At 34.6% G+C, this 72,089-nt stretch overlaps 5 protein-coding genes across 5 annotated transcripts; 4 read left to right on the forward strand and 1 right to left on the reverse strand.

Moving 5' to 3' along the window:
• Nucleotides 1-7,276: 7,276 nt before the first annotated feature.
• On the reverse strand, nt 7,277-8,209 carry LOC100919646 (olfactory receptor 1D2-like). The gene has a single exon (XM_012540278.1). It carries the CDS (start codon nt 8,207-8,209, stop codon nt 7,277-7,279), a length of 933 nt encoding a protein of 310 aa, XP_012395732.1.
• Nucleotides 8,210-26,635: 18,426 nt separating this feature from the next.
• On the forward strand, nt 26,636-27,586 carry LOC100919379 (olfactory receptor 1E5-like). Its single transcript, XM_003758373.3, has one exon. It carries the CDS (start codon nt 26,735-26,737, stop codon nt 27,584-27,586), a length of 852 nt encoding a protein of 283 aa, XP_003758421.3. The 5' UTR covers nt 26,636-26,734.
• A 13,107-nt stretch (nt 27,587-40,693) lies between these two features.
• LOC100918853 (olfactory receptor-like protein DTMT) lies at nt 40,694-41,659 on the forward strand. The gene has a single exon (XM_003758371.2). It carries the CDS (start codon nt 40,694-40,696, stop codon nt 41,657-41,659), a length of 966 nt encoding a protein of 321 aa, XP_003758419.2.
• Nucleotides 41,660-45,348: 3,689 nt separating this feature from the next.
• On the forward strand, nt 45,349-48,220 carry LOC100919117 (olfactory receptor-like protein DTMT). Its single transcript, XM_031949244.1, has 2 exons — nt 45,349-45,368; nt 47,281-48,220. Exons 1-2 carry the CDS (start codon nt 45,349-45,351, stop codon nt 48,218-48,220), a joined length of 960 nt encoding a protein of 319 aa, XP_031805104.1.
• A 16,490-nt stretch (nt 48,221-64,710) lies between these two features.
• On the forward strand, nt 64,711-65,661 carry LOC100918599 (olfactory receptor 1E5-like). Its single transcript, XM_031949245.1, has one exon. It carries the CDS (start codon nt 64,759-64,761, stop codon nt 65,659-65,661), a length of 903 nt encoding a protein of 300 aa, XP_031805105.1. The 5' UTR covers nt 64,711-64,758.
• The last annotated feature ends 6,428 nt before the right edge of the window (nt 65,662-72,089 follow it).

Below are 72,089 nucleotides of genomic sequence, written 5' to 3' on the forward strand. Positions count from 1 at the left end.
CTTTGAAATAAATCTTCCTTTGTAAAAAAAAAAAAAAAAAGATATTAAGTGGTTAAATTGAACTGGCATGCTAGTTACTGTCCCCTTAAAAATGTAGAAAACACTTCTAGTGGGAATTCCAAGAGACAGGATTAGAGAAAAAAAGCCATTCTCAGCCCTTCAAAGTAGGAACTTTGAGGAACTTGAGGAGAGATATAACCTGGTTATTCCTACAAGAGTTGTTTTAGAACACACTATATGCATTTAGTGCATCCCTTATTAATATTACTTTATTGTCTCTGGTGCCTTTAAGCATATTGTAATTCAATTTGTTTATCTCTTTTAAATGTCTCTTTCTCTTCTTATGAGTTACTTAGTTCACCTAAAGCAAACTAAATTATATTTTAATACCACCTTCATCTTTTGACTGTAGAAATCTTTCTGGGTTTGCATTATAAACCAGTCTGCTTTCTTCTTTCTCTCTAAATACAAGCAATTCCTTGATCTTATTACTAGGCATTTTTTTCCTCTTATTTTAATATACAAGATTTCTCCCTTAACTAGATTGTGAACTCACTGAGGAAAATAACTGCATCTTCTCATTTTATTGTCTCCCATAAATAAAGAATATTTGACAATGAAGAATATAGAATAAAAACTTATTTCTAACTTTTGAGGTCAATATTAATATCTCGGCTTTCCTTCATTTTCCACTATGTCCTTCCCTGTTACTACTTGGAAAACTGTCCCTTATAATGAAGAATAAAAGATAGGGAGTTGGGGGAGGTAGTTCAGCAAAACTAAACAACATTCAGTTGAACATGATAGTGCATTCAGTGTTCCACATCTCCAGTCCCCCACCTCTATAAAGAATGGAGAGAAATATATTGTCATAATTTTTCATTAGCCTAACTTGGTCATCATAATTACAATGAATTCAATTCTAGATATTTTTGTTGTTGCTTTTGTTTACATTGCTGTTTTCTTAGTTCTGCTTGCTTTACTTTGTATCAGTTCATAAGTCTCCCATGCTACTCTGTACTATTCATATTCAACATTTCTTAAGGGCCCAGTAAAACATTTCATTCTGTTGATGTGCCACATTTTATTTAATCATTTGGCAATTGGTGGGCAGAGAACTGACTGTCTCACAATGCAAATAATTCTTCTTTTGAATTTCTGACTTTGAAGATGCTTTTCCATACTATTGTCCATACTAGGCTTCCGTTTAGGGTATATGCACAAATAGTTATTTTTAAAAGGGAAAGAGAGGTGAATTCAGAGAAGAGTGAAACAAAGGGAAAATAAGAATATAGAAAATATATTAAAACAGTTTTGGGCAGGGTGAGATCATTTCACCTTGGAAGTTCAGAGAAAGTTTCATGGAAGAAAAAGTAACATCTTATCTGTATTTTTCCAACTCAAGTCCCATCTCCTCCCTGAAGCCCTCCCTGAGCACTTCAGTTTATTAATCTCTCCCTATCTATTCCACACAATTGAACACAACGTTTGACTTCTATGGACCTTTCCAATTTTACAATTCTATATATGTTTGATCTCAATATTGCTTTAAAATTAGGAAAGGCAAAAATCATTCTGTAGCTCAGTCTGGTGGGAAGCAATTTTGTAAAAACTGACTATGAAATAAGATAGTCACAGAAATAATATCCCTAAAAACTTCAAGAACTATTTTATGCTGAATTATTATATAATGGAAAACCAAACACTGGAAAGGTTTTTTTTATTTCAAGCAAGCTTTAAGATCCAAATGAGTTAGGAAAGATCATTTGAAAAAAAATAAAGATGAGGCCATTATAAATAATTATTGAGGTATCTGAGGGTCCGTTGTCAATCTTGATAGTATGTGGGATATCCAGAGAAGCAAAACAGTGAAATAAGTGATATATTACACGTGAAGCACTTCCCCTCATTGAGAGGATGAAGTTTCAATATTGTCAGTGTTAATCATAGTTATAGACAGAGGCACTTCCTCATATATTTGTATGACTGGGATAGCTAATGAATACTGGAGTAGGGGAGGATTTATAACAAGGATTTTTAATTGTTTTCCTCTTTGATACTGTTGAATGGGTACTTCATAAACAGCATGAGGGAGAAGGCAGTAATAAAAATTGCTCCTGAGTTTTATTTATTGTTGTGTCCCTGGGCTTTTAAAGCTGCATATCTGTTCCTCCATTCCTGATTTATATCTGTCTCTACTTGAGCTGTCATTCCTCAGGTTGGCTTCTGGGGCCCCTGGGGGATCCTGACAATGTTTCCTTGATTCCTGGCATTCTGAATCCCAGTGTGCCATTGTTTTGCATTTTGGACATGGTATTTTAGGTTGACCCCCATTACCTGCTTTCTTACTTGGGGAATGATAGTCTTTCTTAAAGTGTCCTGCTTTACCTCAATTGCCTTTTGGCCCTTTTTTTTTTTTTTAGCAGCAATTACATATTCTGAAATCAATTTAGCTTGATATACTTGTGAACCTACTCTGTCACCATTCTGAATCATTTCTTCTATGGTACAATTTCTTCTTAGTTCAATCACTGCTCTGCAACAATCTGCATTACAGTTCTCCCATAACAAAGCCTTTTATAGCCTACCTACACTTCCTATATTTCTTTGGAGTCCTTCTCCCAAGAGACTGGTAAAGTCCTCCTCCAGAAATTAGGGCTTAAGCTGAATATTAAAAGTCAAGGAAGCCAGGAACCATATGTGAAGAAAGAGAGCATTCTAGAAATTGGGAAGGGTATATATACATTAACTACTACCCTTTCTCATGACTGGAGAAAAAAAATTGAAAACAAAACTTCCTTATTGTAAGCAGTAAAAAGATTTGTAACAAACAGTATCATAGAGTTGTATATCCAAGGTTATTTTGAACAGCACATACCTAATCAGGAATCTTGGAAGCTCTTTCAGTTTTTCAGGAATGACTTCAAGTGATGTTGAAATTCATTACTTCTTAATTTAGCCCTTTCCAATTTTAGGTATCTCTAATTATTATAAAAAAATTTTTTCTTATGTTGAGAGAGTATTATTCTCTTTGCATCTTCCCCATATTTTTGCTAGTTGTATCCTCAGGGCAAATCAAATTTCTCAAATCAGAGGTTCAATGCTTAAAGACTTATCATCTTCCCCAAACTTTCTCTTTTCTCAGACTAAACCTCCCCATCTCCATGTGTCATTTTCTCAAGGCCACATATGTTCTCCTCTGGGCATATGCTATTAACTAAGGCTCTTCCTAAAGTCTAATAGACAGCACAAAATATAATGCTTTAAAGGTGGTCTGACTAAAATAAAGCAGAGTGTCTTGCTAATCTTCTTTATTCTGGACAGCATAATCTCCTAAATAAAAACTAAAATTACATTGCTTTTTTTTTACTGCCACATCATATTATCAATCCAGGTTATATTTTCAGTCTACTAAAATCCCAAAATTATTTCAGAGGAATTATTTCCTAGCAATTCCTCATCCTCATTTCACTTATGAAATTGACTTATTTTCAAATCAAGTATAGATTTTTTTATTTTTTTCTACTATAATTTATTTTATGTTACTTGGCCCTGTGTTGTGGCTTTTTAGGAAATTTTTAGACTCCGGCTTCCTTAATCTTCATGATGGTTTTAATAATTTGAACATAGGAATAGATCATGAATGCAAGGGGAGCCTTCAGCAATTTGGGAACTAAGAATTACCAGAAGAGCAGGCTGATTTTCAAAGAGGTAAAGGAAACAGAGACCAAATTACCAACATTCACTAGATCATGGAGCAAGCAAAGAGGTTCCAGAAGAATATCTATTTCTGCTTCCCTGACTACACTGAAAATTTTTAATGTTTGGATCACAATAAAATGTGACAAATCCTCAAAGAAACAGAAATTTTGGATCATTTTACTTGGCTCCTGAGATACCAGTATGTGAGTCAAGAAGCAACAATTAGGGGGAAAAAATAAAACAAATGACTGGAGAAAGATTGAGAAAGGAACACGATAAGACTATATATTGTCACTTTATTTAACTTGTATACAGAATACATCATGTGAAATTCCAGCCTGCATGAATCAGAAGCTGGAAAAAAGGTTTCTAAGAGGAATATTAGCATTATCAGATGTACAGACAATACCACAGAAAGTAAAGAAAGAATTTAGAAACCTCTTGGTGAATAGCTCAAATCAATATAACAAAATAATAATTAAATTAACTTGCTAATTGCCATACCAACCAATCTACCCAAAAAAATTACAAGCTAGATAAAATGACAAAAAAAAAAAATCACTTGGCGAAACAAAAAGTTTAAGACTATCAAGGGAATTATTTTTAATAGGAAAGAAGGGGACCTTGTACTACTAGATCTTAAGCTGTACTGCAAAGTTAGAATCATCAAAACAATTTATTGTTGGATAAAAAAAAGTTAGATTGATCAGTAGAACAGATTTGGTACACTATCTAAAGAAGCAAATGGATACAATAATCTAAAGTTTGATAAACCCAAAGAACTTAGCTGTGTTTGTTTGTTTAAAAAAAAAGTTGGGAAAACTAGAAGGTAGTCTTGTTAAAATTGCATTAACCAACATCTCATATATTATGATAAGTTCTAAATGGGTACATGGATACATAAAGTATAATATCATAAGTAAATTAATAGAACATGGGAGAAATAACTTAACAGATCTGTGAAGAAGGCAAGAGTTCATTACCAATATGCTGTTTTAGCCCATTTGCTAAGATTTTATTTAAATTTTTGTATCCGTTCTCTTTACATATATTGGTATATGGTTTTCTTTCTTTTACTATATTTTAATAATATAAACAGATTAGAGATGTCTTATAAATCATTTATATAACAGTGAAATTTTTATTTTAATTTTTTTATAAAATTCAGTTTTAAATTATCTGATTCTGGATTTTTTACTAATTAGATCCTAACAAAACTGTTAAATTCAATAAATAGATTAATCTTTCAAAAATATTAAATACCTAGATTAATAAGAGAATAAAAAATTAAATAACTCAGTATCAGAAAAAAAAAAAACGAACAAAACATAAACAAAGACCCAGAGGGGAAAAAAAAAGGATAGGATGAATTTATAAGTGAACTTTATCAAATATCCAAAGGAAAAAATCAATCTAATATTATTATATAACCTCTTAGCAAAAACAGAAAAAGACATTTCCAAACTTCTTATGACATATATTAAATGTTAGGGAAGAATATGCAATAATGTATTATAAAAATTATATACTAATACTGTATTAATTTCAAGCTAAGAAATTAGGGCTGGTTCAATTTAGGGAAAAGATAAACATAATATACCATATTAATAGCAAAACAAATAATAAAAACTGTGCACATGATTACATCAATAGGCCCTGAAAATTCATTTTACAAAATATATTTTTTTTCAAAAAACTAGGATGAAAAGAAATAGGCTACTCTTTAAAATGGTCAATAACATCTGTATAATACTAAAATGTAATGCAAAAAGATTAAAAGCCTTTCCAAAAAGAAAAGGGTTATAAGGATGCATGTTATCCTTAATACTATTTAATATAAACCTAGAAATGTTATCTATAATGATGACAAGGAAAAGAAATGGAAGGAAGAAATAAAGATAACAAGAAAATAAAATAGATTTTATGACATTCTAATGAAATAATGCTAAAGGCAACTAAAAAAGATTTGCAACAATTCATCATTTCAGCAGCTTTGTAGAGTAAAAAATAAATATAATATGAATCATTGACAACTCTGTATAATATGAACACAACCTTAAAGAAAAAAATAGAAAAATGCAATTCAAAATAACTATAGAATCATAAAATATATGGGAATCTATTTGTCAAGACATATCTAAGAATTCTATGAGGTACCTATAAAACATTCATTATGGAAGTAAAAATATATGTAAGTAAATGTAAATAAAATATTAATTGACAATTAAATGACAATTTAAATGATAACATTATTTAAATTCATTTATTGAGTGCTTATCAACTACCAAAGGATTATTTTATACAGTTGGAAAAAATAACTGAACAATGGGATTAAATTAACAGCTATTATTTCTTTAGGATAAAGCATGCTACTCACAATCTAACAGAGAAGTGGAAGACAGAAAATGAAAACAAGACAAACATTTTCAAACATAATCAATATGGGAATGTATTTTTCTTGACTATACATAATTACCAGGGCCCTGTTCTGCTTTTTTTTTTCCTAAAGAAGGAAAGGAGTAGGGGAAATAAAGATAGCAATCCAGAGAAGAAAGAAATAGCTTAATGAGATATCTTTAAAAAAAAATTTTCAAAGGAGGAATTTTAAAAACACACATACAAAGAAAGGAACAGAAGGAAGACCAGTGATACCTGGAATTGCTTGAAAACTACAGATTAAATATTATATTGAGTCATATTGAACTTGCAACAGCTAAAAACTTCAAGTTTTGTCAAGAATACTTTCTAACTGCATTTTCAAGATTTTTTATTTGTGAAATTGACTTTTTAAAGAACCCAATCTCTTCTCCTATTGTAATTACTCTTATGACATTTGACCCAATGGTCTGGATGTTGGAATCTGGAATTCTGATTCTTAACTAACATATTTTATGGTTTTCACCTTTGTATCACTGGAAAATATGCTCTGGAAAGTATGCCATCTATGCCTTCATCCAACTACAACAAAAATAATAGACAATTCATGATCATTGACAGATTCCTAAATTAATTTCAATGGATTCCTACATTATTTGGTATGAGCAGTGAAACACATTAACAATATTTCATTGTAAGATTTCATAAGAGGTTCTTTAACTTAACACACCTTTAACTTCTCACTTTCATGTGGCCAACTCTTTCCATCTACACAGTTTTAAGAACGTTCCTTTTACATTAGAAATTTAATACATATTGTAACAAAGAATGGATGACATATAACATCATCTGTATTTTTCTCTGCTTCTTTCTGTCTGTCTCTTGTCTCTGCCTCTCTCTCTCTCTCTCTCTCTCTCTCTCACACACACACACACACACACACACACATACACACACACACACACACACACACACACACACACCAATCCTGCAATAGGCTCAAGTTTTGTGTTTCCAGATATTTTTGTTAGAATCTGAAATATTCATTCATAAACTCTCCAAGGGTAAAAACAGCATATTACAGTCTAACATTTTAGGGGTGTGCACACAGAATACGTTCAATAGATACTGGCTGATTTTTATAAGACTGCATCAAACTCTGGAGGTCATGGGTTTCAGGGATCAAAGAAAAGAAAAATCAAGGGACAGTTTTCCCTCTGAGAAGTTTCCTCAGGGCCCCTTTCATGTCCTTGTTCCTTAGACTGTAGATAAAGGGGTTGAACATGGGAGTCACTACAGCATACATAACTGTAGCCACCGAGTCTTTCACAGAATAGGTTTTCAGAGGTTGCAAATACACCCCAAATAGAGTACCATAGAACAGGGAAACCACAGCCAGATGTGAAGCACAGGTAGAGAATGCTTTGTACTTCCCAGTCGCTGAGGGAATCCTCAGGATAGCCTTGACAATTTGAACATAGGAAATTAGCATAAACAGAAAGGGAACAATGAAGAGGAGAGAGCCCGTTATGAGTAGCACTGCCTGATTGACTCTGGTATCAGAGCAAGCCAACTGTAGTAGGGCATACATCTCACAGAAGATGTGACTGACTTCCCTTGGCCCACAGAATGTCAAGGTAGACATGAGAATTGTGTGGGTCAATCCATAGAGAATGGAGAGGACCCAGCATAGAACTAGCAACAGAATGCACAGTCTGGGGCTCATGATAATGGTATAGTGAAGGGGACGGCAGATGGCCACAAAGCGATCATAGGCCATCACAGCCAAAAAGAGGTTGTCCAGAGCCACCAATGAAACTAAAAAATACAACTGAATCAAGCATCCAGTGTAGGAGATGGCCTTTTTCTGGGTATATAGATTCACCAGCATCTTGGGAACTGTATTAGACACAAAGCAGACATCTGTGAAGGAGAGGTTAGCCAAGAAGAAGTACATGGGGGTGTGGAGGTGAACATCAGAGACAATGGCCAAGATAATCAGCAGGTTCCCAGCCATAGTAACTAGGTACATAATCAGAAATAGTCCAAAGAGAAATCTCTGGTGTTCTGGATCCTGAGTGAGGCCTAGGAGGAGGAACTCAGACACAGTTGTCTGGTTTTGAAAGTCCATGTCTCTGTGTGAATGTAACAATGACAAATATTTATATAGCAGCTACTGGTACTAGGTTCCTAACACATTTTTAAAAATCAGTTTATGAATAAGTGATCACTAATTATTTGTTAAATGAATGTACTTAATTCAGGGAGAATTAACTTTACATTCTCTCTCTCTCTCTCTCTCTCTCTCTCTCTCTCTCTTTCTCTCTCTTTTTTTGCTGAGACAATTGGGATTAAATGACTTGCCCAGTGTCACACAGCTAGAAAGTGTTATGGTACAGTGTCATGAATATAGCAAATAATTGTATGTGTTTTTCTTTTCATTTGAATTGTTTAATAACACTTAAGCATCATCATTATATTAATAATTTCTTTTGTGTCCTTGCAAGTATTAAAAACTAATATTTTGCATAACATCATGTCTATAACATGTATAATATATATAGTGTCTGAGGCCAAATTTGAACTCAGGTCTTCCTGACTTCAGAGCTAGTGCTCTATCTACTGCACACCTAGCTGCCCCCTTAACTTTACATTCTAAGCTCTTGAATTATGAAGGGAAAAACCAGAAATCATTCCCCTAAATGAGTTTAATGAATTCTGAATAAATTTTTAGAGTGTGCATATAAATAAAAGCATAAGGAATAGCAAATAGGGTGCTAGATTTAGAACAAGGAAATACCGGAATCAAATCACACGATTGAAATCTACTTACTGTGTAGCAAAACCTTTACTAGCTATGGGCAAAATTTTTAAATCGTTGAGATTCAGTAACTCTCTAAGATGGTTGCAAATTGTAGTTGGTGAAGATTATTGGCATTTTTTAATTCACTCAGGCTACTTATTTTGAGATAAAAACTGGGCAAAGTGTTGCATGTAATTTTAGATATGGCCATTTTCATAGCCCTGTTTTTACTTAAATGGATTTCTTTATGAGTTAATAGTAAGTCTCAAAGTGAGGTAATTTTAAGGTATATCCAGAAATGACTGTAAAATTTAAACAAGATATCCACACAACTTATGTCACAAAATTTTGAAAGGAAGAAGCAGTGGTAAAATTTGGTGGCAAACTAGATAGTGGGGAAAAGCCAAGAAGAGAAATAATCAAAGATAATTTAGTGATGCTGACCCTAGGAATCTGGAAAATCATTTTACTGATGAAGGCAAGCCATAATACAGACAGAGATCAGTGGAAGTCAGATTCTGGAAAATTTGAGTTTTAGATACAGATGATAGGATATGCAAGTAGAAGTATTTTGTAGGTTGTAGAAGATACAGAAGTGGGCTGAGGAAGAGTTGGTGTGACATAGTAGAAAAGATCCATGAACTTGGACCTAGAAGATAAGTTGAAATCCAAGCTCTAGCAGGTACTAACAGTGTAACTACTCACAAATTACTTGATTAAGACAAAATTTCTTCATCCGTAAAATAATAATATGTGTACTAACATCTCTCAGGGATAGTATAAAGAAAAAGCACCTTGTAAATTTTTCAATACAATGTAATATGTCTGTTACTGTTGAAAAAGACATAGAATTGAAGTAAAGAAAGTGTGAGATCAAAAACTTTGTAGTTTGTGGATGAGAGCTAAGAGAAAGCCTGCCAAAATGAAATAAAATAAATTAATTAGGTTCCATATGTTGTCAAGGGGGTTTTCCTTTTGATTAGATGCCTCACATCCTCTTTGTATCCCAGTTCCTTAAATTGTAAGCAATAGTAGTCAGATAGATTTTATGGGTTGAGGATTATTTTAGGAATGAATAAACTATATTGATCTTGACATCTTTTTCCTTCCAAACTCTGGTGGAGAGGATTCAATGACATGTAAAAAAGAAGACATTCAAATAGATGGCTATATTTAATTATCTGGGTTTTGGTGTGGATATTCAGTAATTTACGAAAATGGATGAAGGGTGGGCCTGGATTCAGGAGAACCTGAGTTCAAAACCATTCTCAAATATTTAGTGATTGTATGTATCATAACAACAATAAGAAAAACAATAGGATCTGGATGTTGAGTCAGTTTTGACCCACTTCTAGGAGAATTATGCCCATTCTGCTGGACATTTGGGAGGAGATAAGTCATGGCTAATGGCACTACTGAGACTGAGACAATGTCATACCTCTTAACCTCAAGGGGAAATAGAAATATTGAAGTGCATATATCTAATTGATTACTTGTATGCCTATGTTGTTTCTTTATTCACCTTACCTCTCAGGTATGTTAGAATATATTGAAAGAGGGAGGGATAAAAGCGGGCTGGATGTTTGAATCCATCCAACCCTCACTGTCAGAGAAAAAAAGGCCACATGGAAGTCAGGATGAGGAACAGTCAATCAGAGTTAAAACATAATTCTGCATATGAACTACATCAGAGAATATAGCAATGCTTTGAAAAGAGACTCTAACCCAGACCGGAAGAGTGATCTGCATGCCCAAGGAAGCTACTGATACTGGTAGTCTCACTCTGATGCTCTCACATATGTCCATTCAATTACCTTCATCATAGATTCTACAGGTTTGAATGTCTGAACATCCATGGGCTAGAACTCAAGACTCAGCTCTTCTCAGAGCAATGTCATGAATATAGCAAATAATTGTATGTGTTTTTCTTTTCAAGTGAATTGGTTAATAACAATTAAGCATCATCATTACACTAGTAACTTCTTTTGTGTTCTTTCAAGTACAAAAAACTAATATTTTGCATAACATCATATTCTAAGAGTTGTTTTACATTATTTCTCTTATTTGTTGTTCATAGTAGCCCTCTAAAATAGTGTGATTATTAATGTTATTTTATAGATAGCTCATAACAGAATTTCAGAGTATTTAAATGACCTGACCATTATCTTACAATACATCAGAGAACAGAACTTTGGACCTAGTTTATTTGTGCTAAGTTTCAGTTCTTTCTTCTTTCTATATCATAACACCCTTCATATGATTCTCTAAGTTACATCAAATATCAAATCTGCTTGACTTTGCCTGAATATAATTGGCTCTAAATGGATGACTCCATTCTTCTCAGAAAGGCTTTCAATCTCCAGGGGAAGTGAGGAATAGAGGAAGAATCTATAAAGAAATATCTCTTGTCTAGATAATACACTCTGAACTGTTTCCTTAGAAAAGGTTTAGCCTGGGCTGAGAGGTAAGGTGAATAAAGAAAACTATATGTGTACGTACATGGATCTTTGTGTGTCTGAGTATGTCTATAAATATGTGAGCATTTGTGAATGTCTGTACAAATTATTGTCTTTTGTACGTCTTGGTGTTGGTGTATTAGTCTGAAGGGAACTCTTCAATTTCAATTAGCCTAACACTTACCTAGATAAATTATGCTGATCTCAGGAGCTGTCATACAGGGCCATGTTTCTATCTCTTCTCTTCAGATGAGGAGTGGCATACTATTAAGAAACTAAAGGAACATTCTCCTGCAGAAGTAGGAGAACTGGTGTTGGAAACTGGGGAACTCCAGAGCTGGTCTTGGGAAACAATTACCAGGTATCATGTCTTTAAAGCCAGAGGGACCTGAACCAGGATAGCATGAAGCATATATAGAAAGGAGATTTGGGGGTCCTCTGGGAGACAATTCCTAAAGCTCCTCATTGGAGATCGACACAGATAGTTATTTCACCACAGTTTCACAGTCTGAGTATTCCACGGGGAAGACTTTTAGGAAACAAGCCTCGTAGGATGGAACCATGCCCATGCAGACTCCATTCCATCCTGAGATCTGGCGCCAGCTACACTAGGGAATGTTTTAGCCCCATTTTTCTCTTTCCTATCCTCTGGGAACCAAATCCCTATGATATTTCTTTTTAAGGCTCCTTATAATTTCCCTAGTTAGAAATAAATTAATGGTATATATGTTTATGTCACTTTTCTTCAGAGTTTTCATGTATAGCATATTGAAAGTCATAGAGACATAAGATTGTAAATACTATAAGGAACCTAAGACATCATGTGGTTCAATCCTAAATTTTACATTTGCACATCAAAAGATAGGACTTTAGTAGAAAAATATACATGTTCACATAAATATAGTAAAAAACTATAAATACAAAAAAAAAAACCAGACATATTTCTACCTTAGGACTTTAGGAAAGGTCCTCCTTACCTCCATTTCTGACCAAGACAGTTTTGCTGGAGAGGTTGCATTTGAACTGGACCTTGAAAGGTCTGTAGCATTTCAACTGATGAATAGTAAAAGGGATAATGGGAAATGGCATTCCAAGTTTATGTAAGAGCATTATTAGCATACATACAGTAGTGGGAAAGTATGAAAAATGTTTAGAAAACAAAATTTCAAGTTTGACTAGAAGGGAATAAATGTGAACAGCAATAGTGAGAGATAAATGAAATATAAGTTTCAATGAGACAAGACTGATATAATCATTCATATGTAGATAAATCCCCAATGTAGATCCTTATAGTTTTATTTAAAATCTTGCATATACATGTTTAACCTATACTGGATTGCTTGATATCTTGGGGAAACAGAGGAGAGAAAGAAAGAGAGAAAATTTGGAATACAAGGTTTTGAAAAGGCAAATGTTGAAAACTATCTTTGAATGCATTTGGAAAGATAAAATACTATTTAAAATTTATAATAAAAGTGTACCACATCCCTTATCCCATCTAACATTTAAATCTGTGTGAATATATTCAATCCCATACATGTGTTTACATGCATGTATGTATGGAGACGCACATAGATGTGATTTTTGACTCATTAACAGACAATATTCTCCCTTTCCAAATGAATGAGTTATTTTCTAGATTTGTCATCATACTGAATATCATTGGGAACAACTCTGTCACTTTTGGAAGAAATCTGTGATCCAAGAAATATTAGAATTATCACTGTAATCCCATCTCCATTATTAATATATAATTACTCAATTCACTTCAAGTAATCTAATTATGACTATTAATCTATGAATATATCCGAGCCAATAGGAGAAATGGAAAATGTACAAACTCCAATCATATTAAGATTTGTTTCCTACTAAGAAACCTTCAAGTTCGCACCATATGAGAGCTAGGTAAAGAAGATGTAAATGGGTAATAGAAGACAAGATAACAGAAGATCATATACCTGCTGGCTTCAATGAGTTCCTTTAAGACAGCTCAAATCTCACCTTTCCCAGAATGACTTTCCTGTTTTTTCCCCCTACCCTTTGTCTTTTGAAGTTAGTACCTTCTTTCTGAGATTACCTTCCATCTACTATGTATATAACTGTTTATCTATTGTCCCCTCAACTAGAATGTGAAATATTTGTGGACCAATATCTTGTATTTGCCTTTCTATGTATATCCATGGCATATAGATAGAGTCCTTAATAAATACTTAATGGTTGATTAATTAATATAGAATTATAAATCTAGACCTGGAAGGGATCTTGTTCAATTCCCCTCATTCTAGAAATGAAGAAATTGAGACCCATAGAGGTTTTATGAATTGCCTGTAGTCACATAAGGAGAACTTGAAGCCAAATTCTCTAATTCTAGAGGCAGTGTTTTATCTATTATAATATTTCTCCTATGAGAGTTATCTTTAAATATTGGAATGAGGCCAATAGATGGCCCTGTGAAAATATCTCACTATGTGTTATTTCACTGGAGATAAAGGAAATTAATCTGGTGAGCTCCAGCCTCATGAGTTTTGAAAGTTTAGAAGAGTGACCCACTAGAAATCCAGGAGTTTGGGAGTTCAGTGGTTTAAATCCATGAAGGATTTTGTAACCATCTAAATTTCTATGCCTCAAGGATTGAAAAAATTATGGATACATCCCTCAATAGTCACTGAAATGAGAACTCTTTAGGCAATGATGGTGCATGTGGACATGGATTTATTGAGAGCAAAGCTATATAGAAATTTTGCTGGGGGTGTGTCCTTCAGGTGTTAGGGGCAAATGTTGGTACTTTTGTTTTTCTTATATCTTCAAAATAAATATACTTTTTGTAAAACTAATTGATGTTAAATGGTTATGTTGAATTGTAATGTTGGTATTAGGAAAAATAAATTTCAGGGAAATAAGCTGATAGCATTGAAGGGGAGATTCACCAATGGCTCAAAGATATTCCCAAGAATCCTGAAGGGAAATGTAATAACTTGGCTGTGGAAGAGTGAACCCATATTAGTGGCACCACAAATTAGAATGAGTCTCCTTCAGAGGTATTTGGGTTCTCCTTATAGGAGGTCATTGAGTAAAGGCTACTTTGTCTGGGGTTTTGTAAAGGAGATTCTCTTTGTGGAATAGGTTAGACTAGAATAAAATTGAACTCCCACTCTGAAATATATCATTCAGTGTTTGTGTGATTCTGACTTAACTTCTAGTTAATTGTCATCAGGCCATTGAAATTTCCAAAACATTATAACATCTTTTTTTTATTCCTGAGGCAATTGGGGTTAAGTGGCTTGCCCAGGATCATACAGCCAGGAAGTATTAAGTGTCTGAGGTCAGATTTGAACTCAGGTCCTCCTGACTTCAAGGTTGGTGTTCTATCCACCACACCACTTAGCTGCCCACATTGTAACATCTTTATGCAAAACATAAATACTTAAGAAGGAGCATAAAAAGGTATCAAAGAGGTATATAACCAGGAAATGATGTGGACTGGACAAAGCAATAATTAATGGACAAAGGCATTGCTGCACTGATACTCTTGTAATGTTGAAACCTAAAACAATGTCCCAAATATGTTGGTGAAACTTCTGTGGTAAAATTATAGGAGGACTTGTATAAAAGCTGACTAGGATAAAATGATTCCGATAAGTTGCAGAATCCAGTGTTGGAGGAAATATCCCTATCAATAAGGTTATTGATTCACAAAATAGTTAAGGTACAATCCCTCAAAACAAGTCAGCCTCCAAGATCTCAAAGTCCAATATTTTCTCCAATCAGTTTTTTCTCTTTCCACCTTTCTTCTACTTTGCTATTTACCCAAAACCTATGTCTACTAGAACTCCACAAAAATTCTGTGATACAAATTGATCTGGTTTTATATTAGAAAAATATTAGATTAGATCATCTGGTTTCTTAAAAACTTAGCAGACCTGTATTAGGTAAATAAAATTTGTTCATTAGCTCCTCATAAAGTTCTAGTGGTAAGATGAACACCTCAAAGATGTGCCTCATGTGTATGAAGGCACCTTCTTCCAACTGTATTCTTAGAAGTTCTATCCTATTTCATTTGTAGTTGATACAAAAATATAGGCAAAGTAAAAGTGAAATCTGTAGGATGGAGAGCCACAATAAGTGGGAGGATCTCAAATAATTTCTTGGACGAAGTGGCACATGGATCATTCTCTTAAGAAAGTTGGAATTCTGTGGAAAGAGGAGGAAAAGCATTCTAGACATGAGGGACAGCTAGACCCATGGGAGTGAAATCTGAATGTTTTGAGGAAAAATTAATTAATTAGCCACTGAAGATTCTATCCAATATTCTTAAACTGTTTTAACTCTGGTTAATTGACATTCAAATCATTGGATAGCTATAGGTATGTTATTAAATGACCAGAATCTATTGAAATATTTTGGCAAAGTTGTCCCTTTAAATTTTATTTTTTATTACCCAGCCACACATCACCACCATGGAATGCTTCTCTTAGAAATTGTATCTGATTTTTGTTAAGTAGCTTTGAGCATACCATAATATTCAGCATTCTAAGGATCCCAATGACATGACTGCTTCCTTTCCCAATAAATCATGATCCTTCTACTTTTAAGCACAGCCATCCAGAATCCAGGATGTCCCCCATCTCATAAGGAAATAATACAGTATGACTTTTAATAAAGTTATCATAGCCAACACTGCATTTTGTGATTCATGGAATTATAGGAACTTGTTCCTCTTCCTGAGTTACTCTAATGAGCTGTATATATCCCATTATTCCCTCTCTATTAACATAATAGGCTTGTTTAAAGTCATAAATAAGAGTATTAATAATAATAATATCTCACATTTTTATAGCACCTCTACATAACAGTTTTTAAACAAAGCTTATAAAGCACTTTTTCCCCAAAATGAACTGATGAAGAGGATAAAATGCATAAACATAATTATTAGAGTATATGTATCTTCATTTTGTATATAACTAGTCAAGATTGTAGGAAAAAATATATAACTGATTAGAGAACAGAGTGATAACAACCAAGGAAAAGAGAACTCTGGAAGTATTGCTTTATGTATTCTTATGCCAATAATAATTGTCAGGGGAAGACTGGGGACTTCTAGAGATTCAATCTAACAGTCCTAAAAATCTGGAGGACCAAATGACCCTACTATAGAGATGATAACCATAAGGGATGACAAAAATAAGAGAAAGAAATCTTTTTAAATTGATTCATTGTCTATACTTTCCACCTTCTTTAATCAGTAGAAAGATATTACTCAAAATAGGAATTGGGATAGATGGATGGATGGATGAATGGATGAGAGACATAAAGTATGGAAGAAAGAAGGGAGAAAAAGTGAGTTGCTACCCTACCTGTTTTCTCCACCCCAAAACCGATTTTAATCCACATCTCCCTAGTAATTAAAGAGGGTAGAGAAGAATAGGAAGGACTATATGGAGAGCCATTCTTTATAGCTCCCTATTCTTTAATATAAACATTTAGTCATCATCAAAAAATTATTTAAATAATTTAAATAACTATCTTTTATTAAATAAATGTATTGGTTATTAAATATAATTATTTTAACTTATTAAGTATTTGTTGGTACATATGCTTCCACATCATATATATTTACATAATTACTATTTATGAGACTAATGATTTCTTATTGAAGAGAATGTCATTTTCACAAAAGGAAAAGTCCCTCAATATGGTGATAAATAGGAGAGATGTATTACCTGTTATACTTGTTCTTTTTTTCTATATCTACCTCTTTGATAAGGTCCATAAAACAAGAGAGTTAAAAAAAAAGTATAGCATAATTCATCAGGTTCTAAAAATGTTTAACACCACTTTTACAGGCACAATACTAGTTATTCTAGTCCTCATCTTTGAGCTTAACATTTTTCTATTTAGAATCCCATAATTTAAGAATAAAAAGCAAAGATCTGAAAAAGAATGTTTTAGGAAAAAATTTTAAACAAAGTTTACAATGTACTTATTTTACATAAAAAACTTTGTTAAAAAAAAACTTTTATCTTCTCTGTTGAGACTATTTATACACTTAGACATTACAACCTGAAGCTTGATACATATTGAGAAATATCAAGCTTGATAATACCATTCTCGTGACTAGCTATATTTTGCAGAAATCACAGCATCTGAGTGAAATGAGCAGGACCAGGAGATCATTATATACTTCAACAACAATACTATATGATGACCAGTTCTGATGGACCAGGCCATCCTCAGCAATGAGATCAATCAAATCATTTCCAATGGAGCAATAAAGAACTGAACCAGCTATGCCCAGAAAAAGAACTCTGGGAGATGACTAAAAACCATTACATTGAATTCCCAATCCCTATATTTATGCACACCTGCATTTTTGATTTCCTTCACAAGCTAATTGTACAATATTTCAGAGTCTGATTCTTTTTGTACAGCAAAATAACGTTTTGGTCATGTATACTTATTGTGTATCTAATTTATATTTTAATATATTTAACATCTACTGGTCATCCTGCCATCTAGGGGAGGGGGTGGGGGGGTAAAACGTGAAAAATTGGAACAAGAGGTTTGGCAATTGTTAATGCTGTAAAGTTACCCATGCATATATCCTGTAAATAAAAGACTATTAAATAAAAAAAAAGAAAAAAAAAGAAATCACAGCATCTTCTGTGTTGTCTCAGCTGCATTGTCAGTAAGGATTTATTAAGTACCTTTTATGTGGCAGGAATAAAGCTAGCACTTATTTATTATTTATTTATTATTTTATATATTATTTGTGTGTGTGTGTGTGTGTGTGTGTGTGTATTATATACAAAGCCAAAAAAACACTGCCCCTGTCTTTAAGGAGTTCACATTATACTGGAAGAGACAGCATGCTAATAATTGGTCAAATACACAAATTATTTTGTGTAAATAAAACAAAATCTCAGAGAGAAGGAACTTGAGAATTCTTCTCTCAAAAGACTGATAAATTCTTCCCCCAGAAATTAAAACTTAAGCTGAGCATTATAAATCAAGTCAGCCCTTTCCAATTTTAGACCTCTAATTATTATAAAACATTCTTTTTGTCTTATGTTGAGAGAAAATTATTCTCTTTGCATCTTCCCCATATTTTTCCTAGTTGTATCCTCAGAGACAAATCAAATCTCTCATATTAGAGATTCAACACTTGAAGACTTGTCATAATCCCCAAACTTTCCCTTTTCCCAGGCTAAACATTCCCATTTCCTTTATCTGATCTCCATGTGTCATTTTCTTAAGACCACACACGTTCTCCTCTGGGCATAAGCTATTTATACTAATGCTCCTCCTAAAGTCTAATAACCAGAATAAAATATAGTGCTTTAGATGTGGTCTAAGATAGTGTGTAAAGATGATCTTCCTTATTCTGGACACCACAATCCCCTACAAAAAAAACTTAAATTACATTCCTTTTTTGTTTTACTTCCAAATCATATTGATAAGCCATGTTATACTTTTTCGATATACTAAAATCCCTAAATTATTCCAGTACTATTTCCTAGCTATTCCTCACCCTTATTTCACTTATAAAATTGACTCATTTTCAAAGCAAGCATAAATTTTTTTTCCTACTATGATGTATTTTATGATATTTGGCCCTGTGTTCTAGCTTTTTAGGAAATGTTTGTACTCCAACTCCCTTAATCTTCATGATGATCTTGACAATTCAAACATAGGAATCACAAGTAACAAGGGAAGCCTTCAGCAATATGGGAGCTGAGAATTAACAAATGAGCAGGCTGATTTTGAAAGAGGCAGAGGAACTAGAGACCAAATTATCAACATTCACTAGATCATGGAGCAAGGAAGGAGGTTCCAGAAGAATATCTTTTTCTACTTCACTGACTATATTAAAAAAAATTTAATGTTTGATCACAATAAAATGGGGTAAACCCTCAAAGAAATAGAAATTTTGGATCATCTAACTTGGCTCCTGAGGTATCCATATATGAGTCAAGAAGCAATAGTTAGAAGAAAAACAAATGACTGGATAAAGAGAAAGGAACGTGACAAGACTATATATTGTCACTTATTTATTTAACTTGTATGTAGAGTGAAATTCCTGCATGAATCAGAAGCTGGAAAAAAAAAAGTTTCTAGAAGAAATATCAACAGTATCAGGTATATATGGACAATACAGAAAGTAAAGAAAGAATTAAGAAGCTTCTTGAGGAACACTGAGAAATGAGTGAACTACTTGCATTTTTGTTTTTCTTCCCAGGTTATTTTTACCTTCTGAATCCAATTTTTCTTGTGCAACAAGAGAACTGTACAGATCTATAAACATATATTGTATCTAAGATATACTTTAACATGTTTAACATGTATGAGACTGCCTGCCATCTAGGGGAGGGAAAGGAGAGAAGGAAGGGAAAAGTTGGAACAGAAGTGAGTTCAAGGGACAATGTCATAAAAATTACCCATGCACATGCTCTATCAATAAAAAGCTATAATAAAAAAAAAAGAAAGCTTCTTGATGAGTAACTCAAACCAATATAACAAAAATGACAATACTACCTAAATTAATTTACCTATTGTCATACAATCAATCTAACAAAAGTTACTTTAGAGAGCTAGATAAAATGAGTAAAAAAAAAATAATTCATCAGGAGAAACAAAAAGTTCAAGAATATCAAGGGAATATTTTTTTTTAATGTGAAAGAAGGGGATCTTCCAATATCAGACCTTAAGCTCTACTACAAAACTAGAATCATCAAAAAATTTATTACTGGATTAGAAATAGATAGATTGATCAGTAGAACAGATTTGATATACAATCTAAAGAAGTAAATGGACACAATAATCTAATGATAAACCCAAACATCTTAGCTGTTGGGATAAGAACTACTATTTGAAAAAAAAAAAAAACTTATTGGGAAAACTAGAAAGTAGTCTTGGAGAATACTGCATTAACCAACATCTCATTAAGATAAGTTCTAAATGGGCACAAGGGAACAAAAAGTATAATATCATAAGTAAATAGAACATGGGAGAAATAACTTGACATATCTGTTAAGGGGGCAAAAGTTCATGACCCTACAAGATATAGAGATAGAGAAATTCAAAGCAGTTAAAATGAGAGTTTTTAATTACATAAAATTACAATACAGATAAAATTAGAAGAAAAATAGTTTGGGAAAATCATTAAAGCAAATTTCTCTGATAAATTTATAAGGAACCAGTCAAATTTAGAAGAATAATTGGCCAAATGATAAATGTACAATAGATACTAATACGCACTTTTCAGAGGAAGAAATCAAAGCTATCAACAGCTAAAGAAAAATTGCTCTAAATCATTAATAACCAGAGAAATACACATTAAAATAACTCTGAACCAGGAGATCATTATATTCCTCAACAATGATGCTGTATGAGCATGTATTCTGATGGAAGTGGATTTCTTTGACAAAGAGAAAATCTAGCTCAGTTTCAATTGATCAAGGATGGATAGAAGCAGCTACACCCAAAGAAAGAACACTAGGAAATGAATGTAAACTGCTTGCATTTTTGTTCTTCTTCCCAGGTTATTTATACGTTCTAAATCCAATTCTCCCTGAGCAACAAGAGAACTCTTCGGTTCTGCACACATATATTGTATCCAAGATCTACTGTAACCTATTTAACATGTATAGGACTGCTTGCCATCTGGGGGAGGGGGTGAAGGGAGGGAGGGGGAAAATCGGAACAGAAGTGAGTGCAAGGGATAATGTTGTGAAAAATTACTCTGGCATGGGTTCTGTCAATAAAAAGTTATTAAAAAAATAAAATAAAATAACTCTGAGATACCACCTTGGGCAGCTAGGTGACATCATGGAAAGAACTCTATACCTAGAATCAGTAAATCCTGATTTTAAATCTGACTTCAGTTTTATATATTTCTAGGTTTTATTTCTAAAATATGGGTAATATGGAAATTATTTATATTTCTTGTTTTTTATTGCCTTATCAATGAGTGGAGAAAGGTAGCTCAAAGACTGAACAATGAGAGATTATTCACTAAGACTAAACAATCAGATACTCACCCCCATGAGGGTGGCACAGGGAAATATAATATGTGGCTCTAATAAAAAATACTATCTCACTACAGATAAGAGGATGATCAGAATAAAAAATACTTTCTAAATCCCAAAAGAAGATTAAGAACATAAACACTTCTACAAGCACTTAAGTCTGGCCCAGAGAGATCATTTCACATAAAAGCAGAGGAAAGGAACTTGAATACAAGAAAATACACACATTTGTCATTAATGAATTTCCCAGGGATATAAGGTCTCCAGAGACTAGAACACTGAAGAAAGGGAGACTCGGGGTAAAGACAAAGAATCATGTAGATAGCAGAGGAGAGGACAGAAACAAGAAACAGTATGCTAGAACCCCATTCAGGCTATCAAGGTAAGTTAAGAATAAGCTGGGAATTTTGCTATCTGGATTTCTGACTCTTTAAGATGTAGTTATTCCTAATCTATCTGAAGTCATTTCTTTCCAAAAGCACTCATTTACACACATACATACATGTACATTATATGGTACTATATAGTCTCTCCGGTAAAATTAGAAATTCTTTACTCTAGTGTTTATTAAGGTTTTCCACCGTCTGGTTCCAAACTATTTTTCCAGATTAACTTTACATAACTTGCATTCACATATTCAATATTCCGGGTAAACTGACCTACAAACATTCCTCAAAATCAACCTTTCTCCCACCTCCATGCATTCTCAGAATGCACTTCCACAATGCTTCAAATGCACTCTCTGCACATCTTCAAATCTTTATTAATCTTAAAAGTTCTACTCAGGCACCAATTTCACTAAGAATAGTTGCCTAATGCTACCAGATATTAGCATATCCTCATACCTAGAATTCCTTTTCATTACTGAATGCACATAGATGATTCTTGATAAATATTTACTGAATTTAAAAAATTGAAGTTTTCCTCTGAATGGCATCATTGACCCAAAACTAGACTGGATAATTTACTTTTCCCTTTCCTTTTCATTCTCTAAAGTTGTGAGGATTTTGTTTGTTTTTTACCACCTCCATAATCACCCAAATATCTCACAATTCAACTTCTGAAAAAGAAGAGCCAGCTTTCATTGAACATATACAGATCAGGGTGTAGGGAGAGGTAAAGAAAAGGGAAAATGAATATCATGTTCAAGATTCCTAGCAGCAATCCCTCAATGGTGGAAGCCATTTCAGACAAGGATCTACTAAGACAAATGTCATGTTTTATCACAGGTCATGCACTAGTGGTATCATCTACTTCCAGACACTATAATGGTTTCTTTGGGGTCAATTCACTCAGGAAATTGAAAATCATAATATAATAAGAATGATAAATAACTAATGTTTACATAGTTCCAACTATGTGCTAGGCACCATGCTAAGCACTTTACAATTATTATCTCACTGGATCCTGGCAATACCCAAAGAAAGTAGGTGCTATAATTCTGCCCCTTCACAGATGAGGAACCTGAGTCAAACAGAGGTTAAGTGATTTCATTTGGTCAACAAAGGTCACACAGCTAGTGTTTGGAACAACAATTGAACTTAGGTCTTCCTGACTGTAGCCCAGCACTCTTTCCACTGCACCACATAGCTATCTGAATCACAACCATCTGAGAACAGCTAACTATCCTAGATGAGTTCAAGTCACCAGGAGTAAATGAACAATTTTATAGGAGAGCTAAAAATGAGATTTCTTAACTACTTCAAAAATTCACAGTTGAACAGGAGACTTGTTGCAGAGATAGAGAATGCCCCAATCTTCACTACAGAAAAAAATTGGATTTTTCAAACCAGAGGCCAATAGGTTTCAATTTCGTTCCAAGATTAGGAGGAGAGCCTTAATAGAAAGATGATTCCTCAACACATAGTAAGAAAATCCATATCTACTATACGACTACATGGGTTCATCAAAAGCAAATCAAAACACCAGCTTAATCCTACTTTATTTGTGATACATTTCCTAAAAGATTAGAAGAAGGAAAAATTGCAAGCATAGTATGCTCAGATTTCAGTAGGTCATCCAACACAGCCTCTCAAAATATGGATTATACCTGAGATGTCAAATTCATTCCGGGGACATGTAACTCTAAGAGTACTCATTGATGAATCAATATCAACTTACAGGACAGTTTCTAAGATGATCCCCCTGGCTCTTTTCTTTGGTCCTGTTCTATTCAACATTTTTATTAGTAACATGAATGAAAACATAGGCAACAGGCATGTAGGGGTCCTCAAACTACAGCCTGCAGGCCAGATGCGGTAGCTGAGGACGATTATCCCCCACACCCAGAGTTATGAAGTTTCTTTATTTAAAGGCCCACAAAACAAAGTTTTTGTTTTTACTATAGTCCGGCCCTCTAACAGTGTGAGGGACAGTGAACTGGCCTCCTATTTAAAAACTTTGAGGACCCCTGGATTAGGGTTTTTTTATCTAAAATGTCATAACAGGGTATATGATTGGCTTAAAGCAATAAATAGAAGTTTTATAGGGATAAATGTCTTGTGTATTCATTCAAAACATGAATTGCACAGATTACACATATACATTGTGGGAAAAAAAAGAGATAAAAAGCACATCATACACTAACTTAAGATACTATGTTTCTGCAAACATGTATTCATATGAATACATTGTAAAATCACATATACACATAAATAAATTTATTTATTTAAGTAAGGAACTTATTCATATATTATTATTTATTATTAAGTAAGGAACATACACTACATTATAGTCTTACAATTCTCTACCTAGTAAGAAAATGTTCAATATTCTAGTTATATCTTGATATTGTATTAAAGGAAAAGACAATAACAAGCTACAAATGTCCATAGGAAGCAAAGATGATGATCGAAATTTTAAAGGTGCAATATCACAAAATCACAAAATTTCATACTTGTAAGGCACTTTAGAGAACATCTAGTGAAATTCATAATTGTTCATAAATTTCCTTTACAATATCCCCAAAAGTTGTCATTAACTTAAAAAAAATTTTAAAGGATTTGAAACTGGAACCATTAACTCCACATTCATTGATCTTACACTATGTCATATAGTCTGGCTCATTTGAAGGCACCAGATATGCTTAATCAAAAAAAAAAATAGATGTATCATTTAGGTAGGCGATCTCTTAGCAAATGTTTTAAAAACTGGGTTGTGCTGTGATATTTCACTTGAAAATTGACCCACAGTATATAAAACCACATCCAAGGAGTGAAAATTACAAAGAGATTTATTTTGCCTCAAAAGAATAATAATTTGTTAACCTATGAGAACTGCCCATAAATGGTGTGAATTGTATTAGAGGATCGCACATGTTTACCAGAAAACTGGGAATGTTTGCAGATAAGTTAATAAGAAATAGATTTTAATGTGTATGAGTAGGAATTCCACTGAATCACTAAAATGATGATAAGTTTCTCTAGGATATGTTAAGCATTTATCTCACTCCTGAGTATAGACCAAACCACATTAAAAAGCAATTGGGAGATATTTAACAAAATACATAAAAATACAAAAAAAACAGCAAATTTAAAAGTAAGTCAAAATGTAGCCTGCAGGGAACCCTGTGTATGAATTATTGACCCCCTTCAAGCTTAATTTGACCTTCTCTCTTTAGGACAGATTATGTACCTGTCCTAGTAGAGACAAAAATTAGCATCTACCTATTTTGTCGGATGGGAAGACTAAGAAGAAGAAATTTAAATTTAAATGGCAGGTTTTGTTCCCTTTGTGTGCTGGACTTGAAATGGAAGATGGAAGGAAAAACCAATCCCCTTTTTAAAAACCTATATATGCTGCTATGTAGCTAAATAGTAGACCCTGTCTAGGTCTCTCTGAAGAATCTTGGTTTTGATTGTGCAGCATACATAGGTTTATCTATATCTGCTATTTCATCACTTGCTTGTTGCCAGAGCACTTTGAGGTAAATAAAAAGGGTAAACTGATTTGGGTGATTTCTTTTGATTTAAACATCAATTGGATTTTAGTAAGGCAGAGGTGAACAAAGTTATTGATCTTACCCTCTCTTCCAGAGTCACATGTTTCAGTGGCAGGGAAGAGCCAATACAACTGATGATGGCTCGAGATGAATTATAGGCTCTAGAGTATCAAGGAAGACTAGTATCTCTGATGTAAGAGCTGCCAATCATTTTTCAGAACTGTTTTTCACCACTGCTGTCTCCCTCATCCACCTAATTCTTAACTGTGTTTCCAAGAAGCATTTAGTCTGCACAGCAGCTGAACTATAGTAAATAATTGGGCAAGTATAATAAACAAGGTTGAAAGCAACTGAGAGATCTAAAACCACTCACTGAGTTGGGAGGGTGTCTTAAATGTCTCTGGATACTTCCCACAGTGGGCAGAAAAGAACAAATGATTACAACGGTCATGAAAGCAGCTGAAGCTAGTTCTACGGAGCTCTTTGAGCTTGGTTAGACATCAAAGAAGCCAAGGTTATCTGCTCTGCCCTTACAAAACAATAAGAGGCTCGTTTGGTAATACCTTTGATTGAAAACTTTCCTCCTTGGCTAATTAAGTACTTGAATGAAGGTAAAGAGTAAAAAGAGACTGCTATATTCTTGAAAGCTATTGGACAAAGCTGTTCCTCTAATGTCTAAATGTGGTATATCTCCAAATCATGAAAGAACTTGACTTGTAGGAAAGCAAATTAGGCTGATATCCTCTGGGGGACATAGACATATTGAATATTTTGGCAAAGAATAACTTAGAAATTAGATCCATGTAGTTAAAGAAGAATTGTGAAGATAACTGTGAAGATAAGTAGCTACAATATATAGAACCATACTATCTTCCTAGATTTTAAAGTAAACTTAGAAGACATCTTGTTGCCCAGTTATAAGATTTCTTGCTAGACGATTTCTGACAGGTATCCAACTCTTGATTTCAACACTTTCTGTGACAATTGCCCACTAATTAGCAAGTCAGGCTAGCTCATTTTTATGAGCTACTAATTAATGACAAGAACTTTACAAAAGAACAGGTGACTAGAAAGAGACTTGAATTCGGATGGCCAATAAGCAGGATACCTAAGTGCTAAGCCCACCTTAAACACCAGGAAATAGATCCTATCACTTCTCCAGATATAAATTTTCTCACTTGTAAAAATTAGAAGTCAGATTTGGTGACATCTCAGGTTTCTTCCAACTCTGAAACTGTACAAACTCTGTCTCATGAACAAGCTATTTTTACTAAAATTCCTTTTCAAAGAAATTATTGGTATTTTTGTTTTCTCTCAGATGAAGCCAGTTCATGATGAAAATGTGAACCAAACCATTATCTCTGAATTCATTCTCCTGGGCCTGCCTATCCAACCAGAACTAAAGACCCTTTTCTATGCCTTCTTCCTGGCCATGTATTTAACTACAATCCTCGGGAACATGCTCATCATCCTCTTGATCTCTCTGGATTCCCGCCTACACACACCCATGTATCTGTTCCTCAGCAACCTGTCCTTCTCTGACATGTGCTTCTCTTCTGTGACCATCCCCAAACTGTTGATAAATATGCAGAGCATGAAACCAGTCATCCCCTATCCTGGATGCCTGACCCAAATGTACTTCTTCCTTTTCTTTGGAGATCTAGAGAGCTTTCTGTTGGTGGCCATGGCTTATGATCGTTATGTGGCCATTTGCTACCCACTGCACTACACAGTCATGATGAACCCCAAGTTATGCAATTCTCTTGTGGTGCTCTCCTGGGTCCTAACTACCTTTCATGCATTGCTGCATACCCTGCTCATGTCTCAATTATCTTTCTGTGATAACAACATTATCCCCCACTTCTTCTGTGACATGTCTGCCCTTCTGAAACTGACTTGTTCAGATATCCACATTAATGAACTAGTAATATTCATCACAGCAGGACTGATTATTGTTGTACCATTCTTGCTAATTGTCACATCTTATGCTCAGATCCTCTCTTCTATCCTCAGGGTGCCCTCTGTGAGGGGCATCCGCAAGGCTTTTTCTACCTGTGGTTCCCATCTTTCAGTAGTATCTCTCTTCTATGGAACAATCATTGGACTCTATTTGTGCCCTTCAGCCAACAATTCCACATTAAAGGAGACAGTCATGTCAATCATGTACACTGTGGTAACACCAATGCTGAACCCCTTCATCTATAGTCTGAGGAATCAAGACATGAAAGGGGCCTTCAAGAAACTCCTAGAAGGAAGAAAAATTCCCAACTCCCTGAGACTGTGATACTGAACCTTCTAACATAATACTTTATAATTACAAGGAAAATGTATAGTATAATAATAATGTAGAGACTAGAAAAATATCCTATATAGTCTCCTCGCTTCCATTTTCCTCCCATTCGTTCCCATTTTCTATACTACTAGGGTATTCTTCCTTAAATCCTCTTTCTATTATATCTCCGTCCTACTCAAACATTTTACAGTCTTCCAAAATTAGCTTTTCCTGTCTTCTCTCTCCTTGTTCCTATACTTACAACCAAACTAGTCTCATCATAGTTCCTATTACACCCTTTCCCAAATAGAGTACTCTCTCCTTTCCTCAACATTCTTTGCCTTTTAAAGTCCAACTTATAATCCCCTTCATTCATATGTTAGATATATATATATATATATATATATATATATATATATTAATTTTTTTCTGAGGCAATTGGAGTGTTAAAGGTTGGAGGCCAGTTTTGAACTCAGTCCTCTGTCTTCAGTGCTAATGCTCTATCCACTACACCACCTAGCTACCCCTACTGACATATTTTAAATAATTTAGCATTAGCAGGAATTTAGCAATTCCTAATGTACACACTAAGAGTACTCTTTTTTGATGATGCAAGCATAATTCTACCTGGATATGAGAATATCATCGTGGTTTGAGGAAAAGTAAAAAGAATTCTTAACTAAAGCAGTTTAATTTAGAATATTTATCCCAATTATATTGACAATTTTTAGAATTGATTTTAAAGATTTTGAATTCTAAATTTTTCTCCCACCTTCTCTCCCCTCCCTCTTCTATTCCAAAAATGAAAGGCAATTTGATACAAATTATATATGTGCTATCATAGGAATGGTTTTGAAAGAAGAAATTGTTCAAAAGAAAAAAAACAAAAAAAGAACAGAATAAGTGGGTGGAAATATGCTTCATTCTGCATTTAGAATCCATCATTTTACTTTGCATCATTTTGTACATCTTTTCAGTTTTTTCTATATTGCATCTGTTCATTATTTCTTATTGCACAATAGGATTCCATTACATTCATATAATGCAATTTGTTCAACAAATCCCCAATTGATTTTTTTAGCTTTACTTTTGATTTATTTATTTAATATTTTTACCCAGTTAAATTCAAAGCAATTTTTTTCACATTTGTTTTTAAAATTTTTGAGTTCTAGATCCTCTCTCTTATCCCCATCCATAATTAAGAAACCACATGTGAAGTTATGCAAAACATTGTGAAAGAATAGATAGATCTCCCATCCTAACAGAAAAAAACTGTCAAGAAAAATTAAGTTGAGACAGACAGACAGACAGACAAAGAAAAAGAGAGAGAGAAAGAGAATGAATGCTTCATTATATATTCAGACACAGTCAGTTCATTTTCTGAGTATAGATAGGATTTTTCATCATAAGTCCTTCATAGAAGTCATAGATGATTGTTCTACTGAGAATAGCAAAGTCATTTACAGCTGCTCATCCCAGAACATTGCTATTACTTTGTATAGAGTACATTTCATTTTACTTGGGTTTGTAGAAGACTTTCCAGTTTGTTTTTTTTTTGTTTTGTTTTGTTTTCTGAGAGCATCCTGATTATCATTTCCCATAGAGCAATAATATTCCATCACAAACACATATCACAGTTTGCTGAGTCATTCCCCAATTGATGGGGCTCCTCAATTGCCAAATTTTTGCCCTGAGAAGAGAGCTAGTTTGAATATATTTTCTATAGGTAGGTCATTTTCCTTCTTTTTTTTTTAATCTCTTTTGGTATTCATGCCTAGTAATGGTGTTAAGTTAAAGAATATGCATGAATTTATACCTCTTTGGGCACAGATCATATCTTTTGATCATTTATCAATTGGGATATGGCTTTTATTTTTTATAAATTTGACTCAGTTTCCTCCATCTTTGAGAAATGAAGCCTTATCAAAGGAACTTGCTTCAAAATTCTTTTTACAATTACTATTCTAAACTTTATCCTCCTCCATTTATTCTCTCTCTCCTTTCACACTTCCCTCTTCAAAAGCATTTTGATACTGACCCTTCCCTTTTATGAGCCAGAACTCTGAACTTGAAACAAAGGATTCTTACAAGGTACTAATTCAGTAGAATTGATAGAGACCATAGTTATCTAATTTAACATGGTTCAGTGCGATTGATTTAATCCTACAAGGAGATGTTATGGGCCAGAACTTGAAACAAGGTACTAAGGGGAAGTGAGAAGACAATGGTTAAATCTAGTTTAGCATTGATTTAATCCTACAACAAATAATAGTTTCCTAGTGATATAATGATTGGTGTATACACAGTGAGGGGCATATAAGCAAGAAGCTCTCAGGTCCAGAAGGGCAAGTGTACTAGAAGCTCTTGGAGCCTCAGCCAGGATTCAGTTGGGGAGATTCAGAAGCCAGAGAAGGCAGGCGAGAGCTCAAGCTCTTGGAACCAAGGCCAGACTGAAAGGCTCTCCAGAAAGCAGCCCAGTCCCAGGAAGAAGATAATAAAGGATCTGAACTATAAGAAAGCTAACCAGGCCCCAAGAAAGGAGACAAGACTTAGAAAGAGACAATAAAGGATTTAACCCCTGGCTATACTCTGTGGTGATTACTGAACTGAAACTAAGGCTGCCTCCAGAGACCCCAAGAAAACCCCAACAAAAGATTACATTTTAGAGAAGAATATTACACCTCCCTCCCCCAATATGCCCTTTTGATCAACTTCCTCTCTTCCCAAATCCCATTCTCCAATTTTTCTGGAGGGTAAGCTTGATTTCTATACCTATATTGATTATGTATGTTATTTCCTCTTTGAGACAATTTTGATGAAAGCAAAGTTCCCTCACACAACCTCTTTTCCCCCTTTTCCCCTCCACTGTAAAAGTTTTTTCTTGCCTCTTTGTTTTATGGCAGATAATTTTCACCATTCCACTTCTCCCTTCACTTTCTCCCAGTATATTTCTCTCTCACCCCTTAATTTCATTATTTTTTAAAACATGTTATCCCTTCATATTGAACTTACACTTGTGTCCTCTATCTGTACATACTCCTAACTGCCACAACAATAAGAAAAGTCTAATGAGTCACAAATATCATCCTCCCATGTAAGATCGTAAACAGATAAACCTTATTAAGTTCCTTATATTATTTTCCTTATAACCTCCTTATGCTTCTTTTATTTGAAAATTAAATTTACCATTCAGCTCTGGTTTTTATCAAACCCTCTATTTCAATAGATGACAGCCTTTTTGTCTGAAGAATTATACTCAGTTTTGCTGGGTAGGTGATTCTTGTAATCCTAGTTTCATTGCTCTTGGGAATATCATATTCCAAGCCATCCGGTCCTATAATGTACAAGCTACTAAATCTTGTGTTATGCTGACTATGACTCCAGCATATTTGAATTGTGTCTTTCTGGATGCCTGCAATATTTTCTTCTTGACGTGGGAATTCCAAAATTTTGCTATAATATTTCTCAGAGTTTTCATTTGGAATCTCTTTGAGAAGGTTTTCAGTGGATTTTCTCAATTTCTACTTTATCCTCTGGTTCAAGAATATCTGGAAAGTTGTCCTTGATAATTTCTTGAAAGATGATGCCCAGGCTCCTTTTTTGATCATGCATTTAAGGTAGACCAATAATTTTTAAATTATCTCTTCTGGATCTGTTTTCCAGATTATTTGTTTTTCCAATGAGATTTTTCACTTTTTTCTATTTTTCTTTTTCTTTTTTTGGTTTTACTTTATTGTATCTTAATTTCTCATAAAATCATTCACTTCCATTTGCTTAATTTTTAAATAATTATTTTCCTCAATGAGATTTTTGTACTCCTTTCCCAACTGGCCAATTTTGCTTTTAAAGGCATTCTTCTCTTCAGTAACTTTTTCTATTTCCGTTTGCACCATTCAGTATTCTTTTCCTAAATTTTCCTCAATCTCTTTCACTTGATTTTCAAAATCCCTTTTGAGCTCTTCCATGACCTGAGCCCAAATAATTTCACAGAGGTTGGGATAAAAATTGAAAAAAAACTTTTTTGGGGAAAGTGGAAAACAGTCTGGCTAAAAATTGGCATTGACCAATATCTCATACTGTATAATAAAATAATGCCAAAATGAGTACATGGATACATAAAGGGTGATATCATAAGTACATTAATAGAGAATAAGAGAAATTATTTATCAGATCTGTAAATAGGGAAAGAGTTTATGACCCTATAAGAATCAGAGTTCAAAGCAGGTAAAATGGATACTTTTGTTATATCAAATTAAAGATTTTGGCACAGGGGCAGGGAGAGAGAGAGAGACAGACAGAGAGAAAGACAGAGAGACAGACAGATAGAGAAGACTGAAAAGTCATTAAAAATAAATTCTCAATAAAAGTTTCATTTCTAAAATATGTATGGAACCAAGATAAATTTACAAGAATAAAAATCATCCCCCAATTGATAAAGGTTTCAAGAATATTGCCATCTCAAGGAATGGAGTAGAGTTCATAAACTAAGCAAAAAGAGATGATTCACAAAAATTAAACAATTAGATAGCTGTCTTTGTTAGGGTATGAACTAGGAATATAGTGAGGGGTTCTGATAAAAAAAAAAGTACTACCACACTACTAATAAGAGGATTATTAAAAAAAAAAAGGATACTTTCTAAGTTCCAAAGGAAGTTTAAAAGTATAAAAGCTTCTACAACCATTTATGAAGTCTGGTCCAAAGAGATCAGTTTGCATGGGGACAGAGGAAGGGAACTTGAACACAAAAAAATCCTCACATTAGCCACTAATGAATTTCTCAGGGACCTAAGGTCTCCAGAGGCAAGGACACTGAAGAAAGGGAAAGACACAGGCAAAGAATCATGGAGATAACAGAGGAGAGGGCAGAAACAAGGATCAATAACCTAGAATCTCATTCAGGCTATCCAGGTAAGTTGAGAAGAAGCTAAGAATTTCACTGTCTGGATTCCTGATCTAACATTATTATTTCTGATCTGAAATCTGTTCTTTTCTTTCCAAAGGCACTAATTTATATATACACAGGCATGCACTTCATATGGTTTCATACAACCGCTGGGATAAAACAGAAATTCTTTATTCTGATGTTTAAGGCTTTCCACCATTTGTTCCAAAGAATTTTTCCAGATTAACTTCACATGACTTGCATTCTCATATTTAGTATCCATGTAAAAATACTCCTCAAATTCAAAATCCTCTCTCCCACCTCCATGCATTCTCACAAGTCATTCCCTATGCCACAAATGCATTCTCTCTACATCTTCACATGGCAGAATCTTTATTAATTTTAAATTCTACTTAGTTCTACTAAGACACCAGTTTCACTAATAGTTTCCAAATGCTACCAGATATTCCCACATCCTCCTATCTAAAATTCCTTTCTGTTATACTTACTTATATAAAGGTAGAATGCCATCTCCCTGAGACAAGAAACTTTGGTCTTTAGGCTTAATGCATTGAATGCATGTAGAAGATGCTTCACAAATATTTATTGAATTAAGATGAACTGAAATTTTCCTCTGAGAGGGAGGCACCATTGATCCAAAAATAGACCTAGTGACTTCCTTTTCCCTCTTGTTTTCATTCTCTAAAGTTGTTTTCTTTCTTTGTTTTTTACCACCACCATGACCACCCCAATATCTCACAATTCAACTTCTGCCTGATTTCACTGACATATATAGGTCAAAGTTTAGGGAGAGGTAAAGAAGAGGGAAAACAAATGTCATACTCTAGATTCCTAGCAACAACCCCTCAGTGCTAGAAGTCATCTCAGGCAAGGATCTATAGGTCCACAGCAGAAAACTAAGCCAAATGCCATGTTTCATTACAGGCCACTCACCAATGGTGATAATTATTTCCAGATACTATAATGATTTCTCAAGAGTCAATTCACTAAGGAAATTGAAAGTTACAATATAATGACAAATAATTAATGTCTATTATGTATCAGACACCATACTTAGCACTTTACAATTATTATCTCGTTGTATTTCTGCAATACCCATAAAAGATAGATGCTATAAAGATGCCCCTTTCATAGATGAGGAACCTAAGACAAACAGAGGTTAAGTAATTTGGTCTACAAAGGGCACACAACTAGTAAGTGTCTGGAGCTCCAACTGAACTCAGGTCTTCCTGACTGCAGCCCAGCACTCTTTCCACTACACCATATAGCTATCTGAGTCACAACTATCTGAGAACAGCTAACTACCCTAGATGAGTTTAAGTCACCAGGAATATATGAACAACTTCATAGGAGAGCTAACAATGAAGTTCACAGTGAATGGGAGACTTGTTGCAGAACTAGAAATGACCAAGTGTCCCAATCTTCATTACAGAAAAAAAATGCATTTTTCAAACCAGAGGTCAATGAATTTCAACTTAGTTCCAAGGTGAAGAGGGGAGCCTTAATACAGAGATGATTCACCAAAGCACAGTAAGATTACATAAATTCATTAAGAGCAAATCATAATACCAAATTAATCCTACTTTATTTGTGATCGATTTCCTAAAAGATTAGAAGAAGGGAAAAAATGCAAGCATAGTATGCTCAGATTTCATCAGGTCATCTGGCACAGCCTCTCAAAATATGGATTAGATCAGAGATGTCAAATTCGTTTCAGGGGCATGTAACTCAAACAACATTAAAATGTAATTGAGAAATGTTTAACAAAGTAATTAGAAATATAATAAAACAGACAATTGTAGTTTGCTAAGTCAATATGTAGCCCATGAGGTTTCAATTCCATTTGAGTTTGATTTATTGCAGTAAATAATATAGTTACATAGGTTCTAATATCATCATTAGAATTAAAGAGTGCCCATTGATGAACTAATATCAGCATAAAGGACAATTTCTAGGTTAGTGCTCTGGGTCATTTCTATTCAATATTTTTAACATAATGTGAATGAAAACATAAACAACATTTTTTTAATCTGAAATGTTTCAATAAACTATAAGAGAGACTTCAAACAATAAGTTAAAGTTTAATAGGGATAAATGCCTTATATATTCATTCAAAAGACCAATTCTACAGATTAAAAATATACATTAGTGAAAAGAGAAATAGCACATCATGTGCTAAAGAACTTAAGACACCATATTTCTGCAAATATGTATTCATATGAATACGTTGTAAAGTAGCATACACAAAAATAAACATAATCTTGACCTACGACTAATGTAAGTATAGTGTCCAGAGTAATGAACATACTAGACCTACAATTCTCTACCTGGTCAGACAACATTTACAATATTTTGGTTATATCTCAACATTGTGTTATAGGAAAGGATAAGGGCAATATGCATAATGTCCATAGAAGGCAGACAAAGATAGTGAGCAAAATTTTAAACGTGCAATATCACAAAATCATAAAATTTCAGACTTGTAAGGTACATCATCATAGCACTTCTAGTGGAATTCCTAATTGTTCATAAATTCCCTTCATAATATCCCCAAAAGTTGTTCTTCAGTTAAAATTTTTTTAAAAGAACCATAGACTTCACATTCATGGCTCTTCCACTATAACATATAGTCTAGATGGTTTATTTGAAGGCACTAGATATACTTATTCAAGAAAACAGATACATCATTTAGGTAGGAGGAGATCACTTCTCTTATCAAATGTTTTAAAGACTGTTTATTGTGTTGTGATATGTAACTTGCAAATTGACCCATCATATAAAATCAGAGCGAAGGAGTGAAAATTGTGGGTGTTTGCAGATAACAAGTTAATAAAAAATAGATACTAGTGTGTATAAATAGGAATTCAGCAGTATCACTAACATGATAACAAGGTTCACTAGGAGAGAGGTGTTAAGCATTTATATCACTCCGAAGTATAGACCAAATCAGGTTAAAATGTAATTGGGAGATATTTAACAAAATAAATAAAAATACCATAAAACAGAGTGAACTTTACATTTAAAGGTAAATCAAAATATAGACTATGGGAAACCTATGTAAATTAGCCCCCCCCTTTCCAGTTGAATTTGACCCTCTTATTCTAGGATAAGTTATGTACCTGCCCTAACAGAGCATATAAATTAGTATCTACTGGTTTTGTCAGATGGAAAGGCTAAAAAGAAGAAATTTAAATTAAGATGACAATTTTTGTTCCCTTTTTTCTGCTGAAACTGTAATGGAAGAAATGGAAGATGGAAGGAAAAACCAACTTCTTTTTTAAAAACCTACATATTTTAAGAACTATATTTATTTAATGATTTCATAAAACCATAAATGTCAGAGAAGCATTGTGTCTATTGAATGGGTGGCTAACTTTAAAACCATGAAAACATGAGTATAAATCTCACCCCTAATACATTTGTGTAATCCTAGATGAGTCACCATCTCTCAGAATTCTAAAATTGTTTTGGAAAAGGGGCCACCTTGTGTTAGTAGAGGGTGTTTACTAACCTCAGAGCCTTCAAGACCAAGGAAATCATGTCAGATTCCTAGTTCTATAAAATATCAAATCTGGAAAAAATATGAGGAGATCTAGTCCTACTTTACAAGGGAGGAAATAAATAGTCAGGCAAGAAATTTACCCAAGATTAAGTGTAGGGTACTAAATATTTACCAAATCAATCACTGAGGAAAAAATATCCACATATCACAGTTTTAAGTGTAATCTGCCTTATTAATATCATTTCAATCACTTTATGTATAAACAATTGACAAAACAACAAATCAAATCTTGATTTGTTGCCACTACCAATTTCTGTGGTGTAAATCCTCACACTGAAAATTCAATAAGCAGCTCTCATCAGCCAGTTTGAGATACCTTCAGCATATATCACTATCCCAAGATCATAAAATGAACAAATATTGAATTAAAAAGACAAATCTCCTCTCTGAAAACATAATCAGAGCCACAGAAGTCATGCAACTACTATTAACTCTGAAAATACCAGAGCTCCCACAAATTATCACAACCACAGTTAAGTCCAAAAATATATAAAGGAGATCACTGAAATCACAATTAACTCTAAAAAATACAATAAAAATGTAACAAAAAAAGCAAAGAGCTAGCCATATGAAGAGGAAAGCTTTCTTTATATCTCTAGAGGAGGGGAATTGGACACACATGTCTGGGAAGAGACTTCACGTTGCTGAGGACAAACCTTGACACCTATAGCAGAGGCTATGCAATAACCTGGAATGGTGACAATGAGGGGTAACAGTAATAATGAGACAAGTTTAGCTCATGACACAGCTTTATGCCCAGAACATGCTTACTGCAGGTGTTTGGTCCAAGCTCAAGGAATACCTGAGGCTGCCATATAACAATTCTGAGATTCTCTTACATAAAAGTTCATCAAGAAGGGGAACATAAAGATTGCTGTTATGCAAAGCTCAGAGCACAATTTGCTTGTTAGAACCTAGGTTGGGAAAATAGCAAAAAGAGAGGGATGGTCTCAGCCTGGAAATCCTGACATTTCCCAAGTCCTATTCACATTCCACTTTATTGATTCTTTTTGTGAGTAATTAAAAAAATATTGTTATTAAATGCATTTTATTGTTGTTTGGTTATTTCACTTACTCTTCCTGAGCCCATTTGGGGTTTTCTTGACAAAATTCTGGAGTACTTTACTATTTCCTCCTCCAACTCATTTTTTAGAGGAGGAAACTAACAAATGGTGTTAAGTGACTTGCCCTGATACACACAACTAATAATTGTCTGAGGGCAGTTTTGATGGGTCTTCCTCACCCCAGACCTGGTACTATCTACTAAGTGACCATTCTGGCCTATTAGTCAACTACTTAAGACCTTAAATCTTCCCAATCATCCCAGCCTAATATGATTCATTCATCTTCTGAATTTCTAAAACACTTAATTTTCTTGAACTTTCATTAAGCAATTCTTTGAACAATTTCATAAAGTAATCTTCTTAAGTCCCAGTAAGGATTAAGAATTTGTCATAAATCAGTGGATAAGCATTATCAAGCATTTACTAAGCTCCAAGCAATACATAAAAAACTAGATGTATAAACAAAAAAAAATACCTGCTCTCAAAGAGTTTACTTTCTAATGGAGGAGACATGTGACCATATAGGCATCTACAATTTATATACTAAGTAAACAAAAATAACTTTAGATGGGAAAGCACCACTAACTGTGGTACCCTTATTGAACAAACGATGAAACACCCTTCCTTGAATTATAGCAATCTATGGAATTTTTTAACCATGGTTGGACAACTTTTTGTCAAATATGTTAGAAAAGACTGGCCTACACAGATATATGGGTTGAACTAGATGAACACTTAGGTAGATTCCCCTTTTGAAATTCTGATTCACTGATCATATTTTGACCACAGATGGACAAAGCATCTTGGAAGAATTAAACAAATCTTTTACTTTTATGCTTTCTTACTTAAAAATGTGAACTTCTCTTGGTTAGCTGGTTGGTTGTTGTCCTTCATTCTTAAAGGGGATCAAAATTACATGATTATTTTTCAGGAAATTGCATTATCTCTAATCATATTGATCAGGCCAATGCAAACTCAAAAGTCTCTACCACAGCTTGGGTACAAATACTCCATGAGAACATTAGGGGCTGGATTTTCTAAATTTGGACAGCTGGAATTTCTTTTAATTTAGGCCAATTCTGCTTTTCTCATAGACCACATCAACTTTTACGTGAAGGCACCTCATCATGGACAGTTCTGTGCCAGCATCTCCCATTCTGCATACTCAAATCCAAAGTTCTTCAGAGAGGCCTAGACAGGGATTTTGTATTGCTTCTTCTGACCACTCCAGGAGTGTTTATCTTGTTTTATTTCTCTATAAAAGAGTTTTTTAGGCAAGCATATATTTGCCATCCAAACTATATGGCAATCCCATCAGAATTACACAGTCTGCAGTAGAGTTTGAATGCTTGGCAATTCAGTTCCAGAAAGGAAGTCAGCTTTGGCTACCTTACCCTGCAGGCCAGGTAATCTTGAAAATCTTCCAAAGACTGTTCAAACAGAAGCCATTCAGTTTCCTGACATGACATTAGTATATTCCAGATTTCATGGCCATATGAAAGTGAGACCTGCACAATAGCCCTATAGCACTTCTTTTCAATAATTAGTCTAATACCTCTCTCTCCCACACTTTCCTTTGGAGCTGAGATTATCACTGGGCTAGCCAGAGCTAGCATATATCACCCTCAACATCTAGGTGATAAATTCTCTTACCTTGATAGTGTATCTTCTAGTGATAAACACATCAACATCTATGTGTTTATCACTGGAAGATACACCATCAAGGTAAGAAAATTTATCCACAGCATTTAAAATTTCTAGTCTTGTCTCACTCAGGGCTGCTATTTGGATGTGATACCTGCTGAATTCACTTGCAATAAGAGCTGTTCAACTTGGAGATCTACATAATACATATGTAATAAATATGCATTATTACATATATTTGGGTGCACCTCTTATGTACTGATAGAGAGTGGCATCATTTTGTGAAGATTTTTGTACATTTTTTGTATGTTTTGATCACAGAATAAGATCCCAATCTGGCTTGGTAAACCAATCCAGGGCTAGATAAGTAGAAAATTTTTAGGAAATCTTTTTTAGCCCTTTCTTCACACCAGGAAGTAAGCATTGTGGTAACTAAAAGTCTGCTCAGATACCATAAGGGTTGCTAAATCCTACTGCTGCTTCCAATGGCAAGATAATCATATGGCTTAGCCTACCTGTATGCAGAAAGGTGACTATACCTACCAGTCTACTCATTACTGCTATTTCATCCTTGCCTATTACCATAGCACTTTGAGAATGGTTAAAAAAAAAAAGTAAAATGATTTAGGTAATCTTTTTTTGATTCATGCATCAATTTGGATTGTACTGAAGCAGAGTTGTAATAAGTTACTGACCCTACTCTCTCTTCCAGAGTCATCCCATTGCAGTGGCAAAGCAGAGTCAACACAACTGGTGATGGCTCCAGATGAAGTATATAGGGTATAGGGAATCAGGAAGACTATTATCTCTGGTGTAAGAGCTGCCAATCACTTTTCAGAACTGCTTTCACCTTTGGTATCTCCCTGATCCACCTAACTCTTAATTATGGTTTCAAAAAGTTTTAGTCTGCATACAACTGAACTACAGTAAACCATTGGGCAAATAGGATAAAGTCAAGGGCAACTTAGAGGTCTCAAACCACTCACTGAATTAGGAGAATATCTTTATTCAAGCCTATGGATATTTCCCATGGTGGGATGGGCAGAATAGAACAATTTATTACAATAGTCATGAGGGTAGCTGAAGCAAGTTCTATGGAACTTTTTGAGCTTGATCAGACATCAAAGAAAACAAAGTCATCTGTCCATTCCTTCACATAACAATGAGAGGCTGGCTTAGTAACACTTTTGGCTGAAAATAGTTGCTGAAAACTTTTCCCCTCTTTATGCAATTGAATAAAGGTAATGAGGGAAAAGATACTGCTGTATTCTTGAAGGCTACTGGCCACAGCTGTTCCTTCCTTCTCCTAATGTGTAAATGTGTTATATTCTTAAATCATGAAAGAACTTGGCTAATAGGAAAGCAAATCTGGCTTTTATCCTCTGTTGTTGAACACTTTGACAAAGAATGACTTGGAAATTAAGTCTATGCGGTTAATAAAGACTATGGCAACTGTAAAGATTAGTAGCCGCAATTTGTAGAACCATCAAATCTCAGGTTCATTTAGTTCACTTTAAAATTAGAAGTCATCTTGTTGCCCAATTATAGAAATTCCTGCTAAATAATTTTTGACAGGAATCCAACCACTTGATTTTTATATTTACTGTGGCAAGTGCCCACTGGTTATCAAGTCAGGCTATTTCATTTTTATCAGCTACTAATCAGTGACATAAACTTTACAAAAGAACAAGTGACTAGAAAGAGATTTGAATTAGGATGACCAATAAAGAGGATATCTAGGTCTTAGGTCCATCTCAAATAGCAGGACATAGGTCAGATCACTTCTCCAAATATAAATTTCCTCACTTATAAGAATTAGAAGTCATATTTGGTGATATTTCAGGTTTCTTCCAGATCTGAATCTCTACAAAGTTTGCTTCATGAACACGGTATGTTTACTAAAATTTCTTTTCAAAGAAATGATTGGTATTTTTGTTTTCTCTCAGATGAAGCCAGTTCATGATGAAAATAGGAACCTAACCATTATCTCTGAATTCATTCTCCTGGGCCTGCCTATCCAACCAGACCTAAAGGCCCTTTTTTATGCCCTCTTTCTGGCCATGTACCTAACTACAATCCTCGGGAACATGCTCATCATCCTCTTGATCTCTCTGGATTCCCACTTACACACACCCATGTATCTGTTCCTCAGCAACCTATCCTTCTCTGACATGTGCTTCTCTTCTGTGACCATCCCCAAACTGTTAATAAATATGGAGAGCAAGAAACCAACTATTCCCTATCCTGGCTGCCTGACCCAGATGTACTTCTTCCTTTTTTTTGGAGACCTGGAGAGCTTCCTGCTAGTTGCCATGGCCTATGACCGTTATGTGGCCATCTGCTACCCACTGCACTACACAGTAATGATGAGCCCCAAGCTATGCAGCTCTCTTGTGGTGCTCTCCTGGGTCCTAACTACTTTTCATGCAATGTTGCAAACTCTGCTCATGTCTCGAGTATCTTTCTGTGATAACAACATTATCCCCCACTTCTTCTGTGATACGTCTGCCCTGCTAAAACTGGCTTGTTCAGATATCCACATCAATGAGCTAGTACTATTCATGGCAGTAGGACTGATTATTGTTATACCATTCCTGCTAATTGTCATATCCTATGCTCGTATCCTCTCTTCTATCCTCAGAGTACCCTCTGTGAGGGGCATCCGCAAAGCCTTCTCTACCTGTGGTTCCCACCTCTCAGTGGTCTCTCTCTTCTATGGGATGATCATTGGACTCTACTTGTGCCCTTCAGCCAATAACTCCACATTAAAGGAGACAGTCATGTCAATCATGTACACTGTGGTAACACCAATGCTGAACCCCTTCATCTATAGTCTGAGGAATCAAGACATAAAAGGGGCCTTCAAGAAATTCCTAGAAGGAAGAAAAATCCCCAACACCCTGGGACTATAATACTGAACTTTCTAACATAATACTTTACAATTACAAAGGGAATGCATGGAAAAATAATAATGAAGACACTGGAAACATATCATATATCATCTCCTTGCTTACATTTCATCCCATCTATTCTACACTATCAGAATATTCTTCCTTAAATCTTATTCTATTCTATCCCTCTCCTACTCAAATACTATTCAGTCTCCCAAGACTTATTCTTCCTCTCTTCCTTCCCCTCATACTTCTACTTATTCTGGGTATTACAACCAGATTTGTCTCATCACAGTCCCTATTGCTATCTCTGCTGCTACCCATTTTTCCAGATGGAGTGCTCTCTCCTTTTCTCAACATTCTTTGAATTTTAATACCCAACATAAATTCCCCTTTATGGATATATTTTGGACATGTTAGTTATATACTAAATATTAGATTTTGTATAAGGTATAGCTCCCTTATGTCTTCTCAACCATCCTTCACTGATGTGATTGAATATTTCCTCTCAACTCCTAAATCACTAAATTTTCCAATTTAGCAATTTATGATGAACACTCTTAAGAATACTCTTATGATGCAAGCATAATTCCATCTGGATAGGAGAATATTATCATGGTTTGAGGAAAAGTGAAAAGAATTCTTAATTAAAGCAGTTTAATTTTAGAGTATTTTATTTTTCCCAATTACATCGACAATTTTTAGAATTAATTTTTAAAAGATGAATTCCAAATTTTTCTCTCCCTTTCTTTTCTCTCCCCATTCCAAAAATGGTAGGCAATTTATGTTATACATGTTCTATCATAGGCATAGTTTTGATAGAAGAAATAAATCAAAAGGTAAAGAAAGAACAGAATAAGTGCATGGAAATAAGTTTCACTCTGCATTTAGAATCCATCGTTTTTTTTGTGAGTCTTGTACTTGTCTTGGATCACTGTGTTGCTAAGAAGAACTTAAGTCATTCATATCTGATCGTCATGAAATGTTGCTAATACTGCATACAGTGTTTACCTGGTCTTATTCCTTTCATTTTGCATCACTTTGTACAAGTCTTTCCAGTTTTTTTAACCTGAATTCCATCTATTCACCATTTCTTATTGCACATTAGTATTCCATTACAGTAATATTCTGCAACTTGCTTAGTAATTCCCCAAATGATTTTTTTGGCTTCACTTTTGACTTATTTATTTAATATTTTCACCCAGTTACATTCAAAGATTTTTTTTTACATTTGCTTTTAAAATTTTTGAGTTCTAGATTCTGTCTCTCATCCCCACCCACAATTAAGAAATCACATGTGAAGTTATGCAAAACATTTCCATAAAGTGAAGTTGTGAAAGGAAACATATATCTCCCATCCTAATGAAAAAATCATCAAGAAAAATTAAGTTGAGACAGGCAGAGACAGACAGACAGACAGAGACAGAGACACACAGAGAGAGACAGAGACACAGAGAGAAATACAAAAGGGAAGAGAAAGAAGAGAGAGAGAGAGACTGAAAAATCATTAAAGCTAATTTCTCAATAAAAGTTTTATTATTAGAATAAGTATGGAACAAAGGCAAATTTACAAGAATAAAATCCATGCTCCAATTGATAGATTTTAATAATATGAATATACAGTCTGCAGAGGAAGAAATCAAAGCTATCAATAGATGTCTGAACTTGCTCACTAGAGGATTTCGGTACCAGTCTGAATCCGGATCATGGATGAGGAGTGAAGGGGCAGAACTCACAAAGGGTCAAACAGAAGTCCATTTATTGAAATTTTCCTTAGCCTTATATACCCTAATACACTTGCCTAATTATAGCTCTCTGCACATGCATGAACTATAGGATACTGCACATGCAGAACCACAAAAACAACTTGCTATTGTGTGCAGATGCTTCCTTGCTATTTTAATATAACTCTGCTTTAATTACAACACAGGTTGTCATGCCCCTTAACTTCTCAGGAAAGCCAAGACACCCCTGGAGGAATGGAGAGCCAAAGCAGACCTGTCAGCAGAGTTCATTTTACCAGACTAAAGGGTCTTATACCTTGCCCAGGGTTCCATATTATCTGTGGCTCTCTACAAAGAGAGGAACAAAAAATGCTCTAAATCAATAATAATATCTTATATAATAATAATAATAATAATATATATAAACACTATATAATAGCAAAATTCACATAACAACCACTTTGAGGTATCATCTTGGACAGTCAGATGATACAATAAATGAAGTTCTGGACTTGGAGCCAGGAAAACTTAAGTCTAAATCTTGCCTCAATTTCTTTCTTTGCTTTTATTTTTGTAACATGGCTAATGTGAACATTTATTTTGTAACTATACATGTTTGTGATGGTTTGTTAGGGTTTGGGGGGCAAGGACGCTCTTGTCTTCTCAATGCATGGAGGAGTAGAGTTCATAACCTGAGCAAAGAAAGATGATTCACAAAGGTGAAAACAAGTGAATAATTGTCCCTGTGAGGATATGAACCAGAAATATAGTGGGTGGTTCTGATAAAAAGTACTACTACACTACAAATAAGAAGATAATTAAAATAAAAAATACTTTCTAAGTTCCAAGGAAAGTTTAAGAGTATGAAAACTTCTACAAGTATTTATGAAGTCTGGCCCAGAGAGATCAACTTGCAGGGGGACAGAGGAAGGGAACTTGAACGCAAGAAAATCTTCACATTTGTCACTAATGAATTTCTCAGGGACCTAAGGTCTCCAGGGTCAAGGACACTGAAGAAAGGGAAAGACCCAGGCAAAAAATCCATGGAGAACAGAGGAGAAAGCAGAAACAAGGATCAAGATCCTAATACCTCATTCAGGCTATCCAGGTAAGTTGAGAAGAAGCTGAGAATTTCACTGTCTGGATTCCTGACTCTAACATGCTATTATTCCTGATCTATCTGAAATCTATTCTTTTCTTTGCAAAGACACCAGTTTACACACACACACACACACACACACACACACACACCTCATATGGTTCCAACTGTCCTCTGAGATAAAAATGGAAACTTTTACTCTGATGTTCAAGGCCTCCCACCATTTGTTCCAAACTATTTTCTGAGATTAACTTCACATGACTTGCCTTCACATATTCAGTATCCAGATAAACTGACCTACAAACTATTTCTCAAAGTCAACATCCTCTCTCCCACCTCCATACATTCTCTCAAGTCATTCCTTATGCTTTAAATTCACTCTCTCCACATCTTCCTGTGACCGAATCCTTATTACTCTTAAAAATTCTATTCAAGCACCAATTTCACTAAAAATAGTTGCCTAATGCCACCAGATATAGACACATTCTCATGCTCAAATTTTGTTCCATTATACTGACTCAAATAAATGTGGAATGCAATGTCCTTCAGGCAATGAACTTTGGTCTTTAGGCTTAATAGATTGAATGCACATAGAAGATGCTTCATAAATATATCTAATGTCTATATTATCTCATTGGATTCTTGCAATACCAATAGAAAATAGATGCTATGATTGTGCCCCTGTTATAGAGGAGGAACCTGGACAAACAAAGGGTAAGTAATTTGATTTGGGAAACAAAGGTCTCACAGCTAGTAAGTATCTGAGACTACAAGTAAACTCAAGTCTTCTTGACTGCATCCCCAGCACTCTTTTCACTTTACCACATAGCTATCTGAGCCAAACTATTTGAGAACAGATATCTTAGAACTGACCATAAATGGTATGTATGAGTTGTATTAGCAAACTGCATGTTCACTACAAATTTCTGGATGTTTAAAGATAAAAAGCTAATTGCCCTAGATAAGTTCAAGTCACTAGGAATAACTATGAACAACTTCATAGGAGAGTTATCAATGAGATTTCTTAACTACTTCAAAGGTTCACAGTGAATGAGAGATTTGTTGCAGAACTAGAGATGACTAAGTGACCTAATCATCACTACAGAAAAAAAATGTATTCTTCAAATCGGAGACCAATGAGTTTCAACTTAGGTCAACTCCAAGGTTAGGGAGGGAGCTTTAATACAGAGACAATTCCTCAACACACAGTAAGAGGATCCACATTTACTATAAGACTAGATGGGTTCATCAAAAGCAAATCACAACACCAGATGAATCCTTCTTTATTTGTAATAGATTTCACAAAAGATTAAAAAAAATGGAAATTAAGCATGGTTTGCTCAGATTTCAACAGATCATCTGACAGTCTCTCAAAATATGGATTAGATCAGATGTTGTAGGGACATGTAACCCAACCCACATTAAAATGTAATTGAGAAACATTTAACAAAATAATTAGAAATACAATAAAACAAGCTATTGTAGTTTTCAAACTCAATATGCATCTCACAGGGTTTCAAGTCTATTGGAGCTTGAACCATTGGAGTAAATAATATAGTTATTTAGGTTCTGAAATCATCATCTCACTGTGCTCTAAGAGTGTTCATTAATGAACCAATATCAACTTAGAGGACAACTTATAGGGCAGTCCCCTGAGGTCCTTTCTTTGGCCTCGTTCTATTCAACAATTTTAGCAGTAATGGGAAAGAAGATATAGACAGCATTTTTTTTAATCTAAAATGTCTCAGTAAACTGTAAGAGTGACTTAAGCATAATATTGGTTCAAAATATCAATTGCACAGATTACATAGATATACATAGATACATAGATATACAGATATACACAGAGGGAAAAAAGAGGTAGAAAGCACATCATGTGCTGAAAAACTTAGGATACTGTTACTGCAAGCATTGATTTATGTGAATATATTTCAAGGTAACATAAACAAAAATAAATGTAATCTGGAGCTATCATTGATTTAAGTATAGTTTCCAGTATTATGCTAGTCCCACAATTCTCTATCTGGACATTGGATTTAAGGAAAAGACAATTACAAGCTACATAATGTCTAGAGGACACAGGCAAATGTGATAAACAAAATTTTAAATATGCAATATCTCAAAATCACAAAATTTCAGACTTCTAAGGCAACTCAGAGAACATCTAGTAAAATTCATGTGTTCATGAATTCCCTTCACAATATCTCAAAAGATGTTCTTCACTTGAAAACTGTTTTAAAAGAATTTGAAACTAGAACCAGTGACTCCACATTCACTGTTCCTTTTACTATACCATATAGTGGTATAATAGAAGGTGACTCATTTGAACACACCATATATGCTTAATCAAGAAAGCAGATGCATCATTTAGGTAGGAAAAGATCATTTCTCTTATTAAATGTTTTAAAGACTGTACTGTATTGAGGTATTTAACTTCTGATTTAACCCATAGTATAAAATCAGATCCAATGATTGAAAATTATAAAGAAATATAGTTTGGTTCAAAAGAAGAATAACTTTTTAACCTCTTAGAACTGACCATAAATGGTATGAGTTGCAAAAGAGGCTTAGATTGGGATGACCAATAAACTAGACATCTAGATTTTAATCCCATCTCAATCATTTCTCTAGATATTAATTTCTTCACTTATAAAAATTAGAAGTCAGACTTGGTGATCTCTCAGGTTTCTTCCAGCTCTGAAATTCTACAAACTCTGTCTCATGAACAAACTATTTTTACTAAAATTTCTTTTCAAAAAAATAATTGGCATTTTTTTTGTGTTTTTTTTTTAGATGAAGCAAGTTCATGATGAAAATAGGAACCAAACCGTTATTTCTGAATTCATTCTCCTGGGCCTGCCTATCCAACCAGAGCTAAAGGCCATTGTTTATTCCTCCTTCCTGGCCATGTACCTAACTACAGTCCTCGGAAACATGCTCATCATCCTCTTGATTTCTCTGGATTCCCACCTACACACACCCATGTACCTGTTCCTCAGAAACCTGTCCTTCTCTGATATGTGCTTCTCTTCTGTGACCATCCCCAAACTGTTGATAAATATGTGGAGCATGAAACCAGTCATCCCCTATCCTGGATGCCTGACCCAGATGTACTTCTTCCTTTTCTTTGGAGATCTGGAGAGCTTTCTTTTGGTGGCCATGGCTTATGATCGCTACGTGGCCATCTGTTACCCATTGCACTACACAGTCATGATGAGCCCCAAGCTATGCAGCTCTCTTGTGGTGCTCTCCTGGGTCCTAACTACCTTTCATGCATTGCTGCATACCCTGCTCATGTCTCAAGTAGCTTTCTGTGATAACAACATTATCCCCAACTTCTTCTGTGACATGTCTGCCCTTCTGAAACTAGCTTGTTCAGATATCCACATCAATGAGCTAGTAATATTCATCATGGGTGGGCTGGTTATTGTTTTACCATTCCTGCTAATTGTCACATCCTATGCTCGTATCCTCTCTTCTATCCTCAGGGTGCCCTCTGTGAGGGGCATCCGCAAGGCTTTTTCTACCTGTGGCTCCCACCTCTCAGTGGTCTCTCTCTTCTATGGGACAATTATTGGACTCTACTTGTGCCCTTCAGCCAATAATTCCACATTAAAGGAAACAATCATGTCAATTATGTATACTGTGGTAACACCAATGCTGAATCCCTTCATCTATAGTCTGAGGAATCAAGACATGAAAGGGGCCTTCAAGAAACTCCTAGAAGGAAGAAAAATTTCCAACACCCTGGGACACTGATACTGAAGCTTCTAACATAACTTTAAAAGTACAATGAGATTGTGTAATACAATAATAATGTAGAGACTAGAAAAATATCCTATATGGTCTCTTTGCTTTCATTTCCTCCCATTCATTCCTAAGTACTCTACATTACCAGAGTATTCTTCCTTAAAACTTCTATTACATCCCTCTCCTACTCAGATATTTTACATTCTTCCAAGACTGACTTTTTCTTTCTTCTCTCCCTCTGTTCCTTGTACTTGCAACCAGACTAGTCTCATCACAGTTCCTATTGCTATCCCTCCTATTATCTACTTTCCCAGATGAAGTTCTCTCCCCTTCTTTTCTCAACATTCTATGCCCTTTAAAGTACAGTTTAAATTCTCCTATATTGATTTATTTTTAAATCATTTTTTAAAAATTAGTTACATTGTATTAGTTCCTGCATTAGGTACAGGTCTTCTCAATCATCCCTGACTGAAGTGACTGAATCTCTCCTCCAAATCCCCAAGTCACTAAATTTAGCGATTCTTTATGTCCAAATCTTCTTTTAGGATGCAAGCATAATTCTACCTAGATATGAGAGTGATATCATTGTTTGGGAGGAGAGAAAAGAATTCTTAACTAAAGAATTTTAATTTAGAGTATTTTTCCAAACAACATGTCAAGACAATTTTTAGCATTAAGTTTTACAAGATTTTTTATTTCCAAATTTTTCTCCCACCTTCTCTCCACCTTCACTCTTCCAAAAATGGTAGGCAATTTGATAAAGATTATACATGTGCTATCATGGAAAACATACTTCCATATTAGTTGCAGTTATGAAAAAAAGAAATAGATCAAAAAAGAAAAAAACCGATAATAATAATAATAGAATATGTGATAAAATATGCTTCTCTCTACATTCAGAGTCCATTGGTTCTTTGTCTAGATGTAGAGTATAACATTTTTCTAAATGAGTCCTTTATATTTGTCTTCAAGCATTGTATTGCTGAGAAGAACTGAGTCATTCATAGCTGATTACTATGCAATGTTGCTTATAAATGTTTTCCTGGTTCTACTAATTTCATTTGGATCATTTTACACAAGTCTTTCCAGCTTTTTCTGAAATCTGCTTGCTCATTATTTCTTATTACACAATAGTTTTCCATTACAGTTATACATGACAGCAATTCTCCAATTGATGGGTATCCTCTCAATTTCCAATTATTTGCCACCATTAAGAAGCCTGCTATAAATATTTTTTCATGTGTAGGCCATTTTCCTTTTTCAAATTATCTCTTTGGGATAGGAATTTTGTAGTGCTGCTGTTGGATCAAAGAGTATACATAGTTTAGTTGTCCTTTGGGCATAGTTCCAAATTCCTCTACAGAATGGTTGTTTCATTTCACTGCTCTACCAATAGTGCATGAGTGTCCCAATTTTCCCTTATCTTCTCCAATATTCATCATTTTTCTTTTTTGTCATATTAGCCAATCTTACAGGCATATGGTAATACCGCAGAGCTGTTTTAATTTGCATTTTTCCAATTAAAAGTGATTTAGAGCACTTCTTCATATGCCTACAGATAGTTTTGATATCTTCATTTGAAAACCACCTGTTCATATTCTTTGACCATTTATTAATTGAGGAATGGTTTGTTTTCTTATAAACTTGACTCTATTCTCTATATATTTAAGAAATGAGTTCTTTATCAGAAACACTAACTATAAAAATTGTTTCCCAGATTTCAGCTTTGCTTCTGATCTTGGTTTCAATGGTTTCATTTATACAAAAGCTTTTTAATTTAATAGAATCTAATTATGTATTTCACATTTTTTAGTGTTCTTTATCTCATTTGCTCACCCTTCTACATAGATCTAAAAGATAGGCTATTACTTATTCTTCTAATTTACTTATAGTGTCACCCTTTCTATCTAAATTATGAACCCATTTTGACTTTATCTCAGTATAGACTATGATATAACTAGTTTGTTCCATACCTTTTTTTAATTCTATTGTTGTCCAGTTTTCTCAGCAATTTTTGTCAAATAGTGCGTTCTTATCTCAAAAGCTGAGGTCTTTGGGTTTTTCAAACACTAAGTTACTATGGTCATCTGCTATTAGTGTGTTTTGTGTGCATAAGCTTTTCCAGTAATTTCCATCTTTCTTAGCCAATGCTGTATGATTTTGATGATTACTTCTCTATAATATAATTTGATATCTGATCTTGCTAGACCACCTACTATTGTTTTTTTTAATTAACTCTTGAAATTCTTGACTTTTTGTTATTCCAGATGAATTATTTTTTCTAGCTCTTCAAATAATTGAACTTTTTCTATTTTTCTATTATTTTCTATTAAAATTAAAATAATTTTTGGCAGTTTGGTTGGTTAAAACAGTTTAATTTAAGCAATACTGTTCAACATACCATGCATAAGATAAGTCTCTAAAACTATGATTCTGACAGGTTGCTTCTCTCTATTGCTTGAGAGAATTTCCACATCATAGATCCCATGATACCATCAACCAAATTACTTTTAAAAGAATATGAAAAACAAAATTTAAAAATAAAGACATCTAAGTAATATTCAATGACTTAAGTCTTTATACCTAAATTGTCAAAAAAAATTAATGATTTATTTTTTTAAATGTTGTAAAGGTGATGCAGAGATAGAATATAAGTTGAACTAGAGGGCTATTAAGCTCCCTTTAAAATCTGAAACTCCATGATTCCGCACTTTTATAATTCTGACAAAGTTTATCTGAACATTAAGTTGTTTAGTCATATTTTTGCTCTATACTTTCTATTTAAGAAGATTTAGCCTATCTGATATGATTTACCTCTTATATATCTCAAGCTATCTTTCTTCTTTTTTTTCCTTTTAGTCTCTATTAATGAAGTTGCCTGTCCAAAGTGGACTTAATTCCTTCCATTCCAACTCCTTCAGCCTTGCTTAATCTATTATCATCATCTCCTCCTCCTCCTCCTCATTCTTTTTTTCCCTGTTTCACCCCCTTCTCTCCTCTCTCCCTTCATCTCTATCTGCATGTTTATTTCTCTCTCAGTCTAATCCTCGCACCCATATCTCCCTGTACTGACACTTTATTTTGGCTACTGGCTTCTTATTTGAGCTTTGAATGCTTCTTTGAATATTTCATTATTACTAAACTTTTCCCATGTGACTCTTGTCTACCCCAAGTAGAATGTATGATCCTTTAGAATGGGACTTCTTAATTGCTTTGATGCAATAAACCCCCTGAACTACCTGGTGAAGCCTATGGATTCCTGCTCAGAATTACATTGTGAAGCAAATAAGATAAAATACCCTAGTGTAATAAAGGACATTGGGATAGAGTTACCAATTTTTTTTTAAATTCATGGATCTCAGCTTTAAAGCCCCTAATTTATAATAGTAATAACCACAATAGCTCACATTTATGGAGTGCATTATTTTTAACAAGGAGCTTTATGTATGTTAATTTATTTGATTTTCACACCTTGCCTATGGGATAGGTGTAAAGTTCTTTGGGAGCAGGTTTCTTGGGGGCTTCTGGAAGCAGCCTTCATTTTTGTTCAGAGTAATGACCACAAGAGTTGCCAAGAGTTACAAGTCCAAATTCTTTATTATCTCTTTCAAAGTCTTGACTCCTTTCCAGGGACCCGATTAGCTTTCTTAGAGGCCTTTCTCTCTCCTTGGTTCCAAGAGCTTGAGCTCCTGCCACCAGCCCTTTGCTTCTGCCAGCTTCTCTCCAAATCTACCTGACTGAGGCTTCTAGCTTATATGCTCTACACTGAATATAAACCAATTATTATATCACTAGGAAACCATTATTTGTTGTAGGATTAAATCAATGCTAAACTAGATTTAACCATTGTCTCCTTAATTCCACTTAGTACCTTGTTTCAAGTTCTGGCCCATAACAGATAGGTGCTCTTATCATCCTTATTTTCCAGAGAAGAAAACTGGAGTTAAGAGATGACAAATGACTTGCCCAGATTCACACTGATAGTCAGTGTCTGAGTCAAGATTTTAATCCAGGCCTTTCTCACTTTATTCACTGCACCAAGTCAATCATCAGCATCAATAAAGAATATTAACATATCTCTGTAGGGTTATGATGAGGGTGAACCCTAAAACTATGTCCCTTTTAATCCACAAAAGAAGGGAGATTCGGGGTCTCAAGCTCTCCCCTGGGAAAAGAATACCTCTCCCAGACAATGCCCTTTTAAGTGGTTTCATTCAGTTGGAAATCTTGGAAGGAAATCTTGCATCCTCTATTGAGTTGAAGATTAGCCTAGGACCACTCCCAGTCCCAGTTAACTGCTCTTAGTTGGAGATCTTGGCCCAATATTCCTATTGAGTGGCTTGAAACTCCCAGATAAGTCCTCTTTTTTTCAACTGGAAATCTAGGCCTGGGGCATTGACAACATTGAGGGATTCTCATCCAATTCTGAATGGAAACCCTAACCTCAGACAGCTAATTAAAGACAATTCTGAACTCCAGATCTCTGCAGAAGTCCGAAACAGGAATTAGCCTTGCCAAGGAAACTCTCTTCTTGGCAAAGCTGCCTGTTGGGACTCTTGCCCACTGTGAAGATGTTCTCTTCTCAGTGTTAACCTTTGCCATTTTCCCTGACAGGACTTTACCCATTGAGAATTCTGTCTTTCTAGCAAAGCTCACTTGTCAGTACTAATAAAAATCCTTTTTGCCATCCAGATTTTGGGTTTGTGAATTCTTTCTCATTAGACCTGCATCTCCGAACCACAGGGGATTCCCCACCTCAATTCTCTACCACTAGCACCACATCAGTTACAAAGCACTTTTGCATCATTGTTTCTTAGGATCCTCCCAAGTCTTTAAGATAAATAATACAAGTATTGTCATCACTCTATTTTTAAATAGATTAAATAACTGATACTCAATGAACTGAAGTAATTTTCCAAAGATCATATAGCTAGTAACCAGCAGCAGCAGAACCAGAAGGTCTTCTCCCTCATAATCAATCAGTAAGTGATGTGGATTCTAAACTGGTTTACTCTCAGGAACTGCTAAAACTAGCCCATCCTCTTCCCATTATCAATTATTATAAAATAAGTTTTTCCATATTGTCTTCAGCATAAAATGAAGCTGAAGCTCTGGAATCAGTTCTAGGTCTCCCATCATTAGTATTCCAATCTCTGAGATTGTCTTGATTAGCATATCATTAGATAACCAAACTCCTCCTTAGATCCTGTCCTTGCTCCTCCTCTCTTTGAGCTTTTAAAATTGATTTCCCCAAAAATAGCAAGTTGCTTAATCAGAATGACTCTGCCTTGCTAAGTCACATTTGTTAAGTCTATGAGCTATTTCACATAATAATTGGCAATGCTCTGCAACCTGTGATAGATATCTCTTACTTAATTTCTTTGTGTCACTAATCATTATGTACTTCCAAATCTATTTTGTATTTCTATTCCATATTATCACTTCAGTAAGCATAGCCTTATGTACCTACTAAGTACAGACACAAGTCTAGCATTTATTGTGCAAATATATTTCTTTCTGAGAGTACAAGTAAACTATTATCTGGGCCAGGTCCAAAGAACTAAGATTACACAGGGGAAGGGTAGTGTCATTGTTTTCAGTCTGGAATCCATTCAGCTTTTTTTTTTTTAATCTTCTAAAGTGCCCATTGGAGTCATCTTGCCTCCACACACACAAATACTGAGCCAAGGAATTAAGTACATAAACAGAATGCATGATACTGATGGGATTTGGAATCAAATTATGAAATGTGAGAGCAATTGCTGGTTCCAAATGATGTGATTTACGGTTCAGCACCAAATATTGAAATTGATGTAGGCACCAAATGTTGGGGTTCAATCAGGTGACCAGAGCCATTGTCTTTGACAAAAGGTAGATTTATTTAGGCAATTACAGGCAAAATGAAGAAATGCAAAAGACACCAAGAGTAGTAAATATGAAATATAATTGGGAGGGCATCTTGGCAACAAGGAAAGAGGTTTTAACAATTAATGATGGAAAAGACAAGTTCCCTGTGGAACTCACAATTAACCAGCAGAAAGAGAACACCCCATGAGGTTGGAGTATGGCAGACTTTAGCAAAAAAAAAAAAAAAAAAAAAAAAAAAGATTTAGCTGGCAGGCTAAATAGCACAAAACACCCTAAAAGAATTAGTTAAATATAAGGAGAAAGAATAGAGGCATGGTGGAGGATGAAAGGAGAAACACCACATGAGATGAGGGAGGAAGGGGAGAAGAGAAACCATGAGGCAGAGTGTCATGATGGGCTATAACCCAAAAGAGATTCAGCAAAGATGGCATGAGCCATCGACATATTTATTGGGGAAATTCAATCTCAGGGGTTTGATATCATTTGGATTTCTGACCAAACATAACAAGTAAGGCTGCCCACAACTTCCACAAAAGGTTGTACTTTGAGTTTAAACTGATCCCTATCAGTGTCCTTCCCTGCCTGCCCCAAGAAGCAATCCCATCAATAATCCAGTCCTTCTCTGCAAATTGCAGCCAGTTACTCAGGACCTCATCATTTATCCACTGTTTTAATTTGTTAAAGAAATCTTTTGAAAAGTGAGTTGAGGGTCCCTAAATAGAATGGAGTCTAAGGAACCAATACTGAAATTTTAGGGGCCAAGTCCAGAGACACTCGTTAAGTAACGTCCAGAAGTTGGAAATGAAATACAATGACCTGTGAGATTCCAGGTCAGGCTACAGAGATGAATTGAAGCCAAAGTTTGGTGCCAAGTCAAGGGCTAGTTTGTTACCAGGGCAGAAATCAGAACAGGATCAGTTTGCTCTTTAGTGAGGATCCACTCAGACATTGGACAGTATTTTGCTGGGGTCCATTTGTCCCATTTCAGTACCATAAAAACAACACAAGAATAGAAACGTAAAGACCTAGATTTTTGTACTGATTCAACCACTTGCTCATTGTGCGATCCTGGTCAAATTACTTCCCTTTGGGGAGAAGAGGAAGTTGCATTTTCCTAAACAATAAAATTTATTAGAATGACTAAACAGTAAAATTTACTAGACTGACTTAGATCTCTGCAAAGTTTCCTTCTAGCTCAAAGAATTTTATGAATTTCTGAAATAGACACATAGAGAAAGAGCTTAAGAGAGATAAGACTAGGTAGTAGTACTTTTTTCTTCCTTAATATCAACTGAATGCCTTGTATCTCTAGAGAAAATCAGAGACAATGGTCAAGACAATTCCAATCATGGTGAAAGAGTATGTTGCCAGGAAGTGTTTGGAGAGGAGCCACTGGTGCTCTAGTTTACAGAAGAAACTCAGTAAACATCAGAACACCAGTTTGGTTTCCCTAATCTCCAGCTCCATGGAGCAGCAACAATAGGCTAGATTTCTGCACAAAGAAACAGAAGACTTATCTCAGAACAAGTGATCAGCAATTGTTGAATGAATGAATGGAATAAATGAATTTAAAAGTTAGGAATGCATAATAAATTATGAAGGAATTCCGACTTTATATATAGATGTAGCAAGCACCTCTAGGGTTACCAAGGAGATATGGATGCTACAAATGGACACCTGTTGATCAAAATGGAACTCTCACAGAATTCCTCTACTTGGTCCTCAAAAATTAAAGACTCATGCCACCTGAATCAGCCAGACTGTCGATGAAAAAGTAATTTTCTATCTCAGAGAAAAGTAACTGTCCCAGAAATGCACACATGGAAACTGGATATGAATATAAGCACACAAGACAAGGCAAATTGCTGTAAGGGTGAAAGCAGGTATTAAAAGCTAATTAACAGATGGGATAAGTACATCATGACTCTAGTTCCTGAAAATTAATTCCTTCAACAAAGATCCAGTATCTAGAATTAGAAGTGATGATCTAATAGATATTTTCATTTTATATTTGGGGAAATAGATTCCTAGAAAGGTGAGGTGATTTTGCCAGTCACAGAAGAGATAAGTAGAATAGTCAAGATTTAAGGTAAAGTTTTGATTCCAAATTAAGCACTCGTTCCACTAAAACATAAGCAGTCTTTCTTTAATGTTTCCTATACCCCTTAAAAACTTCCCCAGTTTGAGGAGCTTAATCCTTTGGATGTCTTTTCTTATTATACTCTCCCTTAATTTCATTTACTTCCATGGTTTCAATTATTGCCTCCACAAAAATTACTCTTAAATTTGGGTCTTCACCCATGATACCCTTCCCAAAAAAGCTTAAATTTCACAATTCTGAAAGTTAACTGAAATAGGAGGCTGAGTATTTCTCCTCTCCACTCCCATAACAACCAGTATGTTCAACAAGTCAGTATGTTAAAAAAAGAAACAATTATCTCTGCTTCTAAACCTAACCCCTCTTCTATTCTCCCTAAATCTATCAAGGGTATCAGCATTTTCAAAGGCACTTAGTTTTTTTTTCTTTTTTTTCAATCATAGCTTTTTATTTATAAGTTATATACATGGGTAATTTTACAGCATTGACAATTGTCAAACCTTTTGTTCCAATTTTTCCCCTTCTTCCCCCTTTCCTCTCTCCCCCCTTCCCCCGATGGCAGGTTGACCAATACATGTTAAGTATGTTAAAATATAAATGAAATACAATATAAGCATACATGCCCTAACAGTTATTTTGCTGTACAAAAAGAATCAGAGTTTGAAATAGTTGTACTATTAGCCTATGAAGGAAATCAAAAATGCAGGTGGACAAAAATAGAGGGATTGGGAATTCTATGTAATGGTTCATAGTCATCTCCCAGAGTTCTTTCACTGGTATAGCTGGTTCAATTCATTACTGCTCTATTGGAGCTGATTTGGTTCATCTCATTGTTGAAGAGAGCCAAGTCCATCAGAATTGATCATCATATAGTATTGTTGTTGATGTATATAATGATCTCCTGGTCCTGCTCATTTCACTCAGCATCAGTTCATGTAAGTCTCTCCAAATCTTTCTGAAATCCTCCTGCTGGTCATTTCTTACCGAACAATAATATTCCATAATATTCATATACCACAATTTATTCAAAAGGCACTTAATTTTGAACTCTTAGACTCATGTTTCCTCTCCCTTGTGCCCAACATCTAATCAATTATTACATTCTATTGATTTTACCTCAATAATAACCTGTCCATTCCCTCTATTCCATTCCTATTATAACTATTCTAGTTCTTACCCTCATTGCCTCTCAAATATATGGTCATGATATCCTCCAAATTGGATTCACTGCCTCCAATATTCTTCAATCTATACTTCAAAACTGTCAAAACAACATGTCTAAGAGGCATGTCTCATCATGTTACTAACTTTCTCAAACATCTTCAAAGACATCTTATTGTCTGAATACAAAACCATCTTGGCATTCAAGGACCTTCACAATCCGAATTCTACCTTTCTTTTCAAACTTTTGCTTAAAAATTCCTTTTGATGCGATGTAAATGATGAAGCTAGTGGTCGAGAATTGGGGTTGAGAATCCCCTCTGGTCAGTGCAGGTCCAATGCGGAAGAATTTGCAAACCCAAAAAGTCTGTATGGAAAAAGGGAATTTTATTGGCACTGAGAAGCCAGCTTTACTAGAAAGACAAATTTCTCAGTTTGTAAGGTCCTGTCAGGGAAATAATAAAAGTTAACACTGACAAGAGAATATCTTCACAGTGGGCAAGAGTCCTGACAAGCAATTTTACCAAGAAAAGAGCTTCCTTGGCAAAGCATAATCCTATTTTGGACTTCTGCAAAGATTTGGGGTTCAGAGTTGTCTTTTATTAACTGTCTGAGGCTTGGGCTCTCATTCAAAATTGAATGAGATTCCTTCAATGTTGTCAATGCCTGGGGCTTAGATCTCTAATAGAAAAGAGATCTCTTATTTTAGGGGTTGAGTTACTGGGAGTGATCCCAAACTAATCTCTAACTGAATGAGACCACTTAAATGCCCTGAAGGGTGGAGCCTCTTTCAAAGGAGAGTCTGGACAGTTTCAGGGTTCACCCCCATAACTTTCATGCTCTAAGTTGCAGTTAGATTGTTCTAATGATCATTTTTTCTTCAGAGATTGGAATATGATTGAAGCCAGTTACTAGAACGGAATCCCCAAATAATTCTATTTGTGGAAATACATCTCTTTTTTAAGGCAAAGGGCAGGTGATACCGCCTCTGTGAAGCACTTCCTAATGCACACAGCTATAAGCAACAAAACACTACTGAATGTGTTTTTTCAATCTGACTATTCTTACGCATCTATCATATTCCATTGTGCCTGTTCCAATCCACTGTACTACATAGTATATTTCTTGTGGAAAAACAATATGCCATTTTCATCTTTATTTCTCCAGTGCACAACAGCAAATTGTTGTTTATTATATGCTGAATTTAACTGTATTGTTAGGAGACCTTCTTAGGAAAAGAAGATTTCTGCTAATGAAGACTTGGTAGACTGAACAAGGAAATAAGACTTAAAAACACAGCACTATCAGGGAACTTCCCTTTGAGGACATAATTTCCTTTTCCATGAAACTTGCTGTGTACAGCTCCACCCTACCCACTTCTCCACCAACTGCTAGAACTTCCACTCTGTGATACTATGCTCCCATTGGTAAACTTTTACTTTATTTTCTCTTGATCTTAAACTACCTCCCCTTTCCTCTCCCCCTCATCCAGCCCATATTGCTTTCTTCATACCATGACCCAGAGTGAAATTCCTCCCACATTTCCATCCCTCCTCTTTCTAATTCTTGCTCTGAGAACACAATCAAATCAATACTACTATTCTTGCAAAGGACACATCAATCATTTATCCTATAATTCTAATCACCATTTCTTCAGACTTCCCCAAACAAAACATTCCTTCCTGGTCACCATTCCCTATATATTATCTTCCCCTGTTAAAATGTAAACTCAAGGACAGAACCTGTTTTCCTTGCTTCTATTTTGCATTCCCCATTTTTAATGGCATAGAGCACTGAATGAGAGCAAAGGAATGAAAGAATGATCCAAGACTATAATGTATGGATGGGATATGGGGAAAAGAATAATATTACTGGACTACAAAGAAGGGTTTAACTAGAATAGAATGAAGTAGATTAGGACCAAGTTCTGGGGGAGATTTTGAGTCCTAAAAATTAGGTGTATAAACATGCACAAACATTATGTCTCAGAGAGAACTTCTTCATAGGGGAAAGAATAGGGGAACCTGGACACATGTTTATAACTAATAAGTTTCTCAGGGAGCAAAGGTCCCCAGTGTCTGGAATATGGAAGAAGGAGAAAGAGATGAGAGAGAGAGAGAGAGAGAGAGAGAGAGAGAGAGAGAGAGAGAGGAAGGAGAGAGAGAGAGAGAGAGTAAAGGTGAAAAATCCTGACTTAAGGAGGGTCAATAATGCTTCAAGAAAACAGAAACAAGAAACAATGTCCTCGAAGTCCACTCAAGATAATCAGGTAAGCTGAAAGAGAGATAGGAAGAGATGATTTTTGATGTCTGCATTTCAGGTATCATAAAAATTGTGACCTATGATCCCAATGCAAGGCGAATTGTTCTCAAAGAGACAAATTCTTTTTTTTAAAGTATTTTAATGGCTCAGTATTGCTTCTATAGAATACAATCTCAAGTCAAGGAATTTTTTGGTTTTGCCTTTATATATTCTCAAAAGTTAACACTATTAATTGGGATAATTGAGTATTTGATTTTGGAAAATTGTAGAAGTGATTTTAATTTCTCTTCTGAATTGAATCAGTAGCCCTAAAAGTTACTGGATGACATCCTTTTATTCTGATGTTTACTGCATTCCCTCAGGCTTCTATTTCTTTCTCATAATTCAGCTTTAGACAATAATAAGAAGTACAGTTGGATGACAGAAAAAGGTAAAATTGGAGAGAGAAATGAGTGTCACACTGTAGATCCCTAGCAGTAGCATACCAGTGGAGAGAATCATCTTAGACAAGAATATATAAATCCAAAGTGATATGGCTAATGTAAACACCAGATGTTGGGATTCAGTTATGTGAAGAATTCACAATGACCATTCTCTTTGGCAAAAGGAAGATTTATTTAGAAAAGAGGTCACAGACAAAATGAAGGGATACAATGGATACCAGGAATGGTAAATATGAAATAGAGTGGGAGAACATAAGACAAGTTCCTTAGTGGAACTCACAATTATCCAGTAGAAAGGGAGGACCCCATGAGGTTGGGACCTATCCTTAGTTAGCAAGCTAAATCTATAGAGAAGTTACCCTAAAAGACTTAATTAACTATAAGGAGAAGTGGGGTTGAAAACCACAGTGGAGTTAAGAGAGATATCATGTCGCATGAGAGAGTGACATGGAGAAAGATATCATGAGATAGAGTACTAGAGAAGAATGACCTAAAGGAGGACAATCAAGGTATGGGTTATAGGTAGAATTTAACCTCAGAGACATGACTGGAATTTCTGACAGGACATAATAAAGTGAGATTGCCTAAGAACCCTGTAGAGTGTGGGTCTCAGGGATTTGACTTAACTTAAATTTCTGATTGGATGACCTACAGAAGTTGGAACCCCAGAGCTAAACTAATATCTACCAGTGCCTTTGCCCTGATTGCCTCAAGAACCAGTTCTTCAGTTTCTCTCTGTCCAACACCATTCAGATCCTCATCACAAAATATCAAATGAAATCAAATGTCGTGTCTCATTACAGCTCCTTCACCAATAGTGTGAGCTTTTTCCAGAGTGTAAATAATATCTCCCAAGATAATTCAAACATAAAATTGAAATGCAAGAGAATTAAATATACAATAGAAAACCGCAAGCTGTCCTTCATGTTGTTTTTATTCAGTTGTTATGTTCAAAGTTGTTATGTTCAACTCTTCATAACTTCATTTGTGTTTTTCTTTACTGAGATGCTGAAGTGGTTTGTCATTTCTGTCTCTAGCTCTCTGAGTAAAGCACAATTGCAGTGGCACAAATTTAGAGACATTTCCATTCCAAATATTCATACAGCCTATTTGAGCCCAATATACAATAGAGCCTACCTAGCTTGTAGCCACAGTCAGACACACTGTACACTGTACATTGACATATACAGTGTCATTTTAAACCTCTTTGAATATCAAGAACCACCACCAATTTCAACTCATTGTACATAGATATAACTGAGACACAGAAGGTTTAAGTGACTAGCCTAGGGTCACACAGCTAGGGAGCAGCTGAGTCTAGATTTGAATTCAGAATTTCCTGACTCTAGGCCTAGTGCTCTATCCACTGCACCACCTAATTGCCTTTATCCTTGATAAGTTCAAGCTTAATTATGGAATAGGATATAGAAATTTTAAGAATATGATTACTGAACTGCTTCTAAAATTCATGGTAAATGCAAAACCTATTATAGAACCATATTATTAATTACTACATTTATATAGGAATGGTTTCTGAACAGAAGAGAATCAATATTCTCTAAAAGAGATTGTTCATTGAGAACAAATCATACCAGACTAATTCCATTTCATTTTTTGATAAGTTTCCTAAATGACTAGAGGAAGGAAATACTGCAAAGGATAGCCAGATTTTGGCAAGCCTTTTTGGCATAGTCTCACATGATATTTTTGTATATAAGATTAAAAAGATGTAATCTGGATAATTGTGGCTCCTAAATCTAAATTTCATGATTGTACTGAAAGATTGTTAATCAGTGACTTGATTGAAGACAAAGACAGGGTGCTTAACAAATTTGTATTTAATATTAAATGGAAGAAGTTATTAATACATTGCATACTAGGCTTTAAATACAAAAAGATACCAATAAGGTATAATAATCATATCATATTTGTATATTATATAAGATTAATGCATTATATTTCATATGATTATTGCATATAATATGTGTATATTTTATGATTACTCATTGTGTTACACATAACACATGCAATGTAATATATAAGCCTATTAATATGAACTTTAAAAGGAATTAATATTATTTCTTAACCTTATGTTTAAAACATCAATTATATAAAAACATGATGTGGAACACTTGACTAAGAAGCATATGATGTACAAAGAAGCTGAGGATTAGGACATCTAGGTGGCGCAGTGGATAGAGCACCAGCCCTGAAGTCAGGAGGACCTGAGTTCAAATGTGACCACAGATACTTAACACTTTACACTTTATAGCTGTGCGACCTTGGGCAAGTCACTTAACTCCAATTGCCTTAGCAAAAAACAAAAACAAAACTAAGGATTTTACTAGACTCCAAATATTTGTCAGTAAGAATCAATAGTGATATCACACATATAGAAGCAAATGTGATCTTAGACTACCACTGACAGAACTGCAATGTCCAAAGGGAAGGAGATTCTAGTCCCACTATTCTCTGCCTAGCAAAACCACATCTGCAGAGTTGTGATTCTTTCTATCTGGGTGTCAGGAAAATACAGTGACATACACTTCATTATGTTTGAGAAGAGAGGCAAAGATGGTGAGCAAAGCCATGCAATATCACAAAATGAGATTTTCTCATTTGAATAGTACCTCAAATTCAGAACTAAATAAGATGGGAATATCTAAGTGTTCCCTGAAACCACAACAACTGATTCCAAATTGTTCTTTGCATTATGTCACACTATCCAACTTGCTTACTTAAAGAAATTAGATACATTTTGTCTAAAAAAGAGAGAGAGAGAGAGAGAGAAGCTCTATTTAAGAAGTTGGAAAGTGAAATTACTTCTTTTTAAAATATTTAAATCATGTATTGTATAAGAGGTATTAACTTTGTTCTTCTTGTCTCTTGAAGCAAAACTATATTAAATGAGTAAAAATTACAAAGAGGTATATTTGGAAACAGAAGGCAAATCTTGTTTTTAAACTGTGATAGCTGTCCATATCTGGCATGAGCAATATCAGGGAATTCTACATATTCACCAGAAAAATGGGATTGTTTGCAGAAGTCAGGTGACTGAGAAAAATAAATAAATATATACGTACAGGCAGAAAGTCAATTGTATCACCAGGATGATGAAACTTTTTGTACAACATCTGATTTAAAGGAGAGTATAGGAAAGAATCTTCTGTTCTGGAGAAATGGACAGGTTGAGAATAAAGAATTTAAAAAAGATGATTATTTTTTCTCAATTTATGTTTTTTTTACTTAAACTAGAATTTATTTTTCTTACTTAAGCTGGAAGGAACCCCTGGGAATCATTTTTTTTAAATCATACATTTTAATAAATATGTATTTTTGAGATCATATAGAACCTAAGAGTGGAAGATATGGAAGGGATCTGAGATTTCATCTAAACTCCTCATTTTGTAAGTGAAAAAACTGTTGCCCAAAAAAGACCATTATCCTGAGTCAAACAGTAAAAAAAAATAGTTGAATTGAAATTCTAAGTCAAATCTCCCAACTCCCAAGCCAGTACTCCTGTTTTTCTATTTTTTATAGATCATTGTTTGGATTAAGATCCTACCAACCATGGAACAAACTTTTTTGAAAAGCAGTGAGCTTTCTAAGTCTGGAAATCTTCAAGAAAAGGTGAGATGACCATTTTTCAGGAATATTACAAAGGGGGATTTCTGTTCAAATAAGAGTCTCTGAGACTCCTTCCAAAAATCTAAAATTCCATGATTCTCTGATTTCAACTTGATCAAGGAAAGATAAGAAAATTTATAGGAAAACTCACAAGCCACAAACCACAAGCCACAAGGTTCTCCCTAGTTACTTAAACATTATTATTTTCCTTGGTAGGTGAGTCTACCTAACATATCTTCAGTGGAACTCATACTGTTTCCTTCAAAAGATTTGGCTAAATTTATTCAATTCCATACTGGAATTGAATTCTGGAATTCATTCTGGAAAGGATGCTGATACTTTCCTCAAATATATTGGCCAGAGTTGTTTTATTCTACTTTTTCAGCCCAGATACATTGCTCCCCTAATTATCAGGATCTTGAATGCTACAGTAATGAGTTGGGTTTATGTGCTGGAAACAGGTCTTCGTTGAACATTTCAGGGTAACAAATGCTGGTCACAAAATATGATCATATAAAGACCACATAAATAATAAAATGGTTAATTGGAAGATGAACAGCTGAAATTCACAGACTCTTAAGTCAATCATTTACCCAGAAGAGGAATACCCTCAAAAATATCCCTAAAAGGTGTCCATTCAACCTAAATTTGAAGTCAAGGTGACTGGACTTCACTGCCTAACAAACTAATTTGGTTCACTATTTATCAGTTGAGAACAGACAAGGGGAAAGAGTACTTGATAAAACTGGAGACTTGTTTAAATCCCAGTTCATTTATTCACATATCTATTCTATGAACTATTTCTTCACAGAAATATTCTTCATATTCTATGAACTATTTCTTTACATAAAGTGAGGGACTAGACTTGATGATTGCTAAGTTTCCTTTCATCCCTGTAATCATAGAAACAAACTCCTAAAAGAGATATGTATTTATTAAAAATGATTTAAAAATCAAAACCAAAACAAAACAAAAAAAATCTTAGTTTAATTTTCTTTAATGAATGAATTTTTGTTTTCTTTCAGATGAAGCAAGTTCATGATGAAAATGGGAATCAAACTATTATCTCTGAGTTCCTTCTCCTGGGCATGCCTATTCAACCAGAGCTAACAACGCCTTTCTATGCCCTCTTTCTTACTATGTACCTTACAACAGTCCTTGGGAACATGCTCATCATCCTCTTGATCTATGTGGATTCCCGCTTACATACACCCATGTATTTGTTCCTCAGCAATCTGTCCTTCTCTGATATGTGCTTCTCTTCTGTGACAGTCCCCAAACTGCTGGTAAACATGCAGAGCTCAAAGCCAATCATCTCTTACACTAACTGCCTGACCCAATTGTACTTCTTCCTTTTATTTGCAGATGTGGAGAGCTTCCTGCTGGTAGCCATGGCCTATGACCGGTATGTGGCCATCTGCTACCCATTGCACTACACAGTCATGATGAGCCCTAAGTTATGTGGTTCCCTTCTGGCACTATCCTGGGCCCTGACTTTCTCCATTTCCTTACTGCATACCCTACTGGTATCCCAAGTAGTATTTTGTGACAGCAACATAATCCCCCATTTCTTCTGTGACATGTCTGCTCTGCTGAAACTGGCTTGTTCAGACATCCACATCAATGAGCTCATGATCTTTATCTTTGGGGGGCTTGTTCTTGTAGTACCATTCCTGCTAATTATTGCATCTTATTCCCGTATTCTTTTTTCTATACTCAAGGTGCCCTCTGTGAGAGGCATCCGTAAGACCTTTTCTACCTGTAGCTCCCACCTCTCAGTGGTCTCTCTCTTCTATGGGACAATCATCGGGCTCTACTTGTGCCCTTCAGCCAATAACTCCACAGTCAAGGAGACAGTCATGTCCATCATGTACACTGTGGTAACACCAATGCTTAACCCTTTTATCTATAGTCTGAGGAATCAAGATATGAAAGGGGCTTTCAAGAAACTCCTGGAAGGAAGAAAGTTCCCCTTCTTTTTGAAACTATGATATTGAAGCTTGTATCACAATTCTTTAAAATAAAAATGAGAATATATATTATAATAATAAGTTGGAAAAATGGAATGTAAAACATATTCTTTTTGATCATATTGCTTCTATTTCACATTTGAGCTCTGCATCCTTTCCCATATATCCTCACAGCAAATTATCTTTGTTCAATACACTTTTTATTACATTTCTCCCCTGAACAAATACCATTCAATATTTCCATCCCTAACTGACTTTTCCTGCTTCAAGTCTTTCTACTGCCCCACCCATAGTCTACATTCGAGTCAGTCTAGTTTTGTACACCACATTTCTCCACCTTCATATTTCAGTTCACCTTATCCTTTAAAATCCAGTTTAAATTCGTCTTCATTCATTCAATCAATTTTTATTAAATATACACTGTTGCTAGTGGGCAACTAAATAGTGCAATGGGTCAAGTGCTGCACCTGGAGTCAGGAAGACTCATCTTTCTGAATTCAAATCTGGCCTCAAATACTTACTAACTGCATAACACTGAACAAGTCACTTAACCTTGTTTTCTCATCCTTAAAATAAGCTAGAGAAGAAAATTGCAAACTAATTCTCTGTCTTTGCCAAGAAAACACCAAGGGAAGATAATGAAGAGTTGGGCACAATTGAAATGACTGAATAACAAAATACCATTGTTAGACTTTTTATTAGACACTAACTTTTTTTTAATTATTATTTTATTTAATAGTCTTGTATTTACAGGTTATATGTATGGGTAACTTTACAGCATTAACAATTGCCAAACCTCTTGTTCCAATTTTTTACCTCTTACTCCCCACCCCCTCCCCCAGATGGCAGGAAGACCAGTAGATGTTAAATATATTTAAATATAAATTAGATACACAATAAGTATACATGACCAAACCGTTATTTTGCTGTACAAAAAGAATCAGACTCTCAAATACTGTACAATTAGCTTGTGAAGGAAATCAAAAATGCAGGTGGGCATAAATATGGGGATTGGGAATTCAATGTAATGGTTTTTAGTCATCTCCCAGAGTTCTTTCTCTGGGCATAGCTGGTTCAGTTCATTACTGCTCCATTGGAAATGATTTGGTTGATCTCATTGCTGAGGATGGCCAGGTCCATCAGAACTGGTCATCATATAGTATTGTTGTTGAAGTATATAATGATCTCCTGTAGACACTAACTTTTAAAAGCATTCAAGGACCATCTCTGCCTAAGGATAGATAAATCTATCCTCAAAACTTCTAAAACACTATGCCTCTATCATTCATTTAACAATTTTTTATATTCAGTCTTACTAAATATTTTTCCTATGATTTAGTACAGTTATTTCAATATATTGAGATTACTAAGCTTTTCACATATCAATGTCCTATCTCACCCAGATAGAATGTAAGATCTTTTAGAAGAAGGAGGGAGCATTTCAATCATTACTATGAATAGCTGACAATGTCACTCTAAGATTATTAACCACTTTTACCTCATTGTTTCATTTAATCTTTACAATAACTATAAAGTAAATAGTATACTTAGAATTATTACCCTCATTTTACAAAATACTGTAGGATCATATGAAGTAGTTTTCCCAAAATTACATAGCTAGCAACCATCAAAGCCAGGACTTCACAGGAGTGCTGCTTCAGTTATGTTTATATTATTAGCATAGTTTTCCCTAAGATGGGAATATTATAATGTATTTTCATTGGGGGAAGGAGAAGTTTTTAACTAAAACAGCTTAATTTTAAAATGATTCCCAATTACTCTAAACTCCAGGTAACTCATTAAAAGTGTAAGTTACAGATTTATTAACATATTTGTGAAAGAAGTTTCCTTACCAAGACTCCCCCCATACCAATGAAATTACAGATACTGTTTTTGAAAATACAAATATAGTAATGCTTTCTTAAATATATAGACTTTGGAGCAGCTGGGTGGCACAGTGGATAGAGCACCAGCCCTGAAGTCAAGAGGACCAGAGTTCAAATTTGACCTCAGACACTTAACACTTCTGTGTGACTCTGGGCAAGTCACTTAACCCCAATTGCCTCAGCCAAATATATATATATATATATATATATGTATGTATATGTATATATATATATACACATTTTTCATAACAGATTTAGATGTTGATTTTAGAATGTTCTATTATAAAAATATTATTGAAGCATGATATTCTTTGTGGTTATAGATTGGAGTAATGACTACTTAATGAAAATATTAAAAAGCTCTGTGATCAGATTAAGAAGTTAGGGCAATCATGGAGCAAAAGACAAAAATATGAACAGTATTGTGTGTTTGTGTATGTGTGAGTTATATACATGCCTCACTGATATATCAGTAATGTTCAGAAACCTAAAAAAGGATCCCCAAAATATTGGGCAAAGTTCCTTGTGAAGGAATGACAGAAGGACATAGATAAAGATTGTACTGGATAAAAAAGTATGTCCAGTTCATAAGGAAGTTGGATGGATGATGGGGGTATTCAAACTATGTTACATGATGGTTGAAAGAATAGAAGGTATTTGACTTGGCGAAAACTTAAGGAAGAAGAGTGAGATATCTCTTATTAAATATTTAAAAGATTTCTGTGGGGGAAAGGGATTAGATTTCTTCTGCTTGACTTCCATGGAAGTCTGGAAGTACTGGAGCCCTGAAATAGAAGAAAGATTTAAATTCAATGTAAGAAAGAAGTTTTTTAGCAATTAGAAGCACCCCAAAAAAGAAAGGGATGCCTTCAAAGGAAATTAATTCTTTAGCACTCTAGGTATCAAAGAAGCAAACTAACAATCTATTATTTCCCAGGCTAAAATAAGAGAACAAAAAGTTATGCCCAGCCTCTTCCCCAGTGGAGAAAGAGGAAGCAGGTTACTAATTTATGCTTAGATTTAAAGCCATTAGATTTGAGCATGATGATTCTTTATCCTCCTAAAAAAATAGGGGAAGACAAGGAAGAAGCTCTGGGAATGAACTATGTTCTTCTCAAATGCCAAGCTTGGGCTCATTTTCAATAGCTCTGGAAAGATAACACATTCTCTGAACTACTGACACCTTCTAGATATTAAAAGAAAAAGATTTCCAGTATTTTGGATGGATCCTCTTTGAAAGATTTATGGGAAAACATAGACATACATTGCATAGAAATAAGAATTGTAATTTGCATCAAGGAAGTAAATATTCACACTGATGAAGTCACAGTCCAGTTAGAATATGAAAACAACCATATAGGCATTTGTATCCCACCACATACAAATACAAAGATAAAGAGATAAGTGTAAAGGCAAAACATATCATGCATGAAAACACAGGACTAGAATTCAGGAAAACTAAGTTTTTGTCCCCAAACTTTAAGTAGTGTCTCACTGTATCATCTTCAAAAAGTCATTTCTCTTTAGGGCAACTATTTACTGAGCTATAACAATGATTAAATTTACTAAGTATTTATCTGCAAAGGTTCCTTCCAGCTCAAAAATTCCAAGACTCTGAAAAGAGATAGGGACAAAGAATTACAGAGGGAACAGGATCCAAGACAAAAAGAAACCATTTCCTGCTTAATATCAACTCAGTAGTCCCTAAACACAAAGTTCATCAAAAATAAATTCAGGAAAAACAATAGGTTCTCCATCATGAATGAAAAGCGCAAATAGGGAGAATCTAAAGATTAGTCAGTGGTGTTCTAGCTCATAGGAGGTGTCCAGGAAGAGGAATGAAAAAACATTGGTCTGGTTTCTCCTGCCTTATCTTTGACTCTGAAATGTTATCAAACATTTATGGAAGAGCTACCCTGCTTAAGGACCTTGTTTATGGACTGGCTGACTGACTACACACAGTAACAGAACACATCTATAAATGAAGATTAATAATTATTGACTAAATGAATAGAATTATTTTAAAATATGTAAAATGAGTTCTGAATGCAGTTATGAAAACTTCTGATAAATTCTGATGAATTTATATGTGAATAACATGAGAAAAAATGAATGATTGAATTATCGTATGAAGGAACAAGAGGAGATAGAATAGTACAGAGTCAAGAAGATGAAATAGATTGAATCTACAGATTGAATGGATTCACCACTTATGCCTCCTTCACACTCTCTATGATCCAGCTATGCTGGACTAATTGCTTTTTCTCATTCACAGCATTCTATTTCTTATCTCTTATATTAGCTGTCCCTTATATCTAGAATGTTTTCGCTCCTCATCTCCTTTTAGAATTCTTTCTGCTCCAGGATTCACCTTAAAGTGCTACTTCTAAAAAAGGACTTTCCCAGCCTTCCTAGCTTCACATTCCTTCGTAAGCTTACTTTGAACCTACTTTATATTTATCTTACATATGCCAATTCACAATATCCAGTACATAATAACCTCGTAATAGATTCTCATTGACTGAATAAATGTTTATAATTTTCCTGAAACTAAATTTGTGCTTAAGAGTTAGACAGTCTGAAACAATGGAAAAAGCACTATATTTTTGTCAAAGAACTGAGATTCAAATTCTACTTCCTACAATTTCTACCTGTGATCTTAGAGAAACTTCTCTGGTTATCTGAAAAAGTGGAAGAGGAAAATGGGAAAAATAAATGAGAACAATGCAAGAAAATTATGAAACAAAATTAACAGTTTAATAAAAAGATACAAAAATGTAAAGGGCTAAAACTCTTGAGTCACTGTACTGAGGTCGGTTCAAGCACTTAGGGCTAATTACTGATTGGACAATACTTTATGGGCATATGCTTGGAAAATGGTCCTTGCCACTCTCCTGTGCTGGCTCAATGATTGGTGTATACAGAGGATTGTAGGAGGGACTAGGGGGTAGAGTAAAACAAGCCAGAGTCACTTTTTGGGGTAGACAAGGAAGAAGGCTGTTGTGGAGATTCTGCTTCCATCCTTTCAATCCTGCGTCTAAAGACCAAGAATAAAGACTAAGGGGTTTTGCTTATCCTGACTCTGGCTGATTCTGGGTTGTCCTGGGTGCTACCGTGGTCATCACACAAAAATGCTAAAGAAAATATCACCTTAAAAAATAGAATTTGTCAAATGATAAAAGAGTTTTTTAAAATTTCACTGAATTGGTCAAATAGAAGCTAGGGACTCCATAAAACATTTAAAAACAGTAAAACAAATTTGAAAGAATGAAAAATAGAAGAAAATATGACATCTCTCATTAAAAACAAGTGAATTAAAAAGTATAACCAAGAGGGATAATTTAAGAATTGTTGGACTTCCACAATCCAAAAAATAAGAGCCAAAATAACGTATTTCAAGAAGTTATAAAAGAAAACTACCCTGATATCTCAGAACCAAAGAACAGAATAAACATTGAAGGGATGCACTAATCAATACCTGAAAGAGATTCAAAAATATAAAGTCCCAGAATGTTATAGACAATTTCCAGATTTCACAAATTAAAGAGAAAATACTTCAAAGCAGCCAAAAATAAACCATGAAGCCACAGTCAAAATCAAGCAGGATTTAACAACTACCACAATAATATGATATTCCAGAAAGCAAAAATGGTAGGATTACAACCAAGAATAACCATACCTCTCTTCCCCCTCCAAAATTAAGTAGAATCCAGAGGGGAGGGGAGAAGAATGGATATTTAATTAGAGGATTTTCAAGCATTCCTTATGAAAAAACCAGAGATGAATAGAAAATTTAACATTCAAATACAAGATTTAAGAGAAGTATAAAACAATAAGCATGAAAGATAAATCATTAGAGACTTAAGGTTAAACTTTTTACATTTTTTATGGGAAGATCTTATGTGTAACTCCTAAGAACATTATCACTATTGTATTGAGGCTGTTAAAAAGAGTTAATAAAGGATATGGCTGTGACTTGATTATGTTGGGATAATTTCAAAAAATAGATAGGTGAAAAAAAGGAATGCACTGGGAGAAGAGGAAAGAAAAAGAAAGAATGAAGAAAATCCTCACACATAAAAGTATAGAGTTTTGTTTTGTTTTGTTTTGTTTTTTTAAGTGGAGAGGGAAATAGAGGTGAGTGAGCAATGTTTGAACTTCACTCTGATCTGAACTGGTTCAAAAAGGAAAGAATATATGCATATATACATATATATACATACACACACACACACACACACACACATAGTTGGATATACAAATTTCTCTTATCCAACAAGGAAGTAGGAGGGGAAGGGACTAAGAAAAAAAGGGGTGGGAGTTATAAGAAGAAGGGCAGATTGAGGGAGACAGTGGTTAGAAGAAAAATAGATTTTTGAGGAAGAGCAGAATTAAAAAGAGAAAGTAAGAAAAAAATACAATGGAGAGAAATACAAATCATAACTGTGAATGTAAATATGGTGAAATCATTATAAAATAGAATCAGAAATCAGAATACATTTGAAACCATAATACAACAAGGTGTTATGAGAAACATACTTGAAACATTAAGACACACATAGT

This window comes from Sarcophilus harrisii, chromosome 2 (assembly GCF_902635505.1).
Source record: "Sarcophilus harrisii chromosome 2, mSarHar1.11, whole genome shotgun sequence".
Taxonomy (NCBI): domain Eukaryota; kingdom Metazoa; phylum Chordata; class Mammalia; order Dasyuromorphia; family Dasyuridae; genus Sarcophilus; species Sarcophilus harrisii.

Coding starts and splice junctions, on each gene's coding strand:
- LOC100919646 (XM_012540278.1), bottom strand. CDS start 8,209: ATGGACTTTCAAAACCAGACAACTGTGTCTGAGTTCCTCCTCCTAGGC.
- LOC100919379 (XM_003758373.3), top strand. CDS start 26,735: ATGTATTTAACTACAATCCTCGGGAACATGCTCATCATCCTCTTGATC.
- LOC100918853 (XM_003758371.2), top strand. CDS start 40,694: ATGAAGCCAGTTCATGATGAAAATAGGAACCTAACCATTATCTCTGAA.
- LOC100919117 (XM_031949244.1), top strand. CDS start 45,349: ATGAGTTGTATTAGCAAACT. Junction 45,369..47,280: donor ATGAGTTGTATTAGCAAACT/GCATGTTCACTA, acceptor TGATGAAAATAG/GAACCAAACCGTTATTTCTG.
- LOC100918599 (XM_031949245.1), top strand. CDS start 64,759: ATGCCTATTCAACCAGAGCTAACAACGCCTTTCTATGCCCTCTTTCTT.